This window comes from Arvicola amphibius, chromosome 1 (genome assembly GCF_903992535.2).
Source record: "Arvicola amphibius chromosome 1, mArvAmp1.2, whole genome shotgun sequence".
In the NCBI taxonomy this organism is placed as follows: Eukaryota; Metazoa; Chordata; class Mammalia; order Rodentia; family Cricetidae; genus Arvicola; species Arvicola amphibius.
Genome location: NC_052047.1, coordinates 113,936,355 through 114,007,550, shown reverse-complemented (window position 1 = coordinate 114,007,550; position 71,196 = coordinate 113,936,355). Strand labels below are relative to the sequence as shown.

Here is a 71,196-nt window from a genome sequence, read left to right as displayed (position 1 = left end):
CCACGTGGTTAGATAATCAAGAGCATTGCCTGGAGATGTAGCACATCTTCCTTGCCTACACAAACATAATTGTGTCACACACATTTCCCACAGATCCTTCTGAGTTAAAACTGTACAAATAGCTTCATTCATTCTGAAGACCATTCATGTCATTCATCCTGGCTCTGTCCCCTGTAATAAGGAATAAAACATGTCCCTGCTCCCTGCTCTTAGGTATAGTGACACTTTTACAAGGAAAAAAAGAAAAAGAAAAATTTACCTTCACGGTGCCTACGTATAATAATTCTCAGTCTGCCAAGAGACATCAATGGAAGATTCTTCCACAGGGAATGTTAGATAGCCTCACCTTGTGCCAATATTTTGTAAGTCACCTATTGGAAATGATACATAAACAATCTCCTCAATCTATAGTTTACCATTACATGGATAGCATTTTGCTGTTTGATTCAAATGTAGATTCTTTAGAATGTTTGAAGAAGAAAACTTTGCCTCGTTGGGATTATAAATTGTTCTTTAAAAGTACAAAGAGGAGATTCTATTAATTATTTAGGTTATAAAATAAGTTTACAAAAAATTAGACCCCAAAAGACATAAATTAGAAGAGATTGATTGCTCCAAAGATTGCTAGGAGACATTTCCCATCTATAGCTCACTATTGGGATTAAACCTGATGAATTGATTAATTTAAACAAAACCTTAGATGGTGGCAAGGACCTAAATAGTCCCAGGACATTATCAGCTGAAGTTGAGAGAGAATTGGCTTTGACTGAAGAGAAATTACGAAGGCACATGTGTATGTGTGGATCCAAATCTTAACTGCATTTAGGACATATTACCCTCCAAACATTCCCCTACAGGAATTTTGATGCAGAGGGGAGATATTATCTTAGAATGGATATTTTTATCACATAAACCAAGTAAAATATCTGAAATGTATGTGGAAAAAGTCTTAGTTAACTCTAAAAGGAAAATTGAGACTTCACCAATGAGCAGGAATCGACCCAGCAGAAATTATTTCACCATTCACTAATGATGAAACTGACAAATCATGGGCAGAAAGTGAATCCTGGCAAAGAGCTTATCGTAATTTTTTTTAAAAAATTAACAAATATCTCAAAAGTAAGAGAATTCAACTTATAGAGAATTGATTCCTTCCTTGCATTATACAGGAAACACCAATATTTGGAGCCCCTACGTTCTATACTTATGCAAATAAATCAGATGAGGCAGGTTACAAATCAGAAAATTCAAGTAAAGTGGATATAAGCCTTATGATTCTGTCTAAAAATCAGAATTATATGCTATTGCCATGGTACTAAAGGATTTTAAAGAACCTTCCAAGATAGTTATTGATTTGCAAAATGCAGAAAGTTGTTTTGCAAATTGCAGAAATTGCTGAATTTATACCAGATGTTACAGAATTGACTTTATTATTTATTCAGTTACAAGGTATAATCAGGAATAGGAATCATCACATGTACATAACCTATATCTGATCCCATATGGGTCTGCCAGGTCCTGTAGCATAAGGTAATGCAGAAATCAATTATTGATTGGAAATATGTTAGAGGCTTCAGAATTTCATAAAAAGCATCATGTCAATAGCAAAGGTTTTAAAAAAGACTTTTTCATCACATGGTAAGAAGCCAAGAAAATTATAAGGAAATGTCCTACTTGTTCTTTATACAACCAAACACCACTGCCTGTAGGAAGTAGCCCAAAGGATACTCAAAGGAATGAAATCTCGCAGATGGCTGTGTTCCATTTTGTAGAATTTGGAAAACTGAAGTACGTACACCACACCATTGATGCCTATTCAGGTTTTCAATGGGCAACTGCTTTGCGTTCAGAAGAGGTTACTTCAGTAGTCACACATTTGCTAGAAGTTATGGCCATCATGGGTATATCTGTATGAATAAAGACAGACAATACTCCAACATATATCTCTAAAAAATGGAAACTGTTTTTTGCTTATTATAATATAAAGCATATTACAGGTATACCAAACAATCCTACAGGTCAGGCAGTTATAGAAAGATCAAATTGAACTCTAAAGGATATGTTAAATAAACAGAAAGGGATGAAAAACACCCCCAGAAATAGATTGCATAATGCTTTCGTTAACTTTGAATTTTCTAAATGCTAATGAGAAAAGAACACCAGCTGCTAAGAGACATTGGATAGTAGGAAAAAAACTACAGAATTAAATCAGACAGTACACTTTACAGATGTACTGACCTCAGGATAGAAACCAGGACATGTGTTACATTGGGGAAGGGGTTTTGCTTTTGTTTCCACAGGAGAAGAAAAGTTATGATTGATAAAGATTAGATTTGAACAAGAGATACTTCCTAATTAGAAGAGATGATAGTTCATCAAACAGCATTGCCATTTAATCTAAACATAATCTAAAAATAACAAATACTTTTCATTTGATCAGACATAACTTGCCAAAAGAGAATCTCCACAAAATTTGGATTGGGGAAGGGTTTTGTTTCTGTCTTTTCAGGAAAATAAAGGCATCCAGCTAAGGAATCTGAAGATTCCTGGACAAATAAGACATCTGAAGAAAAAGAATAACTCATCCAGAAAAAAAAAGTGTCTCAAGAAAAAGAGTAAGTTGGTCTATTGGTATATTACATTTCCAATAGGATAAAATTTCATAAATCTTTCCAAATTTTTGTTGCTGCTGTTCTCTACAGATGTATAATGCAAATGGTCCTTTTGTAGCTCCTGTCCAGCTAAAGATTAAAGCTGGATTTGGAGTGCGGCTCTCTCCTCTAAACCCAAGCCAAAATCTCAGTCTCATGTCAGAAAAGCCACCTTACATGGGACATAAGAAAAACAAATATTTAAAGGCTATTGTATTGCCACTAATATTATAATCCTTTGATTTTATTTTTGACTCTTTAACATCTTTTCTTAGGTATAAATATTATCACAAAATTTGTAAGATTAATATATACATATATGTATATATTTTAAATGTTTTGTCATGATATTAATGCTCACATAGAGTACCAACTAATTCTAGAAAAAGGGTTCATCTATCTTTCTGTACATGAATACAGGCTTGAGTCTCTGTCAGTTTTCTGCAGTGAACCATGAGCATGCCTACCAGCAACGTTCGAAGTCTCCAAAAGGAGGATGGGACCCAACAACGACAATTCATCTGGACTACAATAACACCACTAAGCTGAAAAATACCACCTAAAGATCAGCTTTGGACTACAAACTTCTCAGAAGAATTTTGAGGTGGCTAGCTGAGATGATCCAGCCTAACAGACTGCTCTAGCCAGGACTTGAGACAAGCTTTGCTCATTTCATACAGATTGGACAACAAATGATATAGCTACCTCTCCCGGGACTTGACAATTAACCCAAATTTTTCTTTTGGGAATCCCCTAAAGATGCTGTCACCTCAGATATCAAGAAGCACCCACATTTTCAAGAGGTGGGATGGGTGGTTTTTGATTGTTCAATGGGTTATGGACGTTTGTCATTGTTTAGCAGAGTTGGTTACACATTGTTATTGGTTACAATTAATAGGAAAGTTGAACAAAGAAAATTAGATTCAGAGTTCTTGTTTTAAAAAGAAAAAGGAGGTTACACATATGATAGGATAAAAGGGTAAATTACTGAATATACTCTGAAAAGGAAAAAGGGAGGATATAGATAAGATAAAAAGGTAGATTATTGAATCTACTTTTAAAAAGCAACTACCAGTTTTAAATATTTTATATTGGGTTGATTACAAATTTTGTATATTAATACAAGTTTGAGATTAATTTTGTTAACACATACTATATGTATGTTTCTAATTTTTCTCAAGCTATTGTTCCTATACAATTCATTTAACAATGTAATGCAAATTTCTAGATTTTGAAAGCTATTATTACCAACTGTTTAAGATAATAAGGAAATGCAGGTTTGTAATTAGTCACCTATTACAATTAAACTTGTAGTCATATTAGGTATGTTTTTAAGGTCAAACAGAGATATATTTTAGATAGTCATGTCATCTTCAAACACTTCAGAGATTTACAGAATATGGCATTTAAGATGTTTTAATAACATAGGTTCTTTTTATTTATGACAATGATACATGTCTGCTCCTAGCAGCACCAATCTACTTCAAAGAAGATGATGAGCATCGAAGAAACACCACAAGAAGTTTATTTTCTTTGTTGCAAAAGTAAGCCACTGGGCAAAAAAATGCCCTTGCCTCTGCTGACAGTATGCTGTCCTAACTGAACAAGCAGGATATAGAAAAGAGTGTCTGCCTAATCTTGTCAAGACAAGGCGAGACATCCCTTCAAAAATCCTGCTTCATAGAAAAGTCTGTCAAATATTCTAGGTCTTCAGGCTAAAGATGGATGCCCCAGTGTTACAGGAGAACTTTGGGTGACTGTCCTGGCAACCAGCTGTTTCTGTCATTTCCCACAATTTTTGGACATTGCTTGCTTGCACTTCCTGCTTACCCAGCTAATATTATTTCCTTCTTGGGTCTCTGAAGGAGTTGAAGACTAGATAGTTATAGTTTTCCTTGTTTATGAGATGCAGAAAAGACTAAAGAAGTGTATAAAGTGTATAAGGATGAGAGATATGAAAAGATAGTTTTGGATGGTAATGCAAGTTATATGATAGAAAGTAAATTAGGTATAAGACTTTGGACTCACCAAGATAGGAGAGATAATGAAGTATTTTCTCTGAATTTGTCAAATGCAAATGGATTAGACATTGTTATTAGACTTATTATGCATATGTATTATATATAGTTGTTATATTGCATATAGTTTTTCCTATATTAGTTACAAGCTTCTTTTTTATTTTAGACAAAAGGAAATATAGTGATATTCTATTTGTGTTTTAATAAATAAAGCTTGCCCAAAGATCAATCATACACTAGTCAGCCATACAGGCCAGGCAGTGGTGGCACACACTTTAATCCCAGCATTAAAGAAGAATATAAGACAGGAGGAGACAGGAGTTCAAGGTCTCGGTCTGCAGTCACATTGAGGACTTGACTGCCGAGCCTTGATAGAAGTAAGAACTTTCTAGTAGTTAACTGCTTTGCTTGTATGATCTTCAGCTTGAACCCAATATCTGTTTCTGGGTTTTTATTATCCGTGCTACACGTAGGTAACACACTATCAGTGTACCACAAGAAGTTGCTTCCTTCTACTATGCATCTTGGTTGGAACTCTTTATATTGGAGATAGCGAAGGTCTTATTTTTAAACAGTTTCTTTTTAAATATTTATTTGTTTATTATGTATACAGTGTTCTGCCTGCACGTATTTTTGCAAGCCATAAAAGAGCATCAGATCACATTATAGACGGTTGTGAACAACCACATGGTTGCTGGGAATTGAACTCAGGACCTCTGGAAGAACAGTCAGAGCTTTTAACTTCTGAGCCATCTCTCCAGCCCAGTGATGGTCGTATTTATTGAGCCTCTGCTATAAACCAATGACAACGAGAAGTTTTTTTCCTCATTTTTTAATTAAAAATTTCCATCTCCTCCCCTCCTCCTCCCCCTTCCCTCCCCTCCCTTCCACCCATACCCCCACTCCCTCCCTCTCCAGGCCAAAGAACCATCAGGGTTCCCTTCACTCTGTTAAGTCCAAGGTCCTCCCAACTCCCCCTAAGTCCAGGAAGGTGAGCAACCAAACTGACAAGGCTCACAGTGAGCCCGTCCATGCCGTAGAGTCCAAGCCCATGCAAGACAGGATTTCTCTGTGTAACAGCCCTAGCTGTCCTGGAACTTCTTTGTAGAATAGGCTAGACTTGAACTCACAGAGATCTGCCTGCCTCTGCCTCTCGAGTTCCAGGATTAAACCACAAGCATGCCCAGCTAATGAGAAGAATTTTATGTGGATTATTTTATTGGATCTTTGTAAACAGCTCACAGTTTCAGGACCCTTATTATTACTTCAGGTCTATTATTAATAAGAAACTACAGGATAAAGGGTTAATAATCTGCTCAAGGTCATGCTAATACTATCGTGGTAGAGCCAGGACCTGAACTCAAGCAGTGTGGCTTCAGGGACCTGATACTTCTGCAGCAGTAGCAGCAGCAAAGCTACAGTGAACATTCCTGTCTTTTAAAATTTAGTATGTGCATGCCGGGCAGTGGTGGCTCACACCTTTAATCTCAGCACTCGGGAGGCAGAGGCAGGTGGATCTCTGTGAGTTTGAGGCCAGCTTGGTCTATAAGAAAGCTACAGAGAAATCCTGTCTCAAAAAACAAAACAAAACAAAAAATTTAGTGTGTGTGTGTGTGTGTGTGTGTGTGTGTGTGTGTGAAGGCACCTTAGGAAGCCAGAAAATGGCTTTGGATCCTGTGGAGCTGGAGTTAGAGATGATTGTAAATGCTCAACATGAATTCTGGGAACTAAACTCAAGTCTTCTGCAACAAGAGTGAGTCTAGATGAAACAGCAAGCTCTGACTTCAGTGAGAGGCCATGTCTCAAAATAATAAGATGAAGAGAGACAAAGGAAGACACCCAAGGTCAACATTTGGCCTCCAACCTGTAGGTGAATTTTTTCTCTGGCCCATCAGCTCACAAAAATCAATACTGAGACTTATTATTAATTATGAAAGTTCAACCTTAGCTTAGGCTTTTTCTTAACTAGCTCTTGTATTTTAAATTAACCCATTTCTACTAATGTACATGCTGTCTCATGGCTCATAGCTTTTATCTCTACTCTTGAATGTCCTGCTTCCTCTGCATTTGGTTAGCGACTCCTCCTTTCCTCTTCCCTGAGACCACTCTGTCCCCAGAAGTCCTCCCTAACCTTTTCCTGCCCAGCTATTGGCCATTCAGCTCTTTATTAAACCAATCACAGTGAAACCTCTTCACACCATGTAAAGTAATATTTGGCAATACCAATCTGTGTATGCACATTGTACATGAATCGATATGAGATGTGCACACACAGGCATGCATACATGCACACACACACACACACACACACACACACACACAAAGAACATAGAAAAAAGTGAGTTTCTGCTGCATCCACACTTCTAGAGTGAAGCCTGGAGAGTCTAAATGGCCTTGTATTTCTCTTTCTTGAAAACAAAACAAACAAAGCCTGGCCCCCCATATTCTTTTCTGGGAATTAGCATGTCTAATGTTTGTTTCTGACCTAGAAGATGATTAAAAATCCATAGAGCCTAGTTTGCCTACTTTAAGACATGAGCCAGGGAGAGATTAACGTCATTGTCTCCTCTTACACTTCATCATTCCGACAATTTGTTGATCAGCTACTCCAGCATGTGATTCCAGTTCTGTGGACTCTGAAATCCATCTGTGCTACACTTTGCTGGACTGTATATATCTTGATCTTCCTTCAGTGGGAACCGGGGTGGCTTCCTCTGCCCAGGCCTTAGTGTGTCCATCAGGAGACAGAAAAGTCACGGGCTACAAGGAGACTTCAACCACATCCTATTCTGTGGTCTTTGAGTGGGACTTCCAGACAAGAGGACAAGAAGGAATCTAGAACCCCAGTAAGTTCAAAGAGACATTGAGGATTCATGGAGACAGCTTAGTTGGTAAAGTGCTTGTGGTACACACATGTTTGTGACCCTGTGTATGTAAAAACATGGGACTTGAGTGTGAATCCCCAGCCCCAACATAAAATGTGAGCAAGAAGGGCTGGGGAGATGATTTGGTGGTTATGAGCACTGGCTGCTCTTGCAGAGGACTTCATTTCCAATTCCAAGGTCTACACAGTGGCTTACAGTTGTCTGTAACTCTAGTTCCATGGGATCCAATGCCCTCCCTGGCCTCCTCAGGAAACAGGCACACAGTGGTAGACATACATACATACATACATACATACATACATACACACATGTAGGCAAAATGTTCTATACAGAAAAATTAAAAAGTAAATTTAAAAAGGGGTGAGGGAACTGTTATGGTAAATGTGAAAATGCTGCAGGTCCCTGAGGAGTTGCAGTGGGCAGCAGGCCATGAGACCACACCATAGGTCCCTAAAGTGGCAGCGGGCAGTGGGTCCCAAGGGTAGCCAGTACCAGGCAGGGATGGAGCAGTTACACAAGTGGCTGCAGTGGGCCACAAGGGTCAGCGAATCCCAGGCATGGAGCCGCAGCTCCAGCAAGTGAAAGACAGATGGATAGGCATGCCATGCAGAGTGAGGTTGGATATTTATTTAGTGGGTTATGAAGGGGAAAGGGGAGAAGAGCAGAGAGAGAGAAACAGAGAGCAGAAGGGGAGCAGGGAGAGACAGAAGCTGCCTCAGAGAGAGAGAGAGAGAGAGAGAGAGAGAGAGAGAGAGAGAGAGAGAGAGAGAGAGAAAGGAAAGGACTCAGACTGGAAGCTGAAGATCAGCTTGCCTCAGAGGACAGGGGAGGGAGTGGGCGTGGCTTGTCTCTTAAAGGGACAGAGCAGACCATTACATTCCCATCACTATTTTTTATAATAAAAAGGCAGGAGTTTAGGCACAACTGGTTAAAAGAATTGGGGAGGCGGATTCTCAAGACTGCTTCCTGCTTATTTGTGGGCATCATCTTTTGGGAGGGCTGAGAAAGCTGGGTGCTGGTCACATCCTGGCATATCTGGTCTCTTTGCTCCTGTCCAGTGTTTGTGGTTTGGAAATGTCTGGTGTCTCTTACACCTGTTTAAGGTATTGGCAGAACAGAGTACAAAATTAAGTTTAGAAAAAAAAAATTTATGACTAGGGAATTGAGGGGGCTGTATATGACCTGTTTAAAGTGGATCTTTCAATTCTACTCCCTGGAACTTACAAGTAATTTTTGGGTTTGTGAAAACATAAGTTTTAAACAACAGCAGAATGACTGTGGCAGATATTTTTGCACAATAAAAAGTATTTTTAAAACTATGAAAGGCAGTGTGAGAGAGAAATTTGATAACTTATATTTGTCCGCATACCTTTATAACTTGCAGGTACACACCTAAATAACTTGTTGTATTTTACTGAAATTTGTTTGGTGAGGTTGTCCTTTTAAACTGACAAAACCTCTTAGCTGTCAAACTACATCAGAGATCTTTGAGAAGAATAAAATTTTCCTTGAGTTATTGATTAAAAAACAACAGAGAACTTACTTGGTTGGCACCTAGAGCTACTCCTCAGGGTCCTCCATGGTCACTGAAGGTCATATTTGCCTTTGCTGTTTAGCACAGGGCCTGCCAAGCTCCAGAAGATAGTGTGGGCTAAGAAATCTGTAGGAAGACAAGCCTATCTTAACCTGAGCAGCTTGTCAATTCCAATGATTCTTTCCACTGTCTGGTGATCTTCAGTTTAGATGAAAGGCAGTTTTGCCCAGTGGTCAGTGCTTGGCAGTTGAAGCAAATTGTGGATGGACATTGTTCTGTGCCCATTTGTCTTCTGTCTTCTGTGGAGGAAGTAGAGTGCTGCTGCTAGGAGCCAACCTGTCTCTTTTTTGTTATGAAAAGTTTTAATAGTTAAATATTTAAATGCCATATTCCCCGGATCTCTGAGCAGTTGAGGGCTGTTTGTCAGGTATAACTGCAGTATAGAATCTGCCTGAAGAGCTGGGTCTGAGCTTGACTGTACTGGCTCTTAACTTAACAGGTAAGATTTACACTTGTAAAAAGACAGAAAGAAGAAAAAACTGCTTGCAATAGAAGGTTAATGGCAGAACTGACAATAGTAGAGAACAGCTTAATATATTTTAGATGAGGGTTGGATTAAATATAAAGTATTGTTGTGAGAGACTTAAAAGTAAGATGCTGCGGATCCCCGAGTGGCTGCAGGGGTTTTCGGGCCACGAGACCACACCGCAGGTCCCAAAAGTGGTGGAAGCCAGCGGGCTGCAGGTCCCGAGAGCAGCCAGTCCCAGGCAGGGATGTGCAGTTCCCTGAGTGGCTGCAGCGGGCCACGAGTTCCAGGCAGAGAGCTGCATGGTGGGTGAGAGACCTCGATGGGACAGCCAGTCCCACAAGGAGATGGGCAAGCCACGATACCACGCCACAGGTCTCAAAAGGAGGTTGGTCCCAGGCAGGGAGACACACGGCAAGTGAGAGACAGAGACATGGATAGGCATGCAACACAGAGTAAGGTTTTATGTTTATTTAGTGGGTTATGGAAGGGAAAGTGGAAAAGGGGACAAGAGCAGAGAGGAAGGCACAGAGAGAGAGAGACAGACAGAGAGAGAGAGAGAGAGAGAGAGAGAGAGACAGAGACAGAGACAGAGACAGAGAGACAGAGAGAGACAGAGAGAGAGAAGGCAGAAGGGGAGAAGTGGAAAGAGACAGAAGCTGCCTCTTTGAGAAGGAGATGGAAAAGGAAGGGGCTCAGGCTGGAAACTGAAGATCAGCTTGCCTTGGTGTGGGGGTGGGGTGGGCATGGCTTGTCTTTTAAAGGGACAGAGCAGACCATTACAGGAACAAGGCAGGGGCAGGGTAAATCTTTAACCCAGTATGGGGATGGTGAGAGTGTATGTGGGGGTGGGGGTGGGGGAGGGTTGTATTCAGAGCTCACTGACCAGCCAGTCTAGTCAGTCAGGGAGCTCCAGATTCAGTGGGAGCTGCTCTTTCAAGAAAATAAGGTGGAGGGCTGTCAAGGAAGACACCTGAAGTTGACCTCTGACCTCTGTCTTACACACACTTTACCCACAGTGACTCACTTCCTCCAGAAAGGTGCCACCTCCTAAACATTCCACAACCTTTCAAAACAGCACCACCAGCTGGGGACATAGTGCTCAAGCCTATGGGGTGGGGGTGGGGAGGTAGCAGTGCTTCACATTCAAACCATAACCCTGGACTGCATAGTGAGCCCTTGTCCCAAACAACCAGCCAATAGACCAGACAAGTTAACAAGAAACGTCCAGGGACAAGGAAGGCTTCTGGCCAAAGCCATCTACCACAGTTGCTGCTGAATTTAAATGTTGGGGCTCAGACATCACCTGGTTTGGGGAAGGATGCAGAATATCTTACTTTCACTGCCTCCACCCAAGTCACTCCTTGGCAGAGTGTCTAAGGCTCCCTTGCTCTGTGACTGCAGAGGCGAGAAGAGTGTGGGCAGGAAGGATTCGTGGCTGAGACCGGGTTGTTTTCCTGAGCTCTGACACAGAATGATGGAGCCCAGAACCACATTTATTCATTTATTCCATCGCTCCTGGGCAGTGCTGAGTGCCAGTTCCTGCTAAATGTCAGCACCCAGAAGACTAACCAGACGATGCTCTCAGGATGTCTGCAAACACCCAGACAAAGATAGGGCTAGGAAATAGCTGGAGGAGCTTAGGTGCTGAGTGAGCGCACCCAGGGCTCCCAAACCAGAATGAGAGGGAGGCCAGCGAGAGCCAAAGAAGGAATCAGGAAAAGAGAAAATAAGCTTCTGGAGAGCTCTGTAATCCTGTCAGGGAAAGAAGCAAGCCTCTGTGTCCTGCCCACTCCTTATTTTTAAAGTGCTTCCTTCTAGTGTCTTTTGTTTCATTTCATTTCAGCTTGGTTTGGTTTTGTGTTCGCTTGATTTGAAACAATGTGTCTTTGTGTAGCAAGGCCAGGCTGCCCTCCGTTTAGAAATCAATGGAATCCCACCTCTACCACCAGAAGGTGTCCCTTTGTGAATCCCAACTCCCAGAGCACTTGTTTATCATTGTTAAGAATATGCAGCCTTGACTGCCTGGTGATGGCCCACGCCTCTAATCTCCAGAACTCCAGGAGAGTTCCAGGACAGCCAAGGCTACACCAGAGAAACCCTGTCTGGAAAAAACTAACTAACTCAATGAAGGGAGGGAGGGAGGGAGGGAGGGAGGGAGGGAGGGAGGGAGGAGTGAGTGATGGAGTGTATGGAAAGAAGACTAAAGCAATAAGCACGAAGCCTGCCACTACCAGCCCCCTCATCTCTCTCTCTATCGCGCGAGCTACGCCTCCCCCTCGCTCCCTACCCCCCAAGAAGAACTAAAGAAAGAAAGAAAATGTAAGAGGCTGTTTGCTGGGTGTGGTGGTGCATGCTTTAGTCCTAGCACTTGTAAAGCAGAGGCAGATGGATCTCTGTGAATTCAAGACCAGCCTGGTCTACATAGCTAATTTCAGGTGGGCTACATAGTGAGACTTTGTCTCAAAAAATAATAAATAATAAAATAAAAGAGTCTGGGGCTGGGGGAACAAGTTCTTGCCCACCTGTGGTTCTTGTTGGTGAGAGTGTCTATCCTGTCTTGATTGCTGCTACTGCTACTGCACCAGGCCATCAGACTACAGCTTCTCTGGCCTGCCAACATGGACTGAAGACTTACAGTTCCTGAAGAATCCTCCAGGCCTTCCGCACTGTAATGGTCTGCTCTGTCCCTTTAAGAGACAAGCCACACCCACTCTTTCCCCCTGTGGTGTGGTCTCATGGTGTGTCCATCCCTCTGTCTCTCCTCTTGGGACTGGCTGCCCCATGGAGGTCTCTCACCCACCACGTGGCTCCCTGCCTGGGACTCGTGGCCCGATGCAGCCACTTGGGGAACTGTGTCATCCCTGCCTGGGACTGGCTGCTCTTGGGACCCACAGCCCACTGCCTACTGCCACTTCAGAGAACCTGCGGGGTGGTCTCATGGCCTGCTGCCCACTGCAGCCACTCGGGGACCTGCAGCATTTTACTTTTACCACTACATTGGTGCCATACTTGGCCAGGCTCTCCACATTCCCTCCTGCCCATGGGTTGGCCCCGTTGAGGATGCGTGGAACCCTGGGCTCGGGAACCAGGCTTCTTTACAACAGCTCTCCATTTTATCTGCTTGAGTGAGTAATGGTTTAAATAAAATGCCACAGTTCCCCCAAAGGGTGCAGCAGCAGAAATGCTGTGGGTTGGCAGCAATGAGCAATGGGCCATAAGACCACGCCATAGGTCCCCGAGTGGCGGCAGGCAGCAGGCAGCGGGTCCTGAGACCATGGCAGGCCACGAAGGCAGCCAGGTCCAGGCAGGGAGCCATGTGGCAGGTGAGAGACGGAGATAGAGAGGCACATCATGCAGAGTGAAGTTGGATATTTATTTAGTGGGTTATGGAGGGGAAGAGGAAGAGGAGAAGGGGGAAGAGCAGAAGAGAGAAGCAGAGAGAGAGGGGGAGAGAGAGAGAGAGAAACAGAGAGGGGAGAAGGGCGGAAGTGGGGAGAAGGAAGAGACAGAAGCTGCCTCTTGGAGAGAGAGACTGAAAGGAAGGGACTAGGGCTGCAAGCAGGAAGGAAGGTCTGCCTGCCTCAGCAGACAGATGGGGAGGGAGTGGGCAGGGCTTGTCTCTTAAAGGGACAGGACAGACCATTACAGGCACCAACTTAGACTACTGGAGCATCCAGCTGGTGGACTAAGCAATTATCTGGCTGGATTCTCATCATCTCCAACATGACCATGGCCATTGTTGGATGCTCCAGTCTGTATAAACCAGGCTTGTGACTTCTATTTCATGCTGTTCCTCTAGGGTAGCTGTTCTCAACCTGTGGGTCATGACTCCCATAGGGGTTGCCTATCAGATACCCTGCATATCAGATATTTACACTATGGCCCACAACAGAAACAAAATTACAGTCATGAAGTAGCAATGAAGTAATTTTAAGGTTGGGAGTCACCACAACCTGAGGCACTGCGTTAAAGGGTCACAGCACTAGGAAGGTTGAGAAGCACTGGTCCAGGGCATCCTGTCTAAAAAGCAAGTGCACTGCCCTGAGCACAAACATGGCTACTTGACTTTGAACATCTGGTTTATTTCACTTACTGGGATAATCTCTAGCACGGTGCTTTTTCCTGAATATAGGTGATTTCTTTGTTATTTATGACTAATTGCTCTCCGTGTTTTATATACTACATTTTCTTTGCTTTTAAATAAACTGATGGACACTAAGCTGGGTATTGTGAGTGCTGCTATAATAAACATGATATGCAGTTATTTCTAGTTAACTGCTCTTAGTCCTTTGAATAGATACTCAGGAGTGGCATAGGCAAACCACACAAAACTCCCCTTATTCATTTTTTTTCCTTAAGACAGAGTCTCATTATGTAGTTTTAGCTGGCTTTGAACTTGCTGAGTAGACCGGACTGGCCTCAAACTTGCAGCTATCTGCCTGCCTCTTCCTCTGCCTCCTATTATATATTGGGATTAAAGGCATGTGGCCACTCTGCCAGGACCATTTTTAATTTTTTGACTGCTTCTAGGAGCCTTCTTGAGATGGCTGGTTGGAGGTTTTTTCGCCTCACTTCTCTGGGCCCGAATGCAGGGGAAGGACTGCTTGCCACCAGAGTGACTCCTAGGGGCTCATGGCCCTGGTTTCTGTGGTCAGTGCTGGGCTGAGGGATGCCGTCCCCGACTCAGTGTGGACCCACTTCCCAGGGAGGCACCAGCCCACCAATCTCAGACTGTGGGTTTCCTGACTGAGCTTGCAGCAGCATTAGTCCATATATCCAACAGGCACCGTAAGCTCCCGGTGGCACCACAGGCTGGAAAGCCTTGAGCACATCCATAGTTGTTTTGTGCATGTGTGTCTATGTGGGGCATATGTACATGTATGCAAATGGACGGCATCAGGTGATCTTTCCTATCATGTGCCACTCATTATTATTCCCTTATTCCCTGAGACAGGTTCTCTCATTGGACCTGGGACTACGCTGGCAGCCAGAAAGCCCCAGTGAGCAACCTCCTGTCTCCATCCCCAACAGTGCTGGGATCACAGGCCTATGAGACCAAACCGACTTTTTTATGCGGGTGTTAGGATTCGAACTCAGGCCCTTATGCTTGTGCAGATAGCAATCTTATCAGCTCATCCATGCATGCCCCCCCCAGAGCAGCATGTGCGTTTTAAAGCATCATTTATGATCCAAACCATGGCAGTAGGTGGTCCCACCGAGGCTCCAGGAAGGTGGTACACCCAGAGAGAGCGGAGAAGTTCCACATACTCATAATGGCTTTCATGTGATACATCCCTTCAAGGGCTTGTGCACTGAACAGCTGGTCCCCAGCTGCTGGCACTGCTTTGGGAGGTTCTAGAAACTTTGGGGAAGAAGGCTGACTAGAAGAAATAGAAGATGGGGGCTTGGCTTTGAACATTGTACCTGGCCCCTCTCTGCTTCTTGTTTACCATGAGGTGAGTGACCTCTGCTGTATGCTGCCACCACCGGAAAGAGAGAGAGATACAAGAGATTCAATGGCTATGAACCCAAACCTCTGAAACTGTGGACTAAAATAAACCCTCTTTTCCTATAAGTTGTATGTGTGGGGTATTTTGTCCCAGCAACAAAACCCAGCAGTCACCCCCACGCCTTGCCTTGCCGTGACCTACAGCTTGCTTTTGGGTCTGAGTTTTACCCTACATAATGAACTGATAGCAGGAAGTAAGTCACTCTTCCTACTCCTAAACACAACAAACAGGTGATAAGGGAAGTGTCTTTCTGGGAAATGTTCTGGCAAATTCTTAGAATGGATTGCCAGAACCTCTAATTACAGGTAGTCAGAAGCCCAGGTGACAACCTGAGACTTTCACCTGTCACCCTGCAGAGAGCTGGTCTCAGGGACTGACCTAATTGGGGGTGGGTTATGGGTTGTGTTGCACCAGCCCGGTAACCCCTATTAGAATTAAACTGAAGTGTAGACCACCCAGTATCTGAAGAGTTAGAGACAGGGCTGTTGTCACGGAAACTCACATAGGTTGTGATTAGAAACTGGTTGCTCACCTTTCCCTGAGTCTCGGGAACCTTCACAGGCATCATCTTATCAGCGGGCTTGGCAGCCTGGAGAACAGGCCCAGTTACTAACCACAAATCGCAGATACGCTGCCAGACACCAGGAGAAATGAAGAGACCCAGGTCACTTAGCTAGGCAGGTTGCTAAGGGGAGAACTGGGGTTTTAGCCCGACTGTGACTCTGCATTCAGCACTGATTTTTGTTATTATTTGTGTGAGTGGTGGGGGTGGGGCTAGGCAAAAAGCAGCCCTGGGTATCTTTCTTCATGAGTGTTGCCATCATTTTGGTCCAGAGAGTCACTGTAGTTATGTTGGCCTGGAACATGAGGCTAGACCAGGCTAGCCTCAGACTCACAGAGATCCCCCTGCCTCTGCCTCCTGAGTGCTGAGAATAAGGCACGTGCTACCATGCCCAGCTATAGATGGAACAGCAGGGCTGCATCCCACCACCCGGCTAGCTTTACACCCAAAATAATTACACGGAAACTGTATTCTTTTAAACACTGCTTGGCCCATTAGTTTCAGCCTCTTATTGGCTAATTCTCATATCTTGACTAACCCACATTTAGTAATCTGTGTAGCACCACGAGGTGGTGGCTTACCAGGAGAGATCTTAACCTGCATCCGGACTCAGAGAGGAGAGGCATGGCGACTGCCTGAAGCGTCTGCCTCACTCTGCTTTCTTTCTCCCACAATTCTGTTCTGTCTACTCCGCCTACCTAATTTTCTGTCCTATTAAAGGGCCAAGGCAGTTTCTTTATTAACCAATGAAAGTAACACATAGACAGATGACTCTCCTCCATCATTTCCCCTTTTTCTGTTTAAACAAAAAAGAAAGGCTTTAATTTTAACATAGTAAAATTACATATAACAAAACAGCTATCAAGCAAGGATTACAGTTACAATATTTAAATCTATTTTATCTTTATCATAATAATGGAAAACTATAACTATAACCATTTTTAACTCCATCAAAGACTCCAGAAGGATATAATATTACCTGAGTAAACAAGAAATAAGCAACTTCCAAAACTCTAGAAATGACAGAGACATCTCACTGCCTGGACAGTCACCCAAAGTTCCTCTGTACCATTGGGGCATCCATCTTCGGTCTACAGGCCCACAGTATCCAGCAGACATTTCCATGAAGTAGGAATTTCAAAGGCAGTTCAGTCAGGATCTGCTGTATCCTGCAGACTCTTTCATGAATCAGGAACCCCAAGAGACCATCTCACCTTTAGGCAAGTTTAGCAGTCCTCCCTCTGCGGGTTCTCTGTGTCCAGTTTATGCAACAGTCTAGCCAAGAGCAGTTTCTTGCCCAAATGGCTAACCAACTCCATAAGTAGCCTCTTCGATGCCCATCTTCCTCTTGAAGTAGCTGGTGCTGCCAGGAGCAGACGTGTCTCAATGTCATGAAAAGCCCTAAGTTATTAAAACATTAAATGCCATGTTCTGTAGTCTTTAAAAGATATGAAGAATGCCTATCTAACTGAAATATATCTCTATATATCTAGAAAATATAACTAACATGACTACAATCTTGACTATTATTTATGATTCTCCATTAACAACCTATATTTCCTAATTATACATTACATTTTTAAATGAACTACACAATTACAATACCTTAATCAATATTAGAAATATGCATATACATATAACAAAATTGACCTTAAAATCCATACCAATGCAAATTATTCATATCTATATCATATCCCCCTTTAAATGTAAAAGAACTTTTATAAACAATATTTGGGAATATGGGCGCAGTTATTTCTCTCCAAACTGCTTCCTGCTGTATGGGGGCACTGTTATTTAGGTCTTTCATGGTGTAACCTGTGTGCCAGGGTCATCTCAGTCGGCAGTTGAGTGAAGTGATTTTTTGAAGATGTTCACAGCAACCTTTAGGAGGGCGTGGTCTATCATACCATATTGGGATAGACGCAATCCATAGGGTCTCATCCTCTGTGAAAACAAAAGAAGACCCTCTTTTCCAAAGCATCATGTTCTTAGATCCAAATTCTGAAGTCAAGATACCTTTAGAACATATATGCAGGTTTGGCTTGGCAGCCCATTTAATAAAATGGTTTTTTGTACTTAAACTCTCTTCCCTTTTCTTAAAGCCCTCTCAGGTTTTTAAGTGGATTTAGTTACCACGTTGGGCGCCACTCTGTAGAAGGCCGGTGGGCTGCGTCCCGCCACCCGGCTAGCTTTACCCGAAATAATTACACGGAAACTGTATTCATTTAAACACTGCTTGGCCCATTAGTTTCAGCCTCTTATTGGCTAATTCTCACATCTTGCTTTAACCCATATTTAGTAATCTGTGTGGCACCATGAGGGGTGGCTTACCAGGAGAGATCTTAACCTGTGTCTGTCTTGGGGAGGAGAGGCATGGCATCTGCCTATGGCCACTGCCTGAAGAGTCTGCCTTCTTTCTCCCACAATTCTGTTCTGTCTACTCCGCCTACCTATGTTCTGACCTATCAGGCCAAGCAGTTTTCTTTATAATTAACCAATGAAACAACAGATATACAGATGACCCTCCTCCATCACCCAGCCTTATAAACCTTATTTTTGACACAGGATCTCTCTTTGACCTGAAACTCACCCATTTGGCTAGACTGTCTGACCAGTGTGCCCTAGGGAACCCTTCTGTCTCTGTCTCCTCAAGGATGAAATTAAAACACATGCCACCTTGCCCAGCATTTTAACACTGGTTCTGGGAATGAAACTCAGGTCCTTGTGCCTCCATCTCTTTCTGTGTTCATCTCCCAGTTGTAAAGATCACATTCGTGTACCAATTTAACGGGTAAGTTTTAAAAGCTAGTCGGTCCTACAGGATCCCATTAACCATTAGGATTCACCAAGCCAGCAGCTCATGATGGCAGCCTGCTCTCCTCCACCTGACAAGCCTTTTGCATACTTGGGCCTCAACTGCTCATTCCAAGCTGAACAGAGCCACCTTCTAGCCCGCTTCAAATCTGTTCCCTCCCTGCTGCTGCTCTCACCATGCCTCAGGTGTGACACTTGCGTTGTTTGTCCAGCTCTGCTTTCTGGAACCAGTTGTGCTCTGGAAACACTAGTCTCTGTCCATCAGTTTCCAGGGTTTCTCCACCCTGGTACTTCCTGGTCCATTCTGCACCCCTTCCTCTCTTGGTCCTGTCATTTGACCCCATTCCCTTCCCTCCACTCAACCCGGTGAAGCTTGCAATGGTCCCAAGAGTTAAGAACAGCAGTTTGTCACTTGGGAGGTTGGCGCTGTCTGGTCCAGGACTGTACTGAAAGCCTGTGCTACATTTCCAGGTGGTCCCGATGCCTGCTGTGGTCTGGGAACCACCAGCCTGGAGGATGCCGGATGCTGGCATAGTCTCCTGGCAGCACTGGCAAGCTCAAGGCCAATGGCGAAACTCCAAAGCTACCCCCACCAAACAGGCAGGGGTCTGCGGTGTTTCAGAGATGGAAGCACACAGGCCTGCTGGAACCAGCAGAGCAGGGTCACGACAGAGGGCTCAGAATGAGACGGCAGGAGCGGAGCCATATCTAGCCAAATCATCCTGGCCATAGGAAATCTTTTCCTCATTCTCGGTGGGGCTTTGGGCAAATCTCTTCATTTAAATTCTACTCATTTTTGGCTGGGCATCCTGCTGAAGAAAGGATGCTGAGGTCCTAATCTGCTAAGAAAAACTGGAAGCTTAATTACAAAAAAAAATTTAAGACAGTCCCTTGAAGTCCACGCTATCCTTGAACATGAAGAACGACTTTGAACTCCTGGTCCTCCTGCCTTCATTTGCTGAGTGCTGACATCACAAGTTAGAGTCCCCTGGTCAAATTTCATGTTGGAGTTTAGGGCTCAGGAATGTTAGGCGAGCACTCTACTTACAAAGCCACATCCCTGGCCAGATGTGTTGGGTTTGGAGACAGAAACTCACGGAGCTCAAGATGACCTTGAACTCATTATATTATGGTGACAGACTTGAGTTTTTGATCCTGTCTCCACCTCTGACATACCAGGACTCCAGTCCTGTATCACCACGCCTTGCTCAAGAATAGCAGCTGTAAACCTTGAGAGCCCCAGCAACAGCACCCAGGACTGGATGGGAGCGTATTCTGGATGCAAAAGTTGTTTATTGCGTGAACTCCTGACCCGGCTATCCTGGCAGCTCTGGGCTGGGAGGCAGATAAAAGGTTTGCCTGCGTAAACAGAAAGGGCTGTCAGAGGGACCCTTTGTGATCCTGGCACATTTGCTGTGGACACTCCCATGCTGGCCTTCCCTAGAGCTTGGCTGGGCCCACACAAAGGGGCTCTGTTCCTCCCACGTCCATTTGTGATAAAAGGCTTAGCGGCCTGCCAACCAGGCCTGGTAATGATGTTGCTGATGGTTGTATAGTCATAGCCAGTGCTCCCCAGGGCTTCCTGAGAGGCAGGCACTTTGCTAGGTGCTTTGAGGAACTACTTCTTACAACAGACCCAGGAGGGAGATTGAGTTCCTGCTCTCCTTTTAGAGAGGAGGCCAACAGAGCTCAGAGAAGTGGGAAGAACTGCCAGGTCACCTGGGAAGAAGAGGAAGCCTTGTTACCTTGGGTCATGCTTCTCTAATTGAGTTGCAAAGTTAGGGACTGGGGAAATGGCCCAGTGGAGGAAGCTTTGTAAGTATAAGGACCTGAGTTTGATCCCTGGCATCCATGTTTAAAAAAAAAAAAGCAAGCATGGTAGCGCACACCTGTAAACCAGGGCTCTATCCCTGGTCAGTTTGAGTCTAACCATGAAGCTCTTGTTAATCTTCGTGTCAGAGGAGAAACCATATTTTTTAAAAGTAAGAACATTTTAGGATTATACTGGCTTATCCACGATTATGATTCTAGGAAAGTTTGTACATTACCACCTGAGGCCTAGCTGCCAAGGCCGTTTTTCATAAGGCCTCCTGGGGAGCTGAATGATGTTTGCCCTGTTATTATCTGTGGCACTGTATGTGTCTGAAAGTCATCCGGGAAAAAAAAAAAAAAAAACCATTTGGTGCAAGCTCTCTCTGTCACACCCCCCCCAACACACACACTTTGCCTTAAGTTTGTTTTCTGTCTGTGACAAAATACCCCGACAAAAGCAAATTACAGGAGAAAGGGTTTATTTGACTGACAATTCCAGGTTACGGTTCACCATCACAGGAGCTCAAAGCGGCTAGAACCTGAAATAGCTAGTCACTTTACATCCATAGTTTAGAGCGCAGAGTGGTGAATTCACGTGTGCGTGCTAGTGTTCAGCTCGCTTCTCTGTTTCATTCAGTCCAGGATCCCTGCCTATGGAAAGGTGCTACCCGCAGTAGGCAGGCCTTCCGGGCTTGATTAATGAGATCAAGACCGCCCTGCCCTTTCATGGTCAGAGACCTGCCTCCCAGATAATTCTAGGTTGTGCCAGTTCGACCATTAAAGCAACCACCACAAACCCACACCCAGAAAACCCATGTCCAGTGCCATGACTGGCAGTATGTGAGTTCCAAAGTCACGTGCCCACCACCAAGACCAAGGCACAGCAGCTTCCAGTGTGTTCCTCCTCACTCAGCCTCTGAAAACAGGGAACTGTGTGCAGGCCCAATAGTTGGACTTTTCTAGAACATTCAAACGGAACCTGCTTCTTCAAATGCAGCTTTTTTTTCTTCTCTTAGTATAATGTACCTGAGATGTGTCCATGTTGTCGTGTGGACAGTAAGGGTTCGTTCCTTCTAACTGCTGCCTGTCAAGGATCTTATGGTCACAAAACCCACAGGAGTCATGCCCACTTTTCTGGAAACATCTACCAGGTGAGCAGTGGCTGGTGGGTCCTGCCTCAATAGCTTCGGGAAGGCCCTGCCATCCTGGTGATGGGGGCAGTGCTTGATCAGAAGACAAGATTGATTCTTAGCTGCACAAGTTTTCTCGGAGGCTTCCCTGGCGATGGGAGTGATACCTGGGAGAGCTAAGAGCCTGGCTATTGGGTACCTATCTGCTCATCTGCCAGAGATCCCCTGGAAGCATCCAGTCCTTGAAGAATCTGAAGCCAGTACCATTAGACTCTCAGTTCATCCCTCTTCCCACTTCTCCAGCAGTTTGCCAGCACATCAGGAGGAAGGGTAGCTCTGCTGATGTGGACAAGAAGCTGAAGGGAGGGCAGGAGAGCTTGGGGTGAGGCCAGGATAATAGGATGCCTTGCAGGGATGTGTCCCTGTGGTCTGCAGGGCCAGATTGGACCACAGCATGAAGGGAACCCCATGTCACACCTACTGAATCTGCACCTCTCCACAGCAACTGGACACCTGGATTTTTCTCAAATATCTATATAAGTGATATGAGTCCCATTCATTGTTCAAATTAAATGTTTAAGCTCATCCAGCATTTAAACAAACGAAAAGACAGACAAACTGTCCTAGAGAAGAAATAAAGATACCATTCAGACCCCAAGCAGTGGAGTGGAGGGGACTACGTAAACACACTATTAAACTTTCTTCCTCCATAGTTACCTAACAGCTTGAGGATAACCTTGAACTCCCCATTCTCTCGCATCCACCTCCTAAATGCTGGGATAATAGGGGCTTCAAATATCCCTTCCTCGGGAGATCTGAACAATGCCTGTCCTCTCCTTGTAAGGCCCTATGTAGTAAGGAGCTGAGGGCTGCATTCCCGTCTGGCTCCCAGCCCCCTGCTAGCTTATGCCCCGAAATTACAACACACAAACTGTATTCATTTAAACACTGCCTGGCCCATTAGTTTCAGCCTCTTACTCACATCTTGATTAACCCATATCTAATAATCTGTGTAGCACCACGAAGTGGTGTCTTACCAGGAAGGATTCAGCATGTCTTACCTGGTGGCTGGCTTCATGGCATCTGTACCAGAGAGGAGAGGCAGGACAATCTGGCTCAGAGACCAGAGGCATGGCGATTTATTAACTTCCCTTCCCAGCATTCTGCTCTGTCTACTCCGCCCACCTAAGGGCTGGCCAATCAAATGGGCCAGGCAGTTTCTTCATTAACCAATGAAATCAACTCAAACAGAAGACCCTCCCACATCAGCCCTAATGACAAACTAACACAGGGTTCTACCAAAATTCACCCTGGGGGAGCCAGTGTGGTCACTGGGTGTCTTTACAGAGCAGGGGAGAGGTTACTTGCAGCCTGGTGGGGATCTCTAAGTAGCCACACCAGGAAGTCTTCACCCAGCATGGACAACGGCTTCCCCATAGTCTGTGGGAAAGCTCCTTCCTCCTTAGTCTATGGACTGGCACCTCACCTCTGAGATCCTGAGCAATTAAGGTAGACTTGTGTACTACTGTCTGGGAAGGGCAGGAGGGAGTAGCTGGAATCACAAAGGAACATCCATTGCCTCTCCCAACCTCCTACTTCTCTAATGGGACTCAATAGGCCAGCTCCCTATGGTCAAAGCAGGGTGCTTGGCTTGGAAAACTGTATCTTATAATAGTCCAAGTATTTGCCATCCCACTCTGCCACATTTTTTTTGTGAACTAGTTCTACCAAAAGACTCCTCCTGCCTGTTTGTCATCCTCCATTTCAGACACATGCAAGAATACACAGAGTACACTGATCCACCTGCTAACCAAAGGCACAAGGCAAGCGGCCTCCAGGCCCTCCCCGCTGTGCTGTGCTACAAGGGTGGTGGCCAGGAATACGGTCCTCTGGGTCTCCTTTGTACCCGCCCACGGAAATTTGGCAAAAGAAACATATATTTTGGATATTCGGTGGCTTTCGCTCATGGAAACCCTGAGTCCATGTGGACACTCTTTCCAAGGGCAGATGGAGTTTCCATTCAGAAAAATCTTGGCACCAGTTTCTTCTGAACAATTGTATGTTACAGGCAGGCTCTGGGAAGGCTCCGGGAAACTGTGTGGCTGGCATTGCCAAGCAGAGGCCGGCCAATAAAGGGGAAGCGAATCACTCCTGGTGGCATGTCCCTGTTCGACTCAGGGAATCTCAAGGGGGGCCCGTCAACGTCTGTGAAGTTAGACTACCTTGAAGAGAATCATTTCACTAAAATGGAAGAAAGCAAGCCCGGCACAGTGGTTCACACTTGTCAGCCAGGCATTTGGGAGGTGGAGCTAGGAGGATGAGGGACTTCAGGTCCCCTTTTGCCACTTAGTGAATTGGAAGCCTTGGTTATATGAGACCAAGTCTCAAGTAAGTAAATAAATGAAAGAGGACAGGGGGAGAAAGGAGAATAAAATATACGCCAAATTGGACAGGTTATATGCAAATACAACACTTTTTTTTTTTTGGTTTTTCGAGACAGGGTTTCTCTGCAGTTTTTTTTTTTTTTTTTTTTTTTGAGCCTGTCCTGGAACTAGCTCTTGTAGACCAGGCTGGTCTCGAACTCACAGAGATCCGCCTAGGTGCCTCTGCCTCCCGAGTGCTGGGATTAAAGGCGTGCGCTACCACCGCCCGGCTAAAACTTTTTTTTAATGGGCTGAGTATCTGTGGGGATCCTGAAACAATTTCCCCAAGGACTTGAAGAGTATATACGAACAGATTGCTCAGCCGTACCTTAGAAAGATTCATCAGAAACCAGAGCCAACGATTAGGGTGATGTCTCCTCCTCCTCTCTCTCTCCCTTGTCCCTCAGACTTGTGAGCTTCCCTTGAGTTCCCCTCTTCCTCACTTGGATGGTTTCTTCAGCCTCAAGGTCAAGAGAGAAAGAGATGGGTCCAGCTTGGCTGAGCTGTCCATCGTTGGTTTAATCAAATGAGGAGGTCACCAGCGTCATCACAACCCGATCCCCACCCCTAACGCTGTGAGGTGGAGCAGGATGGTGGTCCTTCAAGTACTGGATGAAGAGTTAGCTTTGACCATTCAGAGGCCAGCAACTCCTTGTCCTCAACCCTTGCTTGTCTACTTACCTGTTCTTCATTGCGCTGTGGCTTCACAGGCTTCTGTGTATTTGGCATGTCCCGGTGGCCACTCTGGGATGGATTGAAGGTGGCTGCAGGGACAGGTGTTACGTGTAATCTCACTTGGCTTTCATTTGAGCTATGAAAACAGACATTTTCTCTACCTACACCTCTACCCATTTTGTTCCAACTTATATTCACCATAATTTACTGGAGATGGAGAGAGAGCCAGTGTGGTGGTGCACACCTATAATCCTTTTGTTTGGGGGGCAAAGGCAGGAGGATTAGGAATTAAAGCACCTTTGTCACATAGTGAGACTATATTAGAAATTTTTTTTAAAAAAAAAAAAGCAAAAACCCTGCTGTGAGCTTTCTCCTGCCTCCCACTCAGAAGCAGGCTGTGCGTGCCTGTATTATACCTATATTTGTTACTATATTCGAGGGTCCATAAATAACATCTGCTATTATTTTGTGTTTTAAAAATTTGCACACAGAGTAGTCTGCGAATTTCATACTGCAAACTTCCTCTTCCCCTCTGCATAATGTTTTTGAGCCTTAGTAATACTGCCGCCTATAAACGTCACTCATTATGTTTCCTACCACACAGCATTGTGCAGTGTATAAAAACCCCATTTTATCCACTCTCTCCCTGAAAAGTGCCAGTAAGTGGCCTTTGTATGCTCACCAGCACAGACAGAGCTGTGGTGAGCAGCATCCTGCAGACCCCCTCAGGCACGTGTTTCCAGTGGGTGGATGGTGAGCTGCAAAGCCACCGTGCTGCAGCATCTAACTCTCTAGGAAGTTTCTAGAGAGTGACAACCACGCTGGGGCCACTTCTTCATCCATGAAATGAGATGTTTATGCCACAGTTGGTTCTCAGAAAGTGTGAGAACTTAATAGTGTTATTTAATTATCCCAGGAAGTGCTCCCAACACTCTGAAAGAAGACAGATGAACAAAACAACACCCCCTGTGGTGGTTTGAATGAGAGATCCCCCCCATAGGCTTAGGTATTTGAACACTTGGTCCCCAGTTGGTGATACTGTGGTTTAGATGATGCCGACTTGTTGGAGGAAGTAGGTCACTGAAAACCAGCTTTGAGATGATATATTTATACCCACCTACTTCCAGTTCGCTCTCCCCGCTTCACGCTTGCAATTAAAGTATGAATTTTCAGCTTCCTATTCCTGCTGCTTCTACTCTGCCATCATGGGTCCCATCTCCCCAGAACTGTAAGTGGGAATAAACCACCCCCTTTCTTAAGCTGCTTTTGGCCATAGTATTTTATCCCAGCAGCAGACAAGTAACTAACTCTTACTGCCCCCCTGATGTCCTAGTGGATATAGATCGTATGGAGCTGTAGACAGTTCCTTCCTCTAGACGCAACAGGTGTGCGCAGATCTGTCCCCTCTCTGCTGCAGCCCCTAGGCCCCTCATCTCGCAAAAGCCATCTAGATAGGGACTCTCCTACCAGTCTCCAGAGACACTGGATTTCTTTGCCTTCATCCAAGCTTTTAGAAGCCAAGACCATGTCTGGATGGGGTGGTGCCCATCACTACGGCTTGCTCAGTGCCTTTGAGCTGTTCCTAGACTGGCTCAGAGCTAGGCAGGTTGAGAACTTATAATTAAGTCATGCATAGTTTCTTTCCTTTTGTGACAGTTTTGTTAGTAACAGAACTATTTATCTACAAAACAGTTCTATTAAGAATGATGGTCACAGAAGTGAGATTTCCCCTTATGAGAAAGCACAGCCCTTCAGCTTTTAACGACCAAAAGTAGCAGCACCAACCTCCAAAGGCTGCTGAGTATTCAGTGAGTAAATGCCTGCATTTGGAACGGAATGCTTGCTCAGTGACCACACCGCTGTACTGGTGTGCCAGCAGCTCTTGATATAACCCCTTCATTTTCCGGGGATCAAACGGATAGGCCTGAGGCCCTGCAGATACAAAGGAGCTTCTGGTTCCTGGCAGGTAGCTGCGAGAGGGACTGGAAAAAAGACTCCAGCCAGCCAGTGACCTGGGAGCACAGGGGGCTAGCCACCCCAGAAGAGAAATGGGGAGTGTTCTCCTTTGGCTTTCTATTGCTGTAATAGAGATCATGACTGAAAGCAACTTAAGGAGGAAAGGGTTTATACTCCATCATCACAGGAAGCCCGGGTAGGAAGGGCCTGAATCTGGAATCAGGAACTGAAGCAGAGAGGATAGAGGAAGGTGGTTTACTGGCTTTTTCTCCTCTGGCTTGCTCAGCTGCTTTGCTTATACAGTCCAGGCCCATCTGCCCAGGGTTGGCATCACCCACAATGGCTGGGACTTCCTACATCAACTAGCAATTTTAAAAATGCCCCATCGATATATCCACAGGCCAATCCAATAGAGACAGTTTTTCAATTGCTCAATTGAGGTTTTCTTTTTCCTGGGTGGCTCTAGTTTGTGTCAAATTGGGAAAAAAAAAACCCAACCAAACAACCAACCAAACAACAACAACAAAAAACAAAACAAACAAACAAAAAAAAAACCAAAAACAAAACAAAAAAAACTAGCCAGCACAGGGAAGAAAGGGGAAAGGTCAGGAGATGCCTCGAGAGGGAGGGGGAGATAGAATCAGCACTAGAAAACCAAAGAAGTGGGAGAAACGTTTTTGAAAACACTTTTTTTCCCCCTAGGCATCGAGAAGATAGCTGCCAATTGTCAAGGCTGAACTCTCATTAAGAGAGCGGCACAGCCCATTTCTGCACCCGGATCCCTCTTCATGCATCGTGCATATTAAGTAGGACGTGCACGTACAACTATAGCCTATACACTATACTGTAGTTTGCTGGGCCTTGGGCTGGTGGTGTCCGTCCTAGCCACTCTGCTATGTCGCCCTCTAGGGACTTGCTGACATTCTGTTGACCCATTCTCTGGGCCAAAAGTGAATTTTCCCGGCTGGAGACCGTCTAGACCAGTCTGTGTTGGCTGAGGGGCTGGGATTCCATCCTTTAGTACTGCATCTAAGGCACAAGCGGGCTTAAAGCCAGCAAGGTGCGACTCAAGGCAGTCAGAGATGGCAGAAGCCTGGGCTTTCGCCAGGGAAAGGATGAACCCCGGCAGAGCGGGTCTCCCAGGACTTCGAAAGGCAGAGAGCGCAATTGGCTGTGCAACCGCCCTTCCGGAGGGGCAGGGGCGTGGAGGGTTGTGTGTGGAGAGGGGGGCGGGGGGGGGGGGGCGCGGGGAGGTGAGCAGGTTGCAAGCTCACTGGGTACCAGTGCTGCTGCATCCGCGACTTGCGCGGTACTGATTCTTCTCCAGCTGCTCTGTGGCAGCCCGGCTACCAGGTGTGACCAACCAACGGCTCAGTTTTGTCCATTCGAGGTGGGTGCTCGGTAGTCACCGTCGTGGGGATAGCCCAGCTAGGTCTCACCTAGGTAGATAGAGGTGGGGACTTCATATAATTTGGATCGCGTGGAGAGAAGGCTGACTTGGGCACTGCCGAGCTCTGCTTGGTGCTGAGAGAGGCTGAGTCTGGGACCAAAGAGTCTCTACAGTAGAGTTGCACTGTGAACTAGTAAAGGAAGGGGCGGGACTCGAACCTGTAGCCCAGCTTGGGTGACCCTGGTCCGGGGAGAGGGGGAGGTCTGCTGTTAGCGTAGGAGACCTGGGTTCCTTGGTTCGGGAGCTGGATTTCCATGAGAGTGGCAAGTAGAGCTTCCCTTAGGTACTAGAATTGGGGGGTGTAGAGGGCATCCAGCTGGAGCGGGTTGCGGGGCCCCACAGTCCCCAGGAGGGGCTGCGGCTGAGAGGGGGCTGGGTCTCGCTTCATATGGGGGCGGGCAGAGCGGCGGGGCGGGGCGGACCAGAGGGGTGGTCCTGCAGTCTCTGATAGCGTTCCGGGACACACAGGCTGAGGCCAGCGCTGAACAAACATGCAGCGACTCAGGGGCGTTTTGCTGTGTCTGCTGCTGGCTGCGGCTGTCCCCACCGCCCCGGCTCCAGCCCCGACGGCGACGGAAACTCCAGTGGAGCCGGGACCGGCTCTCAGCTACCCTCAGGAGGAAGCTACGCTCAATGAGATGTTCCGAGAGGTGGAGGAGCTGATGGAAGACACGCAGCACAAACTGCGCAGCGCAGTGGAGGAGGTGGGTGCACCCCGAGGACTCCCGGCTTGTAAAGTAGGAGGATAAGTAGGGAGTGGGCCTGAGGAGGCAATGTTTCCAGCGATGGTCGCAGCATTGGCCAAAGACCTGACTTTGCGTAGAGCTGGAAAGGGCCTGCCAGCAGACGTGCAGCGCTGGGTGATCTTTACTCTCGGCTGGTTCTACCTGCCTGCCCAAAGGTCTGGATCCAACTCTGTTCACCGAGGAAGTCTTAGCTGAATCCCTCCTGGGGAGCTGGGGCCACCATGTTGCATATGTCTTTGGATATGTAGCTGGCTTTCTTCCCCAGTTGGAGCCGAGCTGAGGTTGAACCCACTCTGGTGTCCCAGCGGAGTGGCGTTGCAGAGACTGGGGCAGCTGCAGGGAGCTCCAAGTTCTAACATGTCCCTTGGGCGTCGAGCCTGTAATATCGTCCCCAAAATACAGTCAGGATGCCAGTCGGGAGGGAAAAGGGGTAAAAGTCTTGAACTCTGCTGGCAGTCTATTAAGGGATGGAAAAGGAAGACTCGAATAAGGCCTAAGTCCGTGCTGCAAGGATGGTCAGAAGGTAGGGGACGAGGATGTGAGAAGCAACCCCACTTCACCTACACCCAGTGTGTTTTGGAGATCAAGTTTCCGATTCTCTGCTCCTCAACAATAGGTGGATTTGGTCAATCATTTAGCATCCTGAACCTCAGATCCCTGTGAGAATTAGATACAAAGCCCCTCACCTGGCAGATGAGAGGCAGATTTCGGTTTCTCATCTTCCAGGTGCCAGCCCTTTGGATGGCACCTTGCTCTGACCCCTAAGATGGCCTCCAGCCGTGTTGAAAGCTTCCTGGGCCTTCTTGGTCAGTGTGTGGCTAGCTGTCGTTGGCACCCGAGGGCAGGCTGGAATGGAGTGGAACCAGCGATTTCAGCGGACCAGACAAGTGGGCTGGGCTCTCCACTGTCCTTTTCATGGTAACCCCGCGGGCAGTCTTAAATGCTGGCCCTTTAGGATAGGTTGCTGTGTAGTTTGGATATATTTTTCCTCCCATTCCCCTGGCCACGCTGACGGGCTTTGTAGGGAACACGGATTGGGAGGCAGTAACATAAGAAGCCATATATGAATATCTACCAGACAGGCCTGGGTCCCGAGACCTGTGGGTTTCCTGAGCTAATGGAACAGTTGGCACAAAAAGTGACTGAAGGCTGAGGGCAGCCAGCTGGAGCCAGTGTCCCCTAACTCTGTAACTGCAGATTGCGTGGAGTCTTGCACGGCTTCTGCTGTTCTTACCTGGGCTGTAGGACTAACCCTCCCACACCCTGGTTCCCAGGAACACAGACTGGTCACCTCCATGTTCACTCACTGAGAAATGCCCTGTTCAGAGGGTTCAGAATGGGCTTTTTCGGTATCAGCTCTCGATGAGACCTGCTAAGTTAGCCTCTATAGTCATCAGTGCGGTTTGCGACCCCATCAGACACATGGGAAATATCCGCAGTAGATTTTTATCATGGCTCCACTCCCTCCCACTCCTGACATATCTCTGCTTGAGTTGTGTAGAATGGCTGTGAAAACCCAAGACACTGATCATTGCATCAACCCGAGTCAGTGATCTTCTTCCTAGAGTGACTGTGGGCTGTGGAGACAGGATGTGGGGGCACTCTCATGGCAAAGTCATAGACAGTGGAGACCAGCTTTCTCTTCTTCAGTTCCCAGCACTGCCATTTATTAGCAATGGGACTTAGGGTCTGAAGTGGAGAAAATGTCCACCTCTAGGTCAGAGAGAAGATTCTAGAAATCAAATCACCTAGTCAAATATTGGTGTAAGGAAAGCAGATAGATATAAACCAGTATCTTCCTCATGGGGTCATTGTAAGGATTATGGGGGATTGTTAGGGCTCAGAAAATAATGGCTATCTTCTCTCTCTCTTTTTTTTTTTTTTTTGGCATGGTAATACTGGTAATATGGCCAGGCTTTGTGGTACATACTAGTAGTCTGGCCCTTGGGAGGCTGATGCAGGAGGATCATGGGTTTGAGGCCAGCTTAGGTTAAATAGTGAGACCAAAGCCATCCTGGGCTACTCAGTGAGACCCCCTGCTACAAAACCAAAAAAAAAAAAAAAAAAAGAACAAGAGAACAAACAGTAGTAGCGTGAATAGCAGCTAACAGCGAAGCTTACCAACATCTGATAGACTCTCAGTGAATCCCATCTTTAAAATGTCTTGGCCAGGGACTGTAGCTCAGAAGTAGAGTCTCACGTGCTTGAGGCTCTGAATTTGATCCCCAGCACTGGGGTTCAGTGAGAAAAAAAGAGAAGGGTAAAGTATTCAAATCAGTCTTAAAACAGTGTATTCTTTTAATAGATTGTAACTATTGGCTTTTTAAAAGTAACTTTAATTTTTATTTATTTATATTTTACATACACATGATTGTGTATGTGTGTGTGTGTGTGCGTGTGCGTGCGTGCATGTATACATACCTGTGTGTCACAGTGTATGTGTGGTTGTGTGGGTTCCAGAGATTGAACCTAGGCAGGCTGCAAACACCTTTACCCTCTCTGAGCCATCTCACCAGCCCGACTTTTTTTTAAAAGAAACTTCCAGAAGCCCCTTAGATGTCATAAACACAGGGCAGTGGCTGTTCAGCTGCTATTCTGGGGCGGGGGTGGGGATGGGTGGGGGTGGGGGGAGTGGTGAGGGAGAACCCAGGCACAGGCGGTCGATGTTTACATAGTTGCATCATGAATCTGCTTTCAAGTAACTTCCTGGCATTTTATTTTTTCCAGCTGCCTCAAGCTGCTGATGTATCTTAAGGGACAAAGTAGCTGATTTTCTAGGATTATCTTTAGAAAAAGCAAGTCCTCCTGTGGCCTCAATCTAAGATGTTCCTGTTCTCTTCTTTTTTGATACCATGTGGTTAAGAAGTGTATGTTAAAAATAAAGTCACTTCATTCCCCTGCCGTAGTTGCCACGTCTGTGACTGCTATATTTGAGATGCTTTATTATATGTATTCATTTGTTTTGTGTGTGTGTGTGTGTGTGTGTGTGTGTGTGTGTGTGTGTGTGTAAATGCCTGTGCCCCGCAGACATGTGGAGGTCAGAGAACAATTTAGGGAACTGCCTTTCTTTTCCCACCATGTGGGTCCTGGGGATTGAACTCTGATCGTTAGGTTCGGTGCCAAGTGCCTTTGCCCATGTACCAACTCCCCAGCCTGTAACCGGTGTATTTTAGAGGATCTTATCATCTCACCGAGTCCTAGGAAGAGTCCAAATACCAGGCCTGAATTTATCTGTTCAATTTTCCTACTGTGTTCTTTTAGTAGACGTGCATTTGATGGGCTGTGAATGCCATTTTTAACCGCGTTCACATTCTTCAGCCGTGAAGCAACTATTGCTTCAGGCTTCAGTTTTTCTTGCTGGTGGCAGAAAGCGCTGTGGCTGAAGATTCCATGGTAAACTGTACTTTTTATTTATGGTTTTCATTAAATAGTCCTTAGCTCATTGCACTGATACAGCCCCTGGCGGAGAGGGAACAGGGTTTGAGAGAGACTGCCCAGAAAACAGTAGCCTGGCGATTTGGTGACTTGCCAGCCATCTGAAAGCCAAACTGTACAATTCCAATTCCAGTGGCATTCAGAAAACATTAAGACAGTCTTTTTGGGGGACACACCCTCTCCAGTACCTTGCTTTTCCTGTTTCCAGCTAAACCTTACTCTTTGCTAAACAAGCCAGGTCCCGTTCTCTAAAAATATGTTATTTCCTGCCCATCCATCCTGTCTCTAATCCTGGTTTCTTTTCTTTCTTCTCCACTTTGTTATAAAGGGAGCTTTTCAGATGCTCACTGTTGGCTGCCTGCACTCCCCCCACTTCTCTCAAGCTGGCTTCTTCACCAACTGTTTCCTTACAGGATGCTGCAAGGGGAGCAACTCAGGTCACCATTAACCCTGCAACAGGTGCCATATCCGCATTCAGATGGGGAGTTCCTTAATTCCTATACCTTCTGAACAAACATGTGTCCAAGCTGTGGTTTAGAGGGGCCTGGAGTCTTGCCCAAGAGTATGTGGTTATTTGGGGGGAGGGGTAAAGCTGGGGCTTGAGCTCACCTTGTCTCCCCCCCCCCCATGCTACCCTGTGATGATGCTGGGGCAGCTGGTTGTCTGAGTCAGTGCTCATCTTGGTCCTTCTAGACTTGACATGAAACCTTTGCCATCTGACGGCTCCTTCTTCCAGACTTGATTCTGGCCAGTTCTCTGACTCCGGTCTCTTCCTACCCTAGTCTCTTAACTAGTATAGAACCTGTGTAGCTCCCAGTTGCCTGGTGTAGGGGTTCTTAACTGAGGGCAGGTGAAGAAGAAAGGAATCTTTCTAGTTATCCAAAAAACTCACTGTGTGGAGTCCTGCTTCTAGAAATGACAATTTGGTACATCTAGGAAGGGACCTAGGTATTTATTTAAGACTTTGAATGACCTTAATGTCTCTGGTTGAAAAACAGGTCATCATCTGCGTTAGAGATGTTCTTTAGATGTGTTTTCTCCTGTGCCCCGCAGGGTCCCTCTGCTCCAGCTCACAGCATGACATGCTGGCTTGTTCAGGAATTCTACAGCTTTCCTTCTGAACTCTGCTGCATTCTCAACTTCTCTATCCAAATCCTCTCATCCTTTGGGACCAACTCAACCCTGCCTTCTTTTCCTGAAGCCTCCTTCCTTTCTTCTTTAGATTCTTGAGTTGCTGGTAGACACCATCACATGAGAAGGGCCATAGTCATCTTTAAACTGTTTTGTGTGAGACTCTTCCCATAAACATGTAGTCCCTGGGGAAAGGGACTCTTGGACTGTTTAGGAAAGGCATGCTACTTGAAATCAGAAAGACCTAAATTTTAATCCGAGCATTCCCATCTGCCAGTTGATATGATGACATCTGCCAGGCTTGTTTTCTTTGCCTCTAACAGGATCATGAACAACTCCTTCCCTATGGGGGTTGCTGTGAATGCACCAGATGTGTGGCCATACACATCAGTAAGGCTAAAATAATCCAAGGAAGCAGTGATGGTTCCATGATGCAGCAGTGTTCCTCCTTTGGAGTGTCAGCACGACAATGTGACTTGGCTGGCACCCAAGACTGCCGGATGAACTGTGTGCGCACAGCAGATCTCTTCTAGTTCAGCGTGCTTGGTCCTCAGCAGCTTGGCCTTCTGGCCAGGGGAGGTGGGCAAAGGGTGTTACAGTATTTTAGGGAATGAGAGCAGGGTGCTGTGGCTCATGGAAGCACTCAGCAGGTAGAGACAAGGGAGTTAAAAGCTAGCCTTAGGTACATGGTAGGTTTGCGGCCAGTCTACATGAGACCTTGTTAAAAAGAGGGGAAAGAAAGAGAGAAAGAAAGAGAGGGAGGGAGGGAGGAAGGAAGGAAAGGAAGGAAGGAAGGAAGGAAGGAAGGAAGGAAAGAAGAAAGGAAGGAAGGAGTGGGGATAGACAAAGTGATTGTCTTTGTTGGGAAAACACTTGTGGAGGGTTTGTTTTCCAGAATCAAAGCAGCCCAAATAGGAGTATTGGGAATCTCTCAACCCCTCAGCCAGGACCCCCACTGGGTCTTGCACTTGAAGTTTCTAGATACAGTGTCTGATAGGCTCTGTAGTCCTTGGCCTGGCCTGTCTTTGTGGCTGTGCAGCTGTGGATGGTCATTTCTCACGTGCCCACTCACCAGGGCTGGATGTGTGACAGACCCGGAAGGGAAAGCCGGGTGTAAACAAACATGTAAACACATGCTATTTGTGACACAGATGTCACTGAGTTTCACAAGACAGAAGATTTGAGGGCGTGACCTCAGAAGCCAAACACCAAAGAGGGACTGATAAATGTTCCCAGAGAATTAGGACGGGTGTAAGTCCAGGAACCCATCTACTGATCCCATAGAAGGTCCACTAGAAGGGCTACCAAGAGATGGGATGGGGAAGGGAACTCCTGTCTCAAGAATTCATTCTATCGAGTTCCAGTCTCCCCCACATACACCAGACCCTGCAACAAGGATTGACAGCAAATTAAAAACAAAGCAGGAAGGAGAAAAACAGTGAAGGTCCTTGAAAAGGACCCTGCCTTGACCACTTGGGATTTAGTCCTCTGCAGCCCACAAGCAGATCTGTCTTACAAGAAAGAGAGTTGGGGTACTTCTTCCCCAGCCTGTCCCTCCCTCACTGGAGACATTAACACTTAAGGCTTCCAAAGGCTGAGCACATTTTTGTAGCCAGAGAGAGACTGAGGTGCTGGCTCACTGCATAGGAATTTAATGCAAGTGACCCCTAGGTTAGGACACAGGGTCTGGTCAAAGTAATATGCTCAGATTTCAACTCCAGCCTACACCGGCATCTTGGGAATTCTTCTGAACTCTGTGAGACTCAGTTTCCCTATTTGAAAAATGGGGATATTAGCATGCATCTCCTAGGAGGTTATGATATTAAAAGAAAAAAAGGATTGACTTGGGTGATGCAAAGCCACAAATGTAAATAAGATCAATAGAATGCAGATTAAAAACCAGAAGGGGAAAGGGTACTGCCTGAGGGGAGAGCATGTGTGTATGCGTGTATGTGCCATGGTAAATTTGTGGCAGATCAGAGAACACATTTTCAGAAACCAGTTCTCTCCTTCCACCTGCTGCTGCTTTGTGGGCTCCCGGCTGAGTCTCCTGCCTCTGCCTCCCATACCTTTGTAGCATCCTGGGATTGCAGTTTGGAGTCACCACATCCTACATGGGTGCTAGGGATCAGACTCAAGCAAGCTCTTTTACCTTCTGAGGTCGTGAGACTTGAAGGCCATGTAAAACGTTTGGAATTCTTGTCTAAAGGCCACTCAGTGGCCTGTCACTGTCACCAATCTCTGCACCTATAGAAGAGAGAAAGACAAGGTGCCCCTTTATTTCCCCCTCAGTTACAATGGAAAGCAACCATTTTACTTATTCAATTGGTAGATGGAGGCAGAAGAAGCAGCTGCGAGAACGCCCTCTGAGCTGAACCTGTCAAGTTTACCTGCCAACTATCACAACGAGACCAACACAGACACCAGGGTTGGCAACAACACCGTCCATACACACCGAGAAATTCACAAGGTAAGGGTGGTAATGCAGCCATGTCTCCTTCCTACGGGGCTGTCCCATTGGCGGGAAAGGGGCTTGTCAACAGGTGGGATATAAACACACGTGTAAGTGAGAGCTGTAGAAAGACATCAGAACCCAGCAGCAGGGAGCATGCTGCTTGAGGGAGAGGTTCACTTCAGGCTCTCGGCTGCTTCTGCTCTTCCCAGGCAGTGTATGAAGCTGAGGCTTCTTCGCGGCTGGGAAGGCAGAACTCACCTCTTAGGCTTCTGTTCATTAGTGTGTGCCTCTGTCAGGGTTGAAGAAGAGACCTTATGGTAGATGGGTCTTCATTATTCTAGTGGGAGTCACTCATTAGTGACACACCTAAGGAGGGGACCCTTCGGCTGGGCGTGGTGGAGTACACCTTTAATTCCAGCACTTGAGAGGTGGAGGCAGTTACAGGATAGCCAGAACAACAGAGAGAGACCCCATCTTAGAAAAAACAAAGCTAGGTCCTCACTATGCAGACCTTGAACTCACAGACATCCGCCTGCCTTGCCTTTTCCGAGGGCTGGGATTACAGGCAGTTGCCACTGTGATCTGCAGGTACTGACAAAGGGGAAGTTGCTAGCAGCCCAGGCTCTCAAGGGGTTCTGTGGAGCGCCAGCCTGTGTAGCGCTTCAGGAGGGAGGTGTGCAGTGGCAGTGAAATACATTCAGAAAATAGTGTGTATATCCTAGAGATGAAGAAATGCATGGTGGGATAATAAAAGTCCCAAGAGGGCCTGCAACAGGGCTGCAGAATTTTTTTAAATGACACTTGTACAAAAAACTAAGAAGAAGAAGAAGAAGAAGAAGAAGAAGAAGAAGAAGAAGAAGAAGAAGAAGAAGAAGAAGAAGAAGAAGAAGAAGAAAGACATTATTCCTTTTCACAGGGAGGAAATCTTTAGGTAAAAATTAGCAGGTATAAACCAGGCATGGTATCTCATATCTGTATTCCCAGCACTTGAGAAGTGGAGGTGGATCGGGGGTGTCAGGCCAGCCTAATATATAGTAACTTTGAAGCCTGCCTGGATGACTTGAGGGCCTTGGGGGAGGAAAATAGAGCTAAGCAGAGCAGGATGGTGGAGCCTGGCCCTTGCTGCCTGGGAAGAGCTGATCCGTGTCTGCATCCTGGGCTGCAATCGCTTGGTGCTGGCTGTAGACTTGAGATAGTACAGCTGGCACCAACTTTAAAGACAATGCCAAAATGAGAAGACTGAATCAGGAAGAGAAATGACCAGATGGTTGCTGGCTGCTGAACCAGGGCTCCAAGAACACAATTCTTCTGGTCCTAGGCCAGACCCATCTGTAGTCCCAGCATGAGGAGGCAGGAGAGGCTCTGTTTCCTTGCTGGGTGTGGTTTGAGGAACCTGCCCTCAGGACAGAATCAGGGCAGCCCAGAAACTGGCAAAGGGAGCTGATTTCTTCTGTGCTTCAGACCATCTCGTGGCTGTGTAGTCTGACAGAACAAGGAGCTAGGGGCGTGGCCAGGACTTTCACCTTCTCGCCTCTTATGGAGACATTTGTTTGGCTAGATGCACAGACTGGATTTTATGTTTTTTTTTTTTTTTTCTTGAGACAGTCTCATGTCACCCAGTCTGGCTCCCAACTTACCACCTAGCTAAGGATGACCTTGAATTCCCGACCCTCTGTCTCCACAGCCCAAGTGCTGTGATCAGAGGCCTCTGCCATCACGCTGGTCAGACTGGGAAATTCTTGACACTGAGTGTCAAGTGATGAGCCCCAAGAGTGATAAAAATAGCTGGTGTTGAGTACTTGTTAGGTGGCAGGCACCCCCCTTGTGTTGTCTGCGATCACTTTGTTCCCTCTGCGCAGGATTGTGGGTACCTCCAGGAGCTCTGCCCACTGGCGGTACCGTGATTAGAACTCAGAAGGGGGGGGGTGGGCTTCCTGTCGACTCCCACCCCAGAAAGTGAAAGCAAACAAAGGCTTTATATTGTTCCCAGAATTCCTTGTTTCACTTTTCCTCCACCTGTGTTTGTCTGTAGATAACCGACAACCAGACTGGACAGATGGGCTTTTCTGAGATAATCATTACATCGGTGGGGGATGAAGAAGGCAAGAGAAGCCATGTAAGTTGCTGTCTGTCTCTTTCATGCCCCAGAGTGATGCATCTCTGCAACTGCAGGCCCTGGAGGATGGGAGCAGACTCCCCACTCCTCTTCAGCCTTGACACTGCCGGGGCCCCATTCCTCCATCTCTGCCAAGGTCATTCAGTCTGAGAGAAGCCTACACCTTTAGATAGCTGGGTCAAACAAGGGCTGTTAAATCTGGCTATGATTTGTGCCTCGAATTCAAAAGGGGAACAAGCGTGAGGTATATATAAGATCCTTTGGTGACAGACCTTGTGTCCCTGCTGATGAAATACCCAGAGCCCATGGGATGGCCCAGGCCTTAATGACTCCAGTTCCAGCCACACCTGGAGCCAGTAGACTAAAGGTGAAGAAGGCTGCCTGTCATCCCTGGCGTCAGGCTCTGGTCCCTGTAACTGCTGCCGCAGTTTGCCTGTGGTTTAGCCCAAAGGTGTGCTGAATTTTGTAGGATTATGAAGTCCTAAAGTTGGCAGGGACATGATGTGCACTCAAGTCAGGGAGACCCCAACAGGAGCCACTGATCAGACCTTGGGGCCAGAGAATTCCCTGCATGTGGATGTGGTCACTGGGGACAATGCACTTCCTTGTGGGGACAGCAGGACCGTCTCTTTGCCCAGATGCCTCCCACACCCCTGGCAAAGGCATCCAGGATTTGTGCCCACTCTTGACCTCACCGCTAAACTGGTGCATTAGCAGGAAGGTGGCGGTGTTTTGGTTGGCAGTCAGAACTTTTTGTTTCCTTTCTGCTTGTTTTGGCACAGTGCTCAAATGTGGGGAGTTGGTAGACATTTACCACAGACTGGCGGAGTGGGGGACTGGTTGGCTGTGTGACAGTGGCCACCACCTTCCAAGGGAGACTGGTGGAATATGGAATGGGTTCTGCCGTGAACTGGAGGGGGCCTGGCTATGGAACCAAAAGCATGAGCTTATCGCCATTCTATGAGCCAGGGCAACTCAGCTTCCTACTTATCAGCCCATGCTTCATACCTTCTTTTGGCTCTGGAAGGACGGGGAGATGGACCTGTGAGACAAAGGTGGGGCTAACAAAGCCTGGAAGGGAGGGAGGCCAGCTCTCCTTTCTTCTTAATACATACTTGTGTATATGTGTGTAGAAGCCAGAGGACACCTTGGGTGTCAGCCATCCTCGAGAGCACTGCCCACCTTCTGTGAGCCAGGGTTTCCCGCTGGCCTAGAGCTCACCAGTTAGGCTAAACTGGCTGGTAGGCAAGCCTCCCATTCCTACATGGCTTCCTGGTGCTGGGTTTCTAAGTGTGGCCATCACACCATTCACCTAGAGCTCAGGTCCTCATGCCTACGGGGCAAGTGGTTTGCTGCCTGCATCATGTCCTGGCCCCAGGACCAGCTTTTAAAGCAGAAAGGGGTGGCGGGGAGATAGAGAGAGAGCATGCACACTCAAACCAGGCAGCCATGGCACGGCATGGGCAGCCTTTCTAGAAGGAAAACAGAGAGAATTCCTGAGTGAAGGCTGTGCTTGAGGCTTGTAGAGGACAGAGACTGGGTGGAAGCCATCCGAGTAGAAAGGGCATGGCAGGCAGCAGAATTCACGGTGCTGTCGATCAGAAAAACCTTAGGCGTTAGTTCTCACTGATCTTCTTGACTCCAGGATGCCCTCAGGATGTTGCTCAGACTATAGAGGCCCATGTGCACGTTACACGGGGCATCTCTAATCAAAATACAGCTGTGCACACCACTGCTCCCCTCCAGTCCTTAATGAGGACCTGATAGCAGATTTGAGTACTGTTGAGGGGAATAGAGATGCTAAGAGCTGTGGGTGGGTAAAAACACAAGTCCTCAGAGATGCAGAGTGTCCCTAGGCCGGAGGACAGGGGCTGTATGCCTGTGCTGGGTGCTTGTGACTTGCGCCAGCCTTCTTTGGCATGCCTGGTCTTGTGCGTCTGTGTGTGTCCCAGTTTGGGTCCTCAGTTGAAAACCCCACATGGCGGGCTGGAGAGATGGCTCAGAGGTTAAGAGCATTGCCTGCTCTTCCAAAGGTCCTGAGTTCAATTCCCAGCAACCACATGGTGGCTCGCAACCATCTGTAATGAGGTCTGGTGCCATCTTCTGGCCTGAAGGCATACACACAGACAGAATATTGTATACATAATAAATAAATAAATATTAAAAAAAAAGAAAACCCCACATGGCATTTGTTCATTGGGTGACAGGAGACATAAACAAGGCACTTACATGGCTTATAATCTGAACCCCTTTTTATGGTAGATAGCCTCCAGGAGGCAGGGCACTCGAGGGGAGCCACACAGACAAGCCAGAGGGTGGCAGCTCATCACACTTTTCTCCTTGGTTTTTGCTTAGGACCTGGGAGGCAAGGGAACTGAGTTTCTCTGTGAGAATAAATGTCGCTTTGATTGGCAGAAGGAAGATCTGAGGTTGGGGTGCTCCACTAGCCAGAGCCTGGCTTCTCTTTCTGCCCCTGTTAGAACACAGACTGGAGACTTCACAAGCTCCCTTGAAGGGACAGCATGTGACAGAGGCAGTGTGTCTGCTTCACTGTACTGCAGGACCCGGCTAGTGTCACGGTGACACATCAAGTGTCAAGAAAGTGGCATCTAGTTTCCACTGCCTGCAGGACTTTTAATTCAACTACCCATCCAACCTTGGCTCACCATGGTAAACATTAAGCCAGGTTCTGGTGGCGTGCTTACATTTATTTATTCATTTAGTGTGTGTGTGCATGTGTGAATGCAAGTACCTGTGTGCATGGATGTCAGAAAACAGTGTGTGCAAATCAGTTCTTTCTTTCCATTATGCAAGTTGTACGATTGAACTCAGGTCGTTAGGCGTAGGTGGCAAGCACCTTTACCTGCTGAGACCTCCTGTGGGTTTTCTCTCTCTCTGTCTCTCTCCTTTCCTCCCTCTCCTTCTTTCCTTCCTTCCTTCCTTCCTTCCTTCCTTCCTTCCTTCCTTCCTTCTCTTCCTTCCCTCCTTTCCTTCTCTTCCTTCCTTCCTTCCTTCCTTCCTTCCCATCCCTTCTCCCGTCCCTCCCTCCCTCCCTCCGGTTCCTTTCGCCCCTCCTTCCCTCCCTCCCTCCCCTTCCTTCCTTCCTTCCTTCCTTCCTTCCTTCCTTCCTTCCTTCCTTTCTTCCTTTTCTTTCAGATAAGGTTTCACTATGTAGCCCTGGCTGACATTGAACTCGAAGTGATCCTTCTGCCTCTGCCTCCCAAGTGCTTGGATAAAAGGTGTGCTCATACCTGGCTCTCAACCAGTATCTTTTAATTCAATTTAGTTTTGCCTGCATACGTGTAAATACACCACACGTATAAGTGTTACCCACTGGGAGAGAGTGTCAAATCCCTTGGAACTGGAATTACAGTTATGAGCCACCATGTAGATGCTTGGAGACCAACCCCAGGCCTCTGCAAGAACAAAGTGTGTTCTTAACCACTGAGCCATCTCTCCAGCCAACGAGGGCTGTCTTGACAGCAATGTGCAGCTTCTTTTTCTGAGCAGGGGCTGTGAGTGCCAGGTTGCCTCTGAAGGGATGGTGCAGTTGTGCAGTGTCCCCCTGTCTCATTCCATAGTTCTGCAACTTAACGCTTTTTACAGGTGGCTCTAACATAACACTTACACTACAGAAATTGTCCTTCAAAGAGATTCCCCATCCCAAAGGGCAAAAATCACAACTGTTCAAACCTTCATATGCCATAAGTGGGGCTCAATTTTTTGAATTTAAAATTCCCAGATGAATTCAATAAAAAGCAATCACCAGGCACAACATGTTTTCCTTTCTTTAAATGTGGTGTTCCTATTAATATGTATGGTAACTCGAGGAGGCTCATGGAAAGTTCCAGACAGTAACACTATATGCCTGTCTAGAAATTTCACAGTCCATGTAACGGACTGGTCTGTTTTTACACTCAGATGTGAGAGGGGGAGCACCCTGAAGCACGCCGTTTCACCTGAGTGCCCCAGCTGATGCAGATCGGGCCTGACATCTTTGTAAAGAGGCTTTTTGTGTTAAGCTTTTGGCCTGGCCCCTTCCCCGGCCAGTGGGCAGGCTGACCATTGTGCTAGGGTTGGAGAAGGGATTAGTGGCAGTTGGGAGCGGGAAAGGACAAGCTATTCCGCTTTGGTGGGAAGCTTTTCTTCAGAGAGGAATCTGGCCTACATAACCAAGCCACCATTTTGAAAGACCGTGTCCTGTGATCGAAACACGTCCTGCAGCTGCATGATTTAGCATGCCTGCCATTGGCTCCATTCCAGGCCTTGCCTTCCTAGGTGACGGAACACCGAGTCTGTCTGTTCCTCCACACAAACACACCTAGTCTGAAGCGGTCTCGTAAACTCGTAAAGACACTAGCCAGCCAACACTCTGAGGCCATGGGCAGATGGGTTTCATCATTTCACCAAAGCCAAACGGGCAGCAGACATTTGAAAGCCTCAGTAATTTCTTTGTCCGAGAGTGTCCAGTGTTGATGTTGTCCTTCTCGCTGGAGACAGTGGATGATGTGGCTGTGGACCAAAGGCTTCCCCAGTATGAAGTCACCTTACCTGTTGCTCCTGTTGGATTCTGGGGAAGGTGGGATGTTACACCCTGACAGAGCTTTGGCAAATGTTTCGTTTTTCCCTCAGGACAACAAGCGTACTATCCCTGGGAGATAAATCAGATCTGAGTAGTAGGGGAAAGTGTCCAGTGACCAGCATCCTGATCTCCTACCCCCAGCCTGGCCACAGGTCACAGAGGAAAGGCTTGCATGGGGTTGGCTTTGTTCCCTCCATACCCTAATTTCTGCTGCTGCCCATCTGTCGAGTTAATGGACATACCAGAGATGCCAAGATTCTGGGATGTGTGTGTGCGTGCAGGTATGTGTGGCATCCAGAAGTCAGCCTTGTGTGTTGTCCTTTAGATATTGTCCACTGTGTTTTTTGAAACAGGGTCTCTCACTGACCTGAAATTTACCAAGTAGGCTAGGCTGGCTGGCTAGTGAGCCTAGGGGATCCATCTCTTTCTGCCTTCCCAGTGCTGGGATTATAAAACACATACCATTATGCCTGGTTCTTCCCCCTACCACCCATAAAGACAGGTTCTGGGTATTGAGCTCAAGTCCTCATGCCCGCATGACTGACCGTGTACCCCTGAGGAGGGTACAAGCTTCCTGAGAAGTCTGAGGCAGTTTCTAGAGACTCTGCCTCCTGGGAAGTCCTGCTGGGCTAGGCCAGCTTGGAGGACTGAGCCCCAAGAAATGTAGCTCTTTCCTTCCGTTGGCCCTGGGGCAGAATGGAGGGGTCCACACAAGGCTGGTGGAGGCAGGCATTCTAGCACTGCCTGCATGCTGGCAGCCTGTGCCTTCTGAGGACCTGAATAGAGAACTGACAGAAGCTCCCTGGCACCGCTCATTAAGCCAAAGCAGTTAAAGCTGGGCTGTAATCACAACTGTCCTGGTTCCTAGCATCCTGCTGGGCAAAAGAGTAGAGCAGCACTAAATAGCAAGCTGAGGCTGTCTGGGAGGCCTCCATGGCCTCTGTCTGAGAAGCTAGCTGGAGGGGGGCGGGGTGATCATACACACACACACACACACACACACACACACACGACACAGTTTCCTCTACAGTCTCTGAGGGCTCTGCTGGAGGTCAGAGCCACAAGCCGATCATTCTGTCGCTGCTGTGTATGTTCTATGTGGGGTTCATCATGAGCAGCAGACTAGGAGAGGAATTGACAGACAGGTGTGGCAGGGCTAGGTGCAGGTCCTGGCAGCAGGTGCACGTTGCTTCTGGAGGAGAAAGCAGACCTGGTGTTCTATGGGGGGGGGGGCGGGTGTCTTGGGCTGCTGTGGATGTTCCCTGCCGTGGCCAGCCCCTACCCATGTCGTGTGTGATCACCAAGCCAAGAATGAGGTCCTTATGCCTTAATATCATAGGGAAAAAAATTACATGGAAAATTGAAGAACTCTACTATTCGGTGACATGGTTAATTGCTCCCAAATACATACAGTTGGTGTGGGGGAGAAGTGCTCACGGGGTTGGTACGTCCTCGACCAAGATGTCCTTCCAAAAGGAACCTGTCATCTGGAAATGATTCTGCATCTTGAATCACAACACTGTGCTCTTAATAAATGAGTTTCAGGCCAGGAATGTAGCTCAGTTGGTAGAGTACTTGACAAAGATGCATGAAGGCCTGGGTCCCACGCCCAGCACTGCGTAAATGTGGCATGGTAGTGCACACCCGAAACCCCAGCACTCAGAAGATGGAGGTGGGAGATAGACATGCAAGGTCATTCTCAGCTACATAGGGAGCTCAAGGCCAGTTTGAGCTACATGAGACTTTGTCTTAAAGAAAAAAGCAAGTAAATAAGTTTCATTTAGGTTTGATATAAATTGATATAAAAAGATAAAAGGATATCCTCAACGGATTGTTAAGAAAATCCATTTCAAAGCAATACATATATAAGTTACATAAGATATACGTTGTAACATAAAGACATCTCATTTTTAGGAAAAAAAGGTATATATAAAAAGCTTGATAAATAAACACTAAATTGTCAACAGTAGAAACCTTTAGAGGAATCTCAGTTTATTTAGACTGTTCTTTATGGAGTGCTGTTTTGAAAATATTTTCAATGGTTCAGTAGAAGAGTGCTTGTTGCCCTTGCGAGAGGACCCGGTCAGTTCCTAGCTCCCACAACAGGGTTCACAACTGTCTGCAACTCCAGTTCCAGGGGCTCTGTCTTAGGGTTTCCAGTGCTGCAACTAAACACCATGACCAAAAGACAAATTGAGGAGGGAAGGGTTTATTTGGCTCACACTTCAGCGTTGCTGTTCATCACTGAAGGAAGTCAGGACAGGAACTCAAACAGGGCAGGAACCTGGAGGCAGAAACTGATCAGAGACCATGGAGGGGAGCTGCGTAAACTGGCTTGCTCCCCTTGGCTCACTCAACTCACCTTCTTATAGAACCCAGGACCTGCAGCCCAGGGATGGCACCACCCACTATGGGCTGGGCCCTCCCTCATTGACCACTAAATGAAAAAATTCCTAACACTTGGATCTCATGGAGGCATTTCCTCAGCTGAGGCTCCTTCCTCTCTGATGACCCTAGTTTGTGTCAAGTTGACACAAAACCAGTCAGTGCAGGCTCCAACATCCTCTTCTAGCTTCTATGGTTATCTACTTACATGTGTCATATACATAACATAAAAATCTTTAAAACCAGTTTTAAAGACCTTGTAGATTACTCATAATTTCAGTATAGGCAAGCATTTTTGTTGCGTGAGGCTGAAGGGCAGCCCACTTAGGGAAAGTTGTGAGAGATCCCGCAGAACTTCCCACCTGAGAGTTGTGCTCAAAATTTCAGCTATTTCTGAGACTTGTTTCTGGACAGCCTTGACTATGCTGCCTCCGTGGGTGGTCCTCAGGGAGACTCAAGGAGAAGGGAGAGCTTGTCTGTGTGTGTTTAGGGCTCAGAGTAAGGTCAAAGGGGTGGCCGATGGGACTGTAAAGTGAAGTCCCTCTCACGCCTCTAGTTCTCTGAGGGTCAGAGAAAGGTCAGCTTTGCATTACAGGCTGTTCTCAAGACCAAACATCATCTACTCCCCTCCCCCTCCCAACATGGGGCAGATAAGGGGATGGGAAGTCCCAGCAGGACCCAGCTGCCTTCTAAGTCTGTGTGAGCTCATGGACTGAGTCACACGGAGGAGGAGATGATGGCCACTTAGGGGCTACTTCCTCCACCTCTGGAAAGAGCAAGCCTTCCTTCCTTCTACTGTCTGCCCCTGTTCCTCCTCTTCCCGTATGTGTTTAGATGCTGCTAGCAGAAGTTCTTTAGCGAGTTAATTAAGGACTGGTCACAGCCAGCTCCGTTCAAATGATACCCCTGATACTTACTAGCTGTGTGACTTTGATTAGTGTCTTAACCGTTTCATGCCTTAATTTCCCCATAGGTAAGAGTGAGTTCATCAAATTTCCTTCCAGTCGGGAGCAGTAATACTAGCATTTAGAAGCTGAAGGTAGGAGGATTGTGAGTTCAGGGTTATTCTTGGCTATGCAGCAAGTTTAAGACTAGCCTGAAGCCGGGCGGTGGTGGCGCACGCCTTTAATCCCAGCACTTGGGAGGCAGAGGCAGGCGGATCTCTGAGTTCGAGGCCAGCCTGGTCTACAAGAGCTAGCTCCAGGACAGGCTCTAGAAACTACAGGGAAACCCTGTATCGTAAAACCAAAAAAAAAAAAAAAAAAAAAAAAGACTAGCCTGAGCTGCATGAGACCCTTTTTCTTTTTCAATGCACACACACACACACACACACACACACACACACACACAAAGAGAGAGAGAGAGAGAGAGAGAGAGAGAGAGAACAGACAAAGTGAATGTATCCCACAAATTGTATTCATGAAGTTAAAATAGTTCAGCTTAAAACAAGTGACTAGTGCCTGGATCATCGGCCAGTTACTGCTATCATGTTTTGACTGCCTCCAACCCATACCTATTATATCCCTTGTGTTATTCACTCAACCCATTCATTATTCATTCACTAGCATGCTCTTTTGACTACCTACTATGTTCCTGGCAGGTTAGCACAAAGGAGTTTTTAACATCAAAGGGAACCCAGGCTCAACCAATCAACTCAATAAATAATTACAGTGAGTGCATAATTTATTTCTTTTTAAATATTTTTTAAATTATTTTTAAGAGAGAGTGTGTATATGTTTATATGCATGTGTGTGCAGTACCCAAGGAGGCCAGAAGAGGGCGTCAGATCCCTTGAAGCTGGAGTCACAGGCAGTTGTGTGCTGTCTGGCGTGTGCTGTCTGGCATGGGTGCTGGGGATGGAACTTGGAAGTTCTGGAAGAGACCTTAACCACTGGGCCATCTCTCCAGCCTGATTCATTTCTTTGTGAGACTGGGTCTTGCTATGCTATAGCCAAATCTGGTCTTAAACTCCTGTCTCAGTGTGGAGGCCCAAAAATGTGAGCCTCTTGCCACCTTGTCTGATAGCCAGAGAGTTTGGAGGTTGCTCAAAATGGTTAACAAGTGTTGCTATATTTCCAGATTCATGACGTGACTACTTGGTTTTTTTGACATTAAGATGGCTCATGCAAGTAGATCCATTCCATCCTGACTGCTCCTTCTTCTGTAATTATGAGGTCACCTGGGGAGTGGCTGCCTTCAGGATACTTGGTCTAGGGTCACTTCACTCCCCAAACAACAGAATGCTAATGACTTGATGTCTCAAAGTGTTGAAGCAATTAACTGTTCGAGCTGTCCTTTGTATCATGTTAAAGAAGTCTTTGGGGGCGGGGGGGGGGGGGGGGGGGCGGGGCAGGAGGCCTTTAATCCCAGCACTCGAGAGACAGAGGCAGGCAGATCTCTGTGAGTTCAAGGCCAGCCTGGTCTACAGAGTGAGTTTCAGGACAGCCAAGGCTGTGACACAGAGAAACCCTGTCTCAAAAAGCCAAAAAAAAAAAGTCTTTGTTGCCTTCCTCCCCCTTTTGCATTGGGTATAAAAGCGTATGGAAAATTAACCACAGGTGATTTCAGTATTCACTGGAATGCTCTTCCAGTACTGTTCTATGGTTTCTGTTTTATTATTTTCACACGCATCTTCATATTCTTTACTAATATTTCTAACTCCCCATACCCCTACCCTGGCAAGGTGTTTTTGTTGAGGCCTGTGCCTGACATCTCAGCCTCCCCAGTGCTGTGGGTTACGGTGCATACCACAGATATGTAACTTCCAAAGCAGAATTGAACCAGGCGAGGTACCCCGAGAGGACTTTTTTGGATGGGAGGGTGGGATTCTGCATAGTCTGTCATGTTTCTGCTTACTCTGTGAGCTGAGACACTAAATGCCCAGTTGTGCTAGACATCTCTTTAAGGGTATCGTGCGGCCTTGAGAGACAAGGGCTGCTCTCCCTCCATGACAGAAGGGGATGCACTCCAACATAAAAAGTTTTATTCTCTAAGCTTCCAGTTCCTCAGGTATGATGCAAGAAAGAGGTGACGTTACTCTGACGTGTGTGCATACAGCTGAGGGAGCCAGAGGACTGTCATGGACATTGGGCATCAAGGTCACACAGCGCCTGTGCAGCTGTCATCAATTCCCATGTCTCCCAGCCCTTGTGTAAAACAGGAGGGAAAGCTGGACAACTCAGGCCGTTGCATTCTTGATGGGCTTCCTGGAAGAGGTGGTGGTTACACTGTGTTTGCAGTGGTGTCTGGGAATTAGCTGTGGGAAGGAAAGGCAATTCTTGCTGAAGCATTGCTTGTTCAAAGTCAAGAAAACACAGATTTAAGAGGTGTGAAACACTCGTTTAGAAAGCCAGAGCGTGGTGGGGACAGCAGCTGAAGCTGGGAAGGGGTGGGGATTAGGTCAGGAGACTTGGAGAATGCAGCCAAGGAGTCAGGAGACATGCTGAGTTAGGCATGTTCTGCTTCTGCAAGCCTTTATCACCCCCCAATCCACCTCTACTCCCACTCCCACCCACCCCTGCACTGCATGCCTGAGCTACCACAGGACCCCCAAAGCAGGGAGCCAGGAGGAGACGGTTTGCATGGCAGAGGCATCTCTGAGGATGCAGTTTTACTGAAGCTCAAGTCCCAAGTCTCTTTGTGCTACAGACAATCTGTGTCCCGCAAGAGCCTGGCCTTGGGCCTAGAAGTCTGGAACGTTTTACTTGAGAGTGGAGCACAGGCCAGATAAGTCACACTGATTGCACCTGGTTAATCTGGTTAGCCTGATGCCATCAACCGTAGAACAATCTGAGTTCTGAGCTCTGGGGACGTGTAGGGGACAAACAGTGTCTTGTGCAGGCGCATGGCTGTCTTCTGCTTTGGGAACTTGGGGATTCTTCCAGGCACTGGCCCAGGGGCCTTTGCATCCTGTTTGTTGGATAAGTGGAGCCTTGCCCTTCTTTGTCCTTGGTGTTTGTTATTCTGAAAACCTCACAAAGCTCGTGAATCCAACCTGTTTTGTTTTTTAAAATAATATCACAGATGTAATAATAGCAAGGTCTGTGTGCTCCCCGTGGTCCCTCATTTAGCCACTCAGAAGACCATCAGATTAAGCAGCCCCTCTCCAGATCTAGCCATCTGTGAGCCTGGGTAAATACTGGTAACCTTGACTAAGTCTTCCGTAATAACTGGTGATTATAATGGCAACAAGAGTTCTGCATCATGAAAGCAAACATTGCCTGCTGCATGCCAGGAGCTTTGTGAGGGGTCTCTAGCACCCCTCCTCCTACCTGCTGACAGCCATCCAAGGACACTCACTGACCGCAGATGGAGTGATTGAGACACAGAAACAATCCAGGCTCATAAGTGGCCGAGTCAGTACTAACAAGAGGGATAAACACCGAGGTCTTATTGACTCAGAAACTCCTAAGACAGTATTTTTCTTTAGTGGAGTTTTTTGTTTGTTTGCTTGCTGCTTCTTCTTCTTCTTCGTCTTCTTCTTCTTCTTCTTCTTCTTCTTCTTCTTCTTCTTCTTCTTCTTCTTCTTCTTCTTCTTCTTCTTCTTCTTCTTCTTCTTCTTCTTCTCCTCCTCCTCCTCCTCCTCCTTCTCCTTCTTCAACATGACCTCATGCAGCCCAAGTTAGACTCAAACTTGCTATATACCTGAGGATGACATGAAGCTTTTCGTCCTCCAGGGTTAGTGGTAGAGACAAGCAGATCTCAGGGTCTCATTGGCCAGCCAGTCTAGCTAACACAAGCTGCAGGGTCACCGAGAGACACTGCTCAAAGATAAAGTGAAGAACGGTGAAGAAAGAGATCTGATGTCAGTCTCGGGCCTCACACGCACTCATGCCAGTGAACATATATGCACACATTTAACACACACACTTTTAAAAAGACACAGCTTTCCATTCTTGTGGGGATATACTCATCAGTGGAATTCTCAGTTTATAAGGTTTTTTTGTTTTTTTAAATGTGTATGGATGTTTTGCCTACATGTATGTTTATGTACTGTTGGTTCCGGGGGGTTACGCAAAGATGGGGACCGACCACCAAAGTCTAATAAACCAGAAGCAAACTTTATTTCAGAAACCAGAATCCAGAAAAAAATAAAATAAAATAAAAAATCTCCATGGGACACAAAAAGCTTATTAGCTAGCTGAGATCACAGCCAGAGATGGATTCTGTAAGGCTGTGGTGAAGGCTGGTTTCTGAACACACCTTTTTATAGTAGGGGTACCAAGCATTAGGTCTGAACAAAGGAATTTTTACAGTCTCAGGGTAAAACTCACATACAGATTGCCTTACTTTACAATCTCCATTAACAGAGTTTCTCAGTTAAACTGGTGTTTCTACTTAATCTATTGTCTTCCTTGGTACAGGTGGTGTTTACTGGAGCCCTGTGCTCTCCCCTTTGATGCTGCCAGTTTTTTCACATAGCAGGGACAATGTGTAACCCAGAGGTCATATATCTATTTCCTAAAAGTTGACTCAGCTCATATCCGTAGGCTAGCTCTCAGTTTGCAGAGAACTATGGGTTGCAGTTAATCCTTAAGCTACTGAGAAAGCTGCTGACAGTCTGCTCTCATTCTCCTAGGCTTACAACTTTTTATTTCTTTAATTTTACATTCCTATTTCTGGAATCTACATTTTTATATTCTTACTCTTGGACCCTTCAGTACCACTCTCCTGCCTGGTGCCGAGAAGAGGGCATTGGATCCCCTAGAGCTGGGGTTACAGAAGGTTATCGGCCGCCATGCTGGGAATCTCATCTAGGCCCACTGAAAGAGCAGCCAGTATCTAACCACTGAACCATCTCTTTGGCCCCTCACAAGGCTTTTGGTTTGGGGCTTGTTGAATAGCTTCCATATTGTCTCTTACAGTGACTTTGTGGTTTCCCGTTCTGTCCATCATGAGCGAATCTTTCCCCTCTCAGATCTCATGATTTAGGCACCGGGAGACGTGGGATGAAATGGATGAGCTAATCTTGGGTACATAATGAACTCTGTCTCAGAAACAACAACAACAAAACAAAACAAAAACACATAAAAGCCAAACTCCAAATAACTCATGGTTCCTTTTGCCCTCAATGGGGCAGCAGTTTTCCCCAGTCCTGCCTCCAGAAGTGGCCTCTGCAGTACGGCAGCCACAGTAGAGGTAGAGGCAGTGTTGCTGGCCCTGCATTCTCAGCCCACACTGGGGCCTCTAGTCAATGTTTTCAAGACTGCCCATGGTCTCATACACAGGCCTATAGCATGAGCTCTGGAATCACAAGATAAGCTTTGGGGGCTTCCCAGGAATCTGTGTCCCCTGCCTCTACCCGGCCTCTTCGTAAGAGACCCCACACCCACTCTTCAGCGTCTGGAAAGAACTACCCCCATTTCTCTGTCGGGGATGCTAGGCCCCAGGGGCTTTGGGTCCCCAGGGAGGTTTTATGGTATCAGTGATGCTTTGACTCCCACAAGCAGTGGATACTGGAAGACAGACCCAAACAGGGCCAACAGAGGCCTCAGTATGTCCGTTCTTCCTTCAGGGTGGGATGCAGGGTCAGTGATAGGGAACGGCTGGGATGGGGTGGATAGGGCAGAGGTTGTATTGCTCTTGAGTAATGACAGTGGTGGCCACAGTTGGACCAGCCTGGCTGGTGTCCCACATTGGGCAGAAAGCTGCTTCTCCTGTCACCTCCTCAGCAAAAGGAAGCGATGGATGGAGACCAAGTCACATGTCACTAGACCTACTGCCACTGTCATTGTAGCCTCTGCACCACAAAAAGGTCATTAGGCGCATTTCAGAATAGCAAGTACTGTGGAATTTGGAGCATTAACTATGTGGGCCAGAGGTCTGTTATGTGGCCATGGCCCCTCACTTCTGAGTGCCAGGCCCTGCTCTGTAGGAAAGAGCATATGCTGACTGCCTGAGAAGGTGGTGAACCAGGAAACAGTGAGCTGGCCCAGTGGCACACACTTGTAATCCTAGTACTGGGGAGCCTAAGGCATGAGGATCAGGAGTTGGGGAGCTTGCAGCAGAAGGATCAGGACTTAGAGGACAGCCTGGGCTACGTAGCAGACACCCACGCCCCACAAAAGAAAATAGGTTGTGGAGTAAATGTAAATTTTCCCTTTTGACTTAATTTCTCAGCCCTTCGCGGTAGGCAGGCGGTAGGTTACGGGGAGGAGGTGTGATAAATCAGGAATGGTGTTTATTCTGCTGTAAGGTCATGCTTGCTCTGATCCGGTGCCCATGAGTTTCTAAGAGGTGACAGTGGCCAAGGCGCCAGACCAAACAGATGAAAACCTGTATGTGTGCAGACAGGTCCTGTGCCAAAGAAAACGGAGCCTTTTGTGGGGTCTGGCAGGTATAAATTGTAGCACGCGCAGGGCCTGTTGGGCTCGGCTCACTTCGAGTTCTTTAAGGAATGGAGGGCTGGGAATATGACTGTTTCCAAGCAAGCACAAAGCCCTGGGTTCAATCCTCAGCACTGTAAGGACCGGGTGAGGGTGTGCACGTCTGTAATCCTAGCACAGCACTCCTGAGGTGTGTGTGTGTGACAGGGGAGGGAGTTAGAAATTCAAGGCCGTCCTTGGCTGCACACTGAATTTGAAACCAGCCTGTGTGTGCTATTTGTGATCCTGCCCCCAAAACAAAGCAAACAAAAGAAGATATAATGAAAGCACTAGGCACAGACCTCTGTCAAAGCCCGCCCCACCCTATGGTAGACATTACTAATATATCGCAGAGTAATTTCCTTGTGAGCCCAGATAGCTCAGTACTTGAGCTGAGATAACACTACAAGAAGCTGCTGGCAGGGAGCTGAACTCTCTTTGTAACTTACTTCTTAACATCCCATTTAAAGATGAGGTACAGAGCTGGGGGTGGGGTGGGTGAGTTTTCTTAGAAACCAGAGTGATCAGACCTGGAACCTCATTCAGGTTAATGTGTGTTTTGATAACCCTGGAGCTTCCTGTCACAGAGGGCAGGTCTAGGGGTGCCACAGCACCAAGGATTAGTGGCAAGACAGGTGGGGAGACTTTGGGGGAGCTCTGGCTGGTGAGTACAGAAGTTCGTAAAGTACAGACAAGAACATTTTCTGGAAGGGTTTGAATCCCTGCAAGTCAGGGGTCTCCATTTGTCATGTGTCACCTCTGGGTCTGTGCTTACAATGGAGTGGGCACCCAGCGATGAATCAACGCCTGTAGTAGATGAATTAGGAAATAGAAACAGATTGCACAGAATTCCTGAAGACAAGAGCCAGAACAGAGTGTATGAAGAGTGTGTGTGTGTGTGTGTGTGTGTGTGTGAGAGAGAGAGAGAGAGAGAGAGAGAGAGAGAGAGAGAGAGAGAGAGAGAGAGAGAGGAGGAGGAGGAGGAGGAAGAGGTATATGATCCTGTGTCGTGTTTACATGGAGGCCGGAGATTGGCATTGGATGTCTTTTCTATTGTTTACCACCTTACTTTTTGAGACAGGGTCTCTCGCCGAGCCTGGAATTTACCTGTTCAGCTGGACTGGCTGGCTGTTGTCTCCCCAGCTCTGGAATTACAGGTGCACGGCACCACTCCTGGGTCTTATGTGGGTGCTGGGGAGTCCAACTCGGTTCCCAATGCTTGAACTGCAAGCGTCTTACCCACCAAGCATCTCTCCAGCTTTGAGCATGGGTTTTATTTGTTAGAAAACCGAGCGATTATTTTTCTGGCCTGTACTCATTCCTCTGTGTTCCTAAGCATCCACTGTTTGCTGAGTGGTATCACTGCAGGCTGTACATATTTTATTTCCCAGTTCTTGTAATGTTGTGACATTGGTATTGTTTTGGGGAGAGGACACTGGAGTTTGGCGAAGGTAAATATTGAAAGCTACAATGGAGGATTAAATGGTAGAACTAGAATAAAAAAGTGTAAATTTCAATTAAAAAAATAAATATTTCTGATACAAAAAGTCACAGGCATTTGCAGCTGTAATTTTGGAAGAGTTTCTCAACCCTTCTGCCACCTGTTTGTAATGTGTGTCATTTGGCCCAAGCTTCATTTGTTGACACTAACTCCCTCCATTGCTGGAAATAGACAAATTTACAAAGGACCACCAGAGACAACATGCACAGTGACTGAGCCCTCCCCAGGGACAGCAAAGCCCTGAGGATCATAGAAAACAAACTCTGGTCTCTTACCTATCTCTGTTGTTCTCTCTCTGTGTGTGTGTGTGTGTGTGTGTGTATGCCTGTGTGTGTGCACACATGCACATATGTGTGTTCATGCATGTAAAGGCCAGAGGTCATACAGTGTTTTCCTCAGTCACTCCCTATTTTATTTTATTTTTGAGACAGGGTTGTCACTGAACCAGAAGCTCACAGATTGGCCAGTAAACCCCAGGAATCTTTGTGTCTCTGCCCCAACAGCTCGAGGATCCAAACTCAGGTCTGCATGCCTACAGAGCAAGAACTTCCCTGACTGAGCTGTTGTTTGTTTGTCTTTCTTTTCCTCTTGCTGCAGAGGGACATTCTCAGCCACTGAGGCAGGGCGCTTTCAGAGAGTGGTATACAGCGTCAGGAGACACTGGCCACTGGCCACACGGCAGCAATGGAAGGCACTGCTGTAGGAGGTCAGCCTGGGTTCTCTAATTTCCTCCGTTAGGATCTCTAAGAAGAGGAGTCAGGCCTAGGAGGCAGAGAGAGTACTGCTCAGAATGGAGGGACATTCAAGTTCGAAGACAGAGGCAACCTAGTGCCCCACACCCTGGATCCCTGGGGCTAAGATGGGTAGAGACCTTGTCTTCTCCAGCCTGGGAGCCAAAGGATGTAGGCTCAGTCCCCTCCCAGCAGCCTTTACTTCTTCCCTTGTTTCCAGGGTCCCTGTCTATGGAGACCTCCTTCCCCAGGGAGGACATGAATCTAGTCCTAGAGGGACCAAGTTCAAGGTCACAGTCAGTTCAGTGCCACCTTGTGTAGAACAGTCTTTCTGCCTCCTGCAGCGTGCTGAGATTTAATAAAAGGTAAGAGCAAAGAGAACTCATTTTCCTGGGCTTCTACCATGTGCCAGGCTGTTTGCCCTCGCTCCAGCCAGCCACCTAAGTGGTGAAGTAAATTGGGGCTCGGGCAGGCCCCTGGCGTGCCCTGGGCCACCTGCACGAGGCTTTCCCCTTGTAGTAAAGCCCATGTTCTCTGCCAGCCCTTGAGGGGGAAGCAGAGACTCAGCTACTTCTGAGCAAAATAAAGTCAAGCATGTTTTTCCACCACAGAAGCATATTAAAACTTTTTCCAGGCTCATTAACATGCATGGCTAAAGTCGAAAAGTCTAGAAATTCCTGAAGCTCCCTTTGTGCCCTGCTGTGGAAGAATTCTGCAGGAAGAGGAAGAGAGAGGAAAAATAATCGTGGAAAGGGAAGTGGAGCGAGCCTTGAAGCTTAAGAGGCCTGAGGTGATGCTTTCTTCCGTACAGAGCTAAGCAACTTTGGTTTTGTTCTGAGTAGCTTTGAATTTTATTCATCTTTTCCTGCTTTTCTTTTTAAGGGAGCTGAGGAAATTCTTTGTGATGTATTTTTTTAAACATTTCTTTCTTTCTATGTGCATGTGTATGTGTGGTAGTGTGTCCCAGTGTGTGTGTGTGTGTGTGTGTGTGTGTGTGTGTGTAGCCAGACAATTGACAGACGTTTGTTCTCTCTGTCCCTCCTGTGGGTCCTGGAAATTGAACTCAGGTCAGCAGGCAGGGCAGCAAGCACCTTTAACCTTTGAGTTGCTAAAGGATGGTGACATAGTAGAACTTCTTACCGTGGAAACCAGCCAGCATCGCCCTCCCAACCTACACAGAAAAAGAGCCTGTCTCTGTTTTCACACACTTTTGTCTGTTGTTCATTGTGTTTGGGGCAGGGTTTCTCACTGAATGTGAAGCTTACCAGTTCTGCTCGGCTAGTTGGGATCCTGGGATCCGTCTGACTCAGCCTCTCCGGTGCTGACGTTACAGGCATTCCTCATCATGCCCAGTTCTCTATGTGGAGGCTGGAGGTCAAACTTAGTTTCTCATGTGGGCAAATGGCAAATGCTTTACCCACTGAGTCATCGCCCCAGCCTCTCTAACTTAAATTATTTCCTTCAGTCTTGACTGTCTTAAATGGAGACCGCCAGTCACATGTAACCAGGTACCAATGCCATCACACAAACTTTGTGCTGTCTTAGTGCAGTCATATGACTCTTTTTATAGACTGGCCTAGTACTAATTATGAGTCCAAGAATAATCTTTTAAAGTCCCAGTCCTCTGACCTCCCCCTCTCCAGGGCTGTTGCCACTTTCAGACAGCAGTCATGCTCAACCCTACTTCAAAGGGAAGAGCTGCTGCTGGGCATTGCTATCCAGGAAGCAAATAAGCCATCGGATCCTGCAACTCTGGTAATCCCAGTTAGGTGGGCTCATTCTTGCTTGTGATCTCACTGGCTCCCTTATCAACCCAAACACATAGTTCAGAGAAGGGTCCCCATGCTCCAACCAGCTGCCAAAACTCTCACATCACAAAAAAGGTCAAGACTTCTGTTTTTATGTTTTGGGTTTTTTGAGATAGGGTTTTGCTATGTAGCCCAGGATGGTCTCAAAATTGTGGCATCCTCCTGTCTTGGGCCCCAAAGAGATGGTATCACAGGCATTAGAAAATATACTGGTGGAGACTCCTTTTGTATTGTTTTGTTTGAGTTTCATTCTGCCTCATTTGGCATGGAACTCTCAGTGATCCTCCTGCCTCAGTGACAGACACCTGTCACCACACCTGGTTCTTTGTGTTAGTCTTTGAGGGTAACTGCAGACCAGGTAGGTGAAGGATTCTAGATGTGCGAGCTGAAATCTAGGTCTCGGGGAAGTCAGAACATGAGGTAGGACAGCAGGTTAGGCACTGACCCTGTGCCGTACTACAGAGCAGAGTGCATTCCAGGCCATGGTTGATGGGGAAGGTAGGTGGTGTCCTCAGAATGGAGGATTTCAGAGGCTCCGCTTTGATGAACTTTAGGGCTCAGGTCTCCTGAACTGGGTAGACCCCAGAGCCTGCACATCCCCAGCCCTTTTGCTAAGTGAACTCAGACCTTATGTGCAACCAGAAAACCAGGTCCTTAATTTGCAGAGGCGAAGAGCACCTCTTTTGAGTGGCAGGAATGTGAGGGTTCCATCCATGTCGCCCCCTTACTGGGGTTAGTCATAAGGATGCAAGGCTGTCCCTCTGCAGGTTGCTGGGTGAGCGAGGATCGAAGCCATAGGAGGTCAAATGGTTGACCCAGTTTGTGGGTTCCAGGACTTGGAACTGTGAAGGTAGACAGCTCCTCAGCTCTAGAACCACAGCTCCCCCCACTTCCTGGTCACTGGAGGTGAACCACAGCCTCTCCCCCACTTCCTGGTCAGGGGGGGAGGGGAGGGGGGCAGTGCTGTTTTTTTCCACTCGAGTCTCCCTTGTCACATCAATTTCTTACACAGCATTGCAGATGCAGGCTGTTACGGAGGCCGGGAAGGCAGCTGTCTCCTCCAATTATGTACTGATTGAATTAGCCCAGTGCTAAGCCTTCTCAGGGGCCCTCAGCCCCCGACTTTCAGAACAATGATCAGGGATATGCATAATTAGGTTTGTGTTTTTAGAGGATGACTTGGGCTACAGGAGGGAGCTGCGGGTAAGGGGGGGCGGACTGAGGATTGGAGGACAACATCTTCGTTGCTGGCCTGAGGGGAGAGAGGACCCTCTCTGGGAGTGGTAAACCTCACCACAGAGCTGAAGCTGTAGGTCAGTTGAGCAGAGTCGCTAGTGTTCCCTCTGGATTCCACCCCCAGCACCGTATAAACCAGGCATGGTGACATTGTGAGGTATCCACCAGGGAAGACCACTTGAACACAGGTTCAAGACAGTCGAAAGTCTTTACCAGCTGACCAGCTACTACCTTGGGAGGTCAGGTGTGTGGCGACAACACTGGGTGTTCCGGACCAGAGCTTGGTCCTGAGCGTTTCTCAGGGAGAGCTTTTTTGTACCGAAAGCACATCCTGGGCTGACACAACCTCAATTAGCAAGAATAGTCAGCCAGAAGCAGAACTACAGAGGCCAGAAAGCAAGGTTAGTGCATGTAGAGACTTCCTCGAAACTGTGGGCTTGGTTGGGTTAGCTCTTTGTTCTTATTTCAGTGAGTATTGCTGCCTACGAGATGGGGTCTGAGGCCTGGAAGGTGCGTCCATCCTGGTGCCAGGAGTCAGGTCTGCAGGCCTGCAGCAGTGAAGCACCTCTGTAACTCCAGTGTTCAGGAGGTGGGGCAGGAGGGTCAGAAGATCAAGGTCATTCTTGGCTAACTAGTGAGTCTGAGGCCAGCTTAGGACACCTGAGGTCCTCCTCAGAACAGTCCCTCTGCTACATGTATGGAAATCCCCTTTTATGCCTGAATCTGAGAACTCCAATCAGAGCCCGTTCCCCAAGCCCCATTTCTGGAAGGAACTGGCCCCAAAGAGCGCCTTTGGGAGGGTCAGCTGAGCAGAAGCCTGTCCTTCCCTGTTTCTCTCTTGTACTCAACACTTTCTATAGGAACCTGGGACTGAACTTAGTTACTGGGAACCCAGCAAGAACTTGACTCTCTGCCGTTTCTAGACCTACTTGATCACATGTCTTTGCCGGGTGTTGCAGGCTCGAATTTGTAGCACAGAGCCCCAGAGAGGGCGCTGAACAGAGGTAGCAGCAGGGGAGAAGGCCTGAGAAGGCCTGACCCAGCTCACCTTTGCTCCGCTGATATAAGGGAGGATGAGTGGGACTTGTGGGTAGGGGAGCATGGCGGGCGGGGGTGCAGATATGAGAGGCCAGGGCAGTGAGGAGTTCTCTTTAGCATCATTTGCCCCTTTGTCCCAGGGTGTCAGCTGGTCATCACCATAAAAAAATCAATTCTAAAGGAAGAAGTGTGTTTTGACTCATGGTTTCAGTCTGTGGTGAGTTGTTTTGGGGACTGTGAAGGAGCAGAACATCATGGCAAGGAACACATATGATAGCGCTGGGCTGCTCCCATCATGGCCAGAGGAAAGTAGGAAGGGAGGTGAGGGGAATGAGGGAGGAGGGAGAAAGGGAGAGGGGCCAGCAGTCCTTTGACTAGATTGAAGACCAAGAAGAAGCTTCTTTTAGAGCAATCTTGGCCCAGTTCTCTGGAGGAAATGCTGAACAGGAGGACTCAGGCTCAAAGAATGTACTAGGAAGCCCTGGGGGCGTGGGGTGTGGGCCTTCTCCGCCAGGCAGTGGGACTGGGTCCTGAGGGGTTGCTGGCTGTTCTGTAGGCCTTGCCTTCCCCACCTGAGGATCTGTGTGGATGAAAAGGACGTTGTGGGAGGAGTCCAGGTATAGGCTAAGGGTTGGGACAGGGTGCACTCCTTACCTCAGGGTGCCAAGAGCCAAGTCCAGGGTGGTGGGTGAATTCCACTGAAGTGGGGATAGACTGTCACCCTTCTCTTCCTGGGTTGTAACATGTGGGGGAGGGAGAATTGGCAGGTCACCCACCAGACTTTTGCAGACGCCAGCACTTCAGGATAAAAAGGGCTGGCATCAGCTTCCGACTCCTGCCCAGATTTTTCCACAGGGCTGTCTCTATAGCAGAGGCCAGACCAGAGCCCTGGGCGAGGTTGCCCCAAAGCCCTGAGCTGGCAGACAGCTACAGCCCCACCTTTGGGAAAGGCTGCAGGCACCCCACTGTGCTGGAGACAGATACACAGGTTTTTGTTACAGGCTCCTACATCTGGCTTCATTCTGAGGCCAAAAAAAACGACTCTTTAGCAGTGGGGGAAGACTGACCTGGAGGCCTCTGCATTCCCACCCAGGATGCACGCGCGTGCGTGTGTTCGCTTGTGTACACACACACACACACACACACACACACACACACACACCTTAGAATTTGCTGATAGGGAAATCAACTGAAGGACGGAGGCCACCACTATTCTCCTGGGCACCATGGTCCAAGGCCAGCCTAGAAGGGCCTGCCCTCTTGCATCCAGCAGGGAGGGTACCCCTCCTAGAGAACTCCTCCTGTCCCCATCTGTCTTCCCCAGCCCCCAGTGTCTGCCCTAGTCTCCAAAGCCCTAGTACAGCCCTGCTACTGACCTGTGACCTTGACAAGAGACTGCCTCAGTTTCCTTGTCTGTAAAGTAGGACTTCTCTGTTCAGAGTGGGAAAGGAAGTGGTGGAAGGGTGGCAGGTGGGAGGGGACTGATAGCTGGTGTGAGGGTGTTGAGTGGGAGGTGACGGGCGGGGCACAGACTTTCCTGCCCTCTGTTGCCCTTGTCGTCTTTGGTTAGTTGACTAGTCCTGGACCTTTTCTGCATTTCTGTGTCGTTTCCTCACAGAGGGCTCTAGGCTGAACGGGAAGTTGAGTTGTGTTGGTAGGCAGAGCCCTGGGGTGAGCCCCACATTGTCAGTCACTCAACAAGAAAGGGACCCATTTCCCAGAATGAGGTCCACCAGCCCACACTGAGGTGAAGCAGGTTGTGGAGTCTCCCAGACACTTCAGTGGTGTTCCTGTCCTTGTAGGCTCTGGAGATGAGAGCAGAGGTGAGAGGCTGGGTCTGTTAGTGTAGCTGATAATCACAAGGATGTTCGCTTAGACACAGTGGTGGAGTTGGAGATAATTTAGCTCTAGGTATGCAACATCCCAACCCCCACAACCTGGAAGTTCCAATTAGTCAGCTTTGTAGCATCTTTAACCCAGGTGAGGCTTTTCCTAGGGAGTCCAGTTCACGGCCTTATTTGAATTCATTGAGCTGCAAGGACCTTATCTCTAGGACATGTTCTGAAGGATTTTGTAGCACAATTAATAAAAACCCAGAGACAGATATTGGGCTTCAACCTGAAGGTCAGAAAAGCAAAGCAGCCAGTCACTGGCTCTTCTTTCTACCTCAGTTCGAAATGGCGATGCTGCCTCCAGGAATCCTCAGAATGAGACTGACTGAGAGCTGTCTCCTCCCGTCTTACATTCCTCCCTAGGGCTGGGATTAAAGGCGTGCCCCACTACCGCCTGGTTTCTATGGCAAACTAGTGTGGCTACTGGGATTAAAGGTATATCACTACTATCTGGTTTGTAAGACTGACCAGAGCGGCTGTTTTACTCTCTGATTTTCAGGCAAGCTTTATTTATTAAAATACAAATGAAATATCACTCCAGTATTTAGTGGCTAGAACACGGAAAATTTTGATCTGGGCGAGCAAATCCGAAATGGGGCATTAGCATTTAATTTATAGGTTATTATTGTGGGGCAGTGTGTGCGTGGTCGTGGCATGAGTGTGGTGATCAGAGGACAGCTTTGTGAAGTTTGTTCTCTCCTTCACCTTGGCACACATCCTAAGGGTAGAACTTCAGGTCATCAGCCTTGTGTGGTGAGCATTTGTATGGGCTGAGCCATCTAGCCGACCCCAAATGGGGCAATTTTAAGAGCAGCAGACAGAGTGATCCCCTGGGGATCTAAGGGACTTGTGTTTAAATCTTCGCCTCCCACCATGGCCTGAGGCTTTGAGGCTCACTTTTCCTCTAGGCAAAATGAAGCCCAAACTGGAGTTTGCCACCGGCTCCAACGGGTGTCTTGGAAGCTGTGCGACCCCATTGCTGTCCTCCTACCTTTGTATCGTAGGACCTCTTTGCTGATGAACTGTGAGTTTAATGGAGACCAAGAGGTTCCTGTGCCATTTTCCATTCTTCCAGGGTCTCATCAAGGCCCTGGGGCGGTTTCCAGTCCGCGTTGTTTTCGGTTTCACTTCCAGGCCTCCCGCCTGGTTTCCTAAATATAGCTCCTGACTACAAAAAAGGCCTCCTTGGAATGGCTGCAGCTCCTGACCAGTTTCTGGGATGTCTGTCAGGCCGAGGGAGGAACTGGACAGACAGACAGAGCATGGGTACAGCTGTACAGAATCCCATGCTGCCCCTGTCACCCCAGGCCCGCAGAGCCTCAGGTGTTGGTTTTCTCTCTCAGCCCTGGTGCAGGCAGATGCTGCCAGGCTGTGCCTCAGGTAGAGGAAAGGGACTGGTGCTGAGTGGGGGTCCACGCTGAGGTGTTTACAGAGAGGAAGAGACACTTGTGGCAAGCTGGTGACCCTGGGCAGATCCTTCAAGACCTTAAAACTGAGATGAGAATGAAACAGCTATCACCTAAAAGGGAATAAAAGTTTATTTGGGAGCCAAATATGAGCAACCATGCCCCAGGAACATGGATTCAGATTACCATAAATTCCATGTTCTAATGGTTTCATGAAGGCTATTATTTTTTTTTCTCTCATAACAGAAAAAAAAAATCTGCCATAAATCAAGACACTTTAAAAATCCATTGGGGGGTACAGCAGATAGGTGAGGGGAACTGTCTGCTGCAGGCCTCGGCTGTCATTAGATGGCAGTGTGAACTGTCTGCTGCAGGCCTCGGCTGTCATTAGATGGCAGTCTGTCTGTTGGTTAACAGAGGCTAAGGGTCAGTTAGGACATTACAAAAAGGTTTGCCTAAAAGCTACAGAGATGGGCCAAATATAGTAGTGGGAATGAACAGATAGCGACGGGGCCAAAAATAGGCCAGGACAATTTGGCTCTGTACCGGCAACGTTCTGACTCCCCACAATCACTAGTCAGGGAATCTACCCTGTAGAGCCTTCATAGCCGTGTGGCTGTTTTGTTTTTCTGAGAACTTCCGAGCACAGGAATCTTAACCGTGTTGAGGGTATTAGAGGCAGCCAGCGCTGTTCTGTGACCACTCAAGGCCTTGCTCTGCCTGAGACCTGTGTAGTGTTGAGATGACTGGCTCTGAAGTCTGGAGACCGGCCCCACCCCATCCTCCTCTGCAGGACAGGCCACATGATGAGTCCCAGGGCTCCTCGCTCTGCTGCTGGTCTTCAGTCTCGGTTGTGAGTGTAGGTCTGCCTTCAGGTCTAGAGTCTAAGAGTTGGAGGGCCTGGGAGGTCCCCAGCCCTCAGAAATCAAAGCACAGCACCAAGAGTCCATGGCCAGAAAACAGCAGAGCCTCCCAACACTCCTAGCTGCCCGGCCTCTTCTCTTGCTCAGCCCTTCTGGTGACTTGGGCACAGTTGGCTACTTAGGACCCTGTAGAGTGGGCTCAGCTGTGACACAGGAAAGAGAAGCTGAATTTCTCAGCTGTGCCAACCTTCCCTTCTCTTCCTCTAATGTTAGAGGACCAGGTCTCGTCCTCATGTGAGACATGTGCCTGCTACCAAGGGACACTCTGAGTTGGCGTTTCTTCCTCCTCCTTCTCCTCTTCTCCTCCTTCTTTTTGTTCCCTCCCATGGTTGAATTTTGAATTTATTGAAGGCAGAGACGTCCCCATGTCATCTCTGTCCCTGGTGCCTGCTGGTTCTTCCTCCTTCCCAAATGTCACCCCCTCCCACTCTGTTCTCTTGCTGTTAGGTTTTGGGAGGAATGCCAGGAGCCTGTGGCCTGTGTATGGGAGGGTGTGGTAGGTGTCAGGAAGGACACCTTGTGTCTTACAGTCAGTCTCAGCACCGCAGGATTCACACCCACAGCCAACCTGTTTGAAGTAGCATTTGTGGCGGACGTCATTGTTCCCTAGACAGTACAATATAACCATGATTTCCACAGTATACACATTGTATTGGGTATTAAATCCAGAGATGATAAAGCTTTAGTAGGATATATGTGGGTTGGATGCAAATTCTATGTCTTTTTATATGAGGGCCTTGAGCATCTGTGCGGTCTGCACTTGTGCGGGTGTGTGGGAGAATTGGGAACATGATGGATACAGGGTTGACTCACAGCCTCGTGGACTTCTCTTGCCACTCTGAGGTCCTGGATCCAGAAGACGTAGGCTTAGCCCCTTGGCTGGAGATAGTCTGTTTTCTTCCTGGTATAAGCCAGAATGGTGGCCCTCCTGACATTTCTAGTCTGCTGGGCTGAGTAAGTCGGGGTGGGGGCGTGGAAGGTGCCTGCCTGCTGCCGCGCTGGGTGACACCTGAACTGCACGGACAGCTCCTTGCAGAGCCCAGCACAGTGGGGTTTGAGAGGAAGGGCCCTGCACCATGTGGGGGAGAGTGAGGTTAGGTCGCTTTTGGGGTGTCAGGTGATGGGATCTCCATTAGCGTTTTGTTGAGAAATTGCAGTACACGGTCTTCTCGTGTGAGCCCGTGGTGAGCCCAGACCTTGCTGGGCATGTGTGACACATGTCTGTGTCAAACACAGGCATCCTGACTCAGGCCTTTCCTCTGTCACCCTTCAGAAATGGCTGGGGGATGATGTTGTAGATGTCTCTGTCTTCCAGGCTTGGTGAGCAGAACACAGTCCAAGCTCCCCCTGGTGGGGCCTTAGCTTAGTGCTAGGCCTTTAACTGTCCTCAACCAAACACCTATCTCTTCAGACCTGCAGCATTGGCCAGGAGACAGTAAGACCTGGGTCAAGGACACCAGCTACTTCTCAGTATCCTCAGTAATAACACTAAGAATAGGTGCCCAGCAATGGTGGTGAATGCCTTTTATCCCAGCACTTGGGAGGCAAAGGCAGGCAGATCCCTGTGAGTCTGAGGCCAGCCTGGTCTAGAGTGAGTTCCAGGACTGGCTTCATAGCTACTGGGAAACCCTGTCTCAAAAAAAGCCAAAAAAAATAGTAGGAGAGCCAGGGCCTGTCTGCTGAGACCCAGCTTGCACATGTTCAGGGCCACAGGCCCCCAAGATACCACCATACCCACTGGTACAGTTCCCTCAGCTCACAGAGTAGTGCTGAGGACCATCCCAGGCACTGAGATTCTGCCTGACCTACTGTGCTTTGGCATGTAGGGCTCCACATTGGGTCTCAGGATAGAGGATGCCCTGAGATGGGGATGAGGCAGACTCTACTCTTCATAGAGATCTTTCTAGAATGCTTGCCAGAGCTCAGGAGCCCTCCTCATCTCTGCTTACTGTATTTAGGTCCTGGGCCCCTCTACTCAAGGACTGTGGTAGAAAATAACCCCACTGCCTGCGTTAGCCGTCTCTCCTGTAGGGTGCTATGACTCTCTGTGCCACCATTTCCCAACATGGAAGAGGTAGCCTCCAGCTCCCACTTGCTAGGAAGGTTCTGTCCTAGGGAAGGGTGATGAATGATGTCCTTGACTGTTTTTCTTCCACTCCTGGCCTGCTTTTCTGGTGGCTGAAATTAACCATGGGTCTGACTCTCAGACAGATGTTCCTAGCTAAGCAGAGCTGGCAGCCATAAGAAGGCCCTTGGGCTGGGAGGGTGGGGTTCCAGCCATCTGACTCCCACTTTAAAGTTTGCCTTGCCTCTTGACTGCTTCTTAGAAGCCAGGAGCCTATGGAGGGCTATTTGCGGGCAGGCCTGTGGCCTCTAAGGCCAGGGCCAAGGGAGGTGGTCTCTGGTATCTTCCTAGGCAGCAGGGACTGTGCTGAGCCTGGCTTCCAGCCCTTTCTGCGCAGTCGCAAAGGGCCTGGAACTCATTAGCACCTTTTATTAAAACCATCTGTTCTACGTATGAGCAACTTTGCGTCCCCATGTTCGCAGCCCTGGATGTGGGGGACACTGAACACAGATGTCAATAGTGTGATGGACTTGGGCGGCTCAAGGCGCTTGGGGTCCTGAGAAGTAGACCCCGTGTGGACTACAGGCAAAGGGTAGGGAACAAGCACCAACCAGCCTGAGCAGGCTCTGGTGTGGCTGGAGCCAGCAGACACTTCTGGGCCGTGCTTCCCCCAAGATGGGGATGAACCCAGATTCTGCCCTTCCAGGGCATTGCACATCTACACCTCTGTGCTTTCCTGACGAAACTGTTCCTCCCACCCTCCCAGGAATGCATCATCGATGAGGACTGTGGGCCCACCAGGTACTGCCAGTTCTCCAGCTTCAAGTACACCTGCCAGCCGTGCCGGGACCAGCAGATGGTAAGGATACCAGTAGTCTCCGTTGCTGTGCAAGGGGGAACAGATTAGCAGTCCCAGGGTTTCTCAGCTCACCTGCTTGCAAGAGCCTTTGAGTGATGGGGAGGAGTCCCAGATTTTGGGACCTGGAGTAATCAGGGTGTCATTTTAGCAGACCTGCAGCCACTCCACCCCATAATCTCTGGTCATGTTGTGTGACTCATGGGTAGCAAAGAGAGGGAGGGAGGAGAGGATGGTAGTCTCTGTCCCTTCCTCTGGGACAGTGAACAGCAGCACGCATAGTAGTGCATACATGCAGTCCCCAGACAAGGGACTTTTCCCTCTTGGGCTACTCCCCAGGTCCCTGAGCTTCCAGTCTGCTTAATAAATACATAGAGGGAGGAGACTGGAGGAGGCTGGCAGACTCCCCCCGCAATGTGGGTTGTGAGAGAAACATGAGCCCAGGCAAAGGAAACCCTCTGCTTCCCTCAGCAGACCTTTGGGACAAAGCCATGGGTTCACGAACTTGAACTCTTGACATTTTACCTTATTTTGACAGTAAAATAAAGCGCAGTAAATTTGGAAAATAAAGGGTTCCTGTGACCTCGTTCAGCTCCATCTTGGTGAGGCAGCTGCTGGTGTCCTTCCAGGCCACCCCCATCACAGGGCACGGTCCTTGGGACCTCTTGTTGCTCTTTGGTCTTCCCTGTGGGTCTCTGGGTCCCTGCTCCCCGCACGCTGTCCCGGATCTTCCTGGCTCTGACTTGACTTAGCAGTTTGTGAGACCGCTGCTGCCTCTCCCTGTGGCCTGAGCCGCCTTCCCTTGCGCAGGCCTAGTAGAAAGGGTGAAGGATAGACTAGGGTGCTACTGTACACCTTTACCCCAGCGGATCTCTGAGTCTGAGGCCAGCCTGGTCTACATAGTAAGTTCCAAGACAGCCAGGTCTACCCAGAGAAACCCTGTTTCCTGTCTCAAACAACAACAACAACAACAACAACAAAAAGGGGGAAGGATAGAGCCATGGGCAGGAGGCATCAAAGATACCCAGGTTCTCTCTGTAAAGTCTTTGACCTGGGTAGGAAAGGCTTAGACATTCATCTTCCCAGGTGCCATTTCCTCTGTGTTTTGACCCTTCTTGTGCCAATAGCCACACTTCCAAGCTGCCTCCTTCAATTTCCACTAATGTGAGCCATCTTTGATTGGGCCAAGCAGGCTGGATTCAGGCTGCCCAGGTTTCCAGGCTAGTGATGCCCTGGGCCTTGTGTTTTCCTCGATCCTCTGCAGCTGTGCACCCGGGACAGTGAGTGCTGTGAAAACCAGCTGTGTGTCTGGGGTCACTGCACCAAAAAGGCCACCAAGGGTAGCAACGGGACCATCTGTGACAACCAGAGGGATTGCCAACCTGGCCTGTGCTGTGCCTTCCAAAGAGGTATGTGGGTTCCCCGGGAGGTGCTGGGGATTGGTCCTCATCGCTCAGGAGGCTCTGCTGGGCCCCACATCTTTTCAGGGTCCTGCCTTCCTGTGACAGCATCTCAGATGCTTCCACTGTGTGCCCCAGCCCCACACAGTCCTAGAGTAGGGAGAGAACTTCCTGCTTTGTTTTCTTCCCAGTTGTTGACTATGCAAGTTAAGTTCCTTTAGGATGCCTGAGTCCAGGGCAGGAGGAACATCCCCAGACCGGTGGGGTCCCAGAAGCCCCTCCCCACCCACATCCCACGAAGGCACCATTGGCCTGGGTGCTTTGTGTGGATTCTCTTTTCAGTTCCGAGGCCCTCTCCTTTGACAGGAGTGTGTCTGAAAGCTCTCAGCTCCTTCCCAGTTCTCTTTCCCCAACCCTACTGTCCCTCCCTGTGCCTGCCACCTCATGATTTGCATTGACAGCATTCCAGAGGTTGCTGCACTGCCTCTTAACATCTGTCATCTCCCACCTCCAAGGCCTTGTCCACCTAAGTCCTCCATCTTCTTTGTTTCTGTTTCTGCTCCTTGGCTCCTCTGTCTGCCCTGATCCAGACTCTTATTAACCCTCTGCTGTTGTAAGGAGGGGACCACTAGTTGATTCCGGCTGCTCAGCCCGAAATAATCACACAGAAACTGTATCAATTAAATCACTGCTTGGCCCATTAGCTCTAGCTTCTTATTGGCTAACTCTTACATATTCATTTAACCCATTTTTATCTATCTGTGTATCGCCATGTGGCTGTGACTTACCCGCTAACGTTCCATCTGGCTCTGATGGGGCTACATGGCTTCTCTTTGACTCTGTACCTCCTTTCTTGAAGCATTCTGTTTAGATTTCCCCACCTAGCTCTGTTCCCCTGTAGCTCTTCTAAAGGCCCAAAGCAGTTCCCTTATTAACCAATGATATTCGCAGCATACAGAGGGGAATCCTGTATCACTCTGCCCCTGCTAGGGGGTCTTGGTTCTACTCTTCATTTCCCCTGGTGGTTTGGCCTCCAACCCCCAGCTCCGCTCTTCAAGCAAGACCCCCGTCACTGATCCAGTCCTCAGGGGTTAGTTCATCCCAACTGTACACTATCCTTCTCCGTCTGTCCACTCCTTCAATTCTTTCCTCACGTGGGGTTGAGGGAGGAGAGCAAGCCAGTGTCTGTTGCTGTGTCTATCTTCATGGTGATGCTTGGCTGCTCCAGGCCTGCTGTTCCCCGTGTGCACTTTCCTGCCTGTGGAGGGGGAGCTCTGCCATGACCCTGCCAGCCAGCTGCTGGACCTCATCACCTGGGAACTGGAGCCCGAAGGCGCTTTGGACCGATGCCCCTGTGCCAGCGGACTTCTCTGCCAGCCTCAGAGGTGAGGTCCCTTCTGTGACTGTACCAGGGCCTAAGAACAGGAAGGATGTCATCCAGGGGGACTTAGAAGCAGGTTTGGCTAGGAAGAGATGTTGATTCAATGTGGGGTAGGTCACTAGGGGGAGGGTGTGGAGGGAAGGAGCCAAGACCACACCATCATGATGGGAGAGGATGCTGACATGGAAGAGGGGTGGACCACCAATGTGGAAGGCACCTGTAGGTTAGAGGCTCATGAAACTGAAGCTTCAGGGTTGGCAGGGCTGTTCTCTACATCTTCTGTCCTACCCATACCCTCTTCTCAGCCTTCTGTTCTACCAGAATCTAGGGGCACAGGGAAGAAAGCCAGAATTCCCCTCCCCTCTTCCCCAGAGGCCCAGGGTCACCATGTGTGTAGCAGATGTGGGGTTATATTGGGCCTCCTTCTTGAAACCCAAATGGGAGAGGGCTGAGGGGACTCCATGTGGCAGTGAACTTCCAAATCTCCATCATCAGGGCCTGCACCTAGGCAGAAAAGCCAATAGTTATTCACAGAAGAGGAGGCCTGTAACAGCCCCTTGAGGACTTTCTCCCTGCTGACAGGATGCACCCTGACAGGAAGTAGTGAGTTAGTGAGGCCTGAAGGCCCACACAGAATACAGCCCAAGGCTTCACATGGACCTGACATGCTCCAAGCCTGGCTTTGCTTTCCAGGATAACAGAGAGAACCTTGACCAAATCTCAACCCTTTTCCCCAGCCACAGTCTGGTGTACGTGTGCAAGGCAGCCTTCATCGGTAGCCACGACCAAAATGAGGAGAGTCTGCTGCCCAGGGAGACCCCTGATGAGTATGAAGACGGAGGCTTCCTAGGGGAGGTGCGCCAGGAGCTGGAGGACCTAGAGCAGAGGCTGGCCCAGGAGATGGCGTTTGGGGAGCCGGCCCCTGCGGAGTCACTGGGTGGGGAGGAGATTTAGACTCATACCCAGCTGAGCTGCTGGTAGATGTGCAATAGACATGGCTAATTTATTTCCTCGGGAGTGTCCCCTAGGTGCGGGGCTGGCCAGGCATTTCTCCACAGCTCCTTCCCGGTACCTTTTTCCCTATCTTGACGACATGCAGTGCAAGTACGTTTGTTCTGGGGCTGGGAGAGACTGACGGGGTGGGGGAGGGCAGCGGCGAGCCACCCCACACCATGGCCAGGCGTTCTGTTTTGTTCTTCATGGACTGCAGATTTGATTGAAAGGAGAAGACGGAAAGGGGTAAAGTCTGCCCATGGTCGGCTCTGGGGAGACATGGAGGAGGGTGCCTGCCCTGCAAACAAGGACCTGGCAAAATGTAGCCATTGTGTTTGTTCTGTGGCCCTTCCGTGGGCCGAGGCCGTGGCTGCGTGGGAGCTATGCTGCTCTTGTGGCCTCCCACACCTTCATCCCTCAGCCCTCTCTTTCTGTTCTTCCTACCTCACCGTCAGCACGCCCTTCATATCTGCTCAGCCCACTCAGCGCAGTCTGGGAGCGAACCAGAGTGGGTTTCTCGCCAAGCCCCTTGTTCTCTCACTCCCCCCTCCCCAACACCAGCCTTGGTGCCCACAACAGTACTTCCAAAAGAAGAGGAGTGAAATCTTTTTCTTCTTATATTTTTGCGCATTTAAGGCATGCCTGGAGCTAAGGTCAGGCCAGTTTGCACATCCCTCTAAGGTTAGAAGTAGCAACGTGGAGGTCAGTGGTGTGGGCACTGCCCTCTGCCATTTGCTTCAATAACTCCAAAAGGCAGGAATTGGAGGGCTGTTTGTATAAATTAATTTACAGGAAAGACACTTGGGTAATTGTAGGGCCAGGGTTATAAATGAAATTTGCAGTCGTTTAGCCACAAGGGAAGGCCTTTCTCAATGGCACAGAGAAATCAGAAGCAAGCCAGGCTGTGATGTCCAGACAGAAGCTGGGCTGGGCATTGGGTCTCAGATGACTGTGTCAGGTGCCAGGAACTGTTTCCATCCTGTCCTCATCCAGAGTTATTCAGCTTTAGAGCTGTGCCCAGCTGTCGAAGCATGCTTTCTTCTGAGTTTTAAATTATGTATAAGCACATGCGTTGCGCTCAAAGATCATGCATACATTACTTTGGCTACTGTTTGATAATTCTTGGGCTTCTTTCCCCCCCCTTGGCTTTCAATAAATATAACCCCCCCCCTTCATCCAGAATAATAAAATAAAACAATCTGTAGTATAAAGAGACGAAAAGTCTTTCCAAAGAGGCAGATTTTCCAGGCATCTGTGGTTCACTTCTAGACTCTGTTGGAACGTTTATCCTTGTCTGGATGGGAATGAGTTTTAGGAGAGCAAACGCCTTTCCATCTCCGGAAGGAACAAATGGGACATGTGAGTCGTCTCTTGGAGGCGCCCTGTCATCAAAGGTGGTTCTGGGCTTGTACAGCACAGGCAGTCTAATGAAATACCTGAGGCAATTAATTTGTGTATTTATAAAAGCTTATTTTTGTTCCCTGTCTTTGGTGTCAGTCGCGATCCTGTTGCCTGGAAACTGTGGTGGGGCAGCACAGCATGGCGGGGGCATGTGGTAGAGTCAGGCTGCTCCCAGGGAGAGAGAGAGGAACACACAGTCCTCCCCCAGGACCGGGGCCCTCTCGCGAGGCCCCACCCTGTATGGCGCCAGGCTCTGCTGCACTGGTCCTAGCTTTTCTCCTGGTGTTGACAAGAGCTGCCTGTAGGGCGAGGGTTCATTTTGCAGCAGGCAAGGCACAGGGGTGGAGTGTGAGGCTGCTTCCCACAGTTCTGAGGACCAGGGGGCAGAGAAAGGGTAATGCC

The 71,196-nt window shown here is 47.9% G+C and overlaps 1 protein-coding gene across 1 annotated transcript; it reads left to right on the top strand.

Annotated features, from left to right (window-relative positions):
• Nucleotides 1-28,428: 28,428 nt before the first annotated feature.
• On the top strand, nt 28,429-70,937 carry Dkk3 (dickkopf WNT signaling pathway inhibitor 3). The gene is made up of 7 exons (XM_038344761.1): nt 28,429-28,653; nt 35,594-35,731; nt 37,749-37,832; nt 65,530-65,622; nt 66,884-67,028; nt 68,248-68,404; nt 69,138-70,937. Exons 1-7 carry the CDS (start codon nt 28,441-28,443, stop codon nt 69,352-69,354), a joined length of 1,047 nt encoding a protein of 348 aa, XP_038200689.1. The 5' UTR covers nt 28,429-28,440; the 3' UTR covers nt 69,355-70,937.
• Nucleotides 70,938-71,196: the final 259 nt, after the last annotated feature.

Bases quoted from the DNA above. Each gene is read 5' to 3' on its own strand.
- Dkk3 (XM_038344761.1), top strand. From the start codon at position 28,441: ATGCAGCGACTCAGGGGCGTTTTGCTGTGTCTGCTGCTGGCTGCGGCT. The intron at 65,623-66,883 runs GTAAGGATACCA...GATCCTCTGCAG, and splicing joins CGTGCCGGGACCAGCAGATG to CTGTGCACCCGGGACAGTGA. The intron at 67,029-68,247 runs GTATGTGGGTTC...TGGCTGCTCCAG, and splicing joins GTGCTGTGCCTTCCAAAGAG to GCCTGCTGTTCCCCGTGTGC.